This window comes from Hyperoodon ampullatus (genome assembly GCF_949752795.1).
Source record: "Hyperoodon ampullatus genome assembly, chromosome: 4".
NCBI classification, from domain to species: domain Eukaryota; kingdom Metazoa; phylum Chordata; class Mammalia; order Artiodactyla; family Ziphiidae; genus Hyperoodon; species Hyperoodon ampullatus.
In genome coordinates, this window is record NC_136917.1 from 84,073,008 (window position 1) to 84,133,955 (window position 60,948).

The 60,948-nt window shown below is 38.5% G+C and overlaps 1 protein-coding gene across 2 annotated transcripts; it reads left to right on the plus strand.

Annotated features, from left to right (window-relative positions):
- Positions 1-7,320: 7,320 nt before the first annotated feature.
- Positions 7,321-51,275, plus strand: DCP2 (decapping mRNA 2; the record flags this gene model as incomplete). Of its 2 annotated transcripts, XM_079702971.1 has the most annotated exons (11): positions 7,321-7,373; positions 19,457-19,608; positions 25,431-25,579; positions 25,987-26,085; positions 38,944-39,096; positions 39,222-39,334; positions 39,429-39,536; positions 41,697-41,835; positions 44,571-44,681; positions 48,449-48,500; positions 51,112-51,275. In XM_079702971.1, 11 exons carry the CDS (start codon positions 7,321-7,323, stop codon positions 51,273-51,275), a joined length of 1,293 nt encoding a protein of 430 aa, XP_079559097.1. The 2 variants fall into 2 exon arrangements, with proteins under 2 accessions (XP_079559097.1, XP_079559098.1); XM_079702972.1 differs by lacking the exon at positions 44,571-44,681.
- Between the last annotated feature and the right edge of the window lie 9,673 nt (positions 51,276-60,948).

The window sequence follows — 60,948 nt, forward strand, 5'->3', positions numbered from 1 at the left end:
TAATATATATGATATAGTATATATGTACATATATATCTATATATACACACATACATAGAGAAAGCGAGAGCAAGTGAACTCTGCATTAATTAGAACTCTTTAGTGAAAGTAACAAAAACCAGGACTTCCCTGGTGGCACAGTGGTTAAGAATCCGCCTGCAAATGCAGGGAACACAGGTTCAAGCCCTGGTCCGGGAAGATCCCATATGCCGCGGCCCGTGCGCCACAACTACTGAGCCTGCGCTCTAGAGCCTGTGAGCCACAACTACTGAAGCCCGTGTGCCTGGAACCCGTGCTCCGCAACAAGAGAAGCCACTGCAATGAGAAGCCCGCGCACCGCAACGAAGAGTAGCCCCCGCTCACCGCAACTAGAGAAAGCCTGTGCGCAGCAACGAAGACCCAACGCAGCCAAAAATATTAAATAACTAAAATAAAAAAACAAAAACCCATCTGAGCTAGGATGAGTTCATCTTTTCCAACAGATTTCTAAGCAGAGATGCACTATTTTTTTGAAGAACTTCACACTTATTGATGTTAAGATTTTGCATCTTGTCACTTCTTCCTCAGTAATCTTAGCACGTATTTGGTGATAACTTACTCATTTGCCTATTCTTAATTAGCAAATGTTTATAGAGTGCCTACCATATGACAAAGATATTCTAAGCACTGGGGACTCAATGAATAACATAGAAAAGATCCCTGCTTTCTTGTAACTTATGGTATAGTGGGGGAGAGGGAAAAATAGATTGAAAAAAATTCACATTGAGGAAGCATAGTATGAAGAAAACAAAGGAATGGGATTGATAATAACAGTAGAGACTATTTAGATACAGTGGGCAGGGAAGGATTTCTGAAGAGGTGACGTTTAAGCTGTACATAAAGGAGGGAATTATAGAAGGGGGTGGGCAGCATTCCAGGTAGAGGGAATGGTATGCAGAAAGAGTTAGAAGACCTTTTTTTCCTTTTTTTTTTTTTTTGGCCGTGTGGCTTGCTGGATCTTATCTCCCCGACCAGGGATTGAACCCATGCCCTCTTCAGTGAAAGCGCGGCGTCCTAACCAGTGGACGGCCAGGGAATTCCCAAGAGTTTGGAGTTTTTGATGAATCGGAAGAAGGCTAGTGTGGTTAGGGTGTAGTGAGAGAGAGATGCAGATGGGACATAGGAAGAAACAAGAGTGATAGTCTGGTGCCCCATCATATAGTCTCTTGGGCCACAGCATGCATATTGGATTTGACTCCAAGGATCATGAAGATTTCCAAGCAGGAGAGCGATGTGATCAAATTTGTGTTTTAAGATGATCGCTCTTGCTGCTACATGGAGGATGGATTAAAATAGGGCAAGAGCAGAAGACAGGAGAGCCTACTGAAGTTGTCCAAGTGAGAGATGAGGTGGCTTGGACTGAGGTGGGGAAGGCTGAGGTTGGAGAAAAAGGAATGGGTTTTATTTATTTGTTTATTTTTATTTTCGATTGAAATATAGTTGATTTACAATGTTGTGTTAGTTTCAGGTGTATAGTAAAGTGATCCAGTTATACCAATACATATAAAGGGGATGGGTTTTTAGATAGGTTTGGGAGGTAGATTGCACAGGACTCACGGATGGACTGGACATGGTAATGTGTGAGAAAGACAGGAATCAAGATTCACTCTTAGGTTTCTGGTCTGAGCCCCTGGGTGGCTAGTGAAACATATCAGTTGGAATGATTTGGGCCCACATAACAGAAAGCTTGGGCTGAAATAAAAAGAAATGTATTTGGCTTCCCTAGTGGTGCAGTGGTTAGGAATCTGCCTGCCAATGCAGGGGACACGGGTTTGAGCCCTGGTCTGGGAAGATCCCACATGCCGCGGAGCAACAAAGCCCATGCGCCACAGCTACTGAGCCTGTGCTCTAGAGCCTGTGAGGCACAACTACTGAGCCTGCGTGCCACAACTACTGAAGCCCGCGTGCCTAGAGCCCGTGCTCCGCAACAAGAGAAGCCATCGCAATGAGAAGCCCACGCACCGCAACAAAGAGTAGCCCCCGCTCGCTGCAACTAGAGAAAGCCTGCGTGCAGCAACGAAGACCCAACGCAGCCAAATTTAAATAAACTAAATGAATTTATTAAAAAAAAAAGAAACTTATGGGTTCATGTGGGTTCAGAGGTAGGACAGGCTTCAGAGTCCACTTAATTCCAGCAGTTCTTGATGAGTCTGGCTCACGGTTAAAAGACCTATGTGTGATTTTTCAGGCCTAACCCTGGGCAATTACAAAAGCTTTGCCTGGCAGGCCTCATGGGGAATATCTGCTCTCTCTACGCAGCCTTGGTGCACAGCCAGTGGACTGCGATCTCTGAGGGGGGTTGCAGTCAAGGACTCAGGCCTCCGAGACTCCTGTGCTTCGCTATTTGCATTCCTAGCCCCAGGGCCTTCAATCCTAGGTCTCCTTATCTACGGCTTGGGCAGAGGTCTTCTTCAGGTGCCTCTGCTGAGACTTCCTTATCTGGGAAGGAGGAGTGCTATTTCACTCCTAACCCTTTCCCCAGGGTCCATAAAACAGCAGGAGCCTTTTGTTCAGTGAAACCACCACCCAACACTGGTGGATCTGAGCTAATCCATCTGACCTTGACAAGCGCTCTGTTCCATGGAGAAAATGGAAAGGAGGAATCATGCTTTGTCTGGTTTTAACCTCTTTCTCACACTGTCACAGTAAGTGATTAAAGGCTTAACTCTTTCATTTTTGGCTTGCTGGTTTAATTGGCTACTCTGATACCTGACGGCTCTCCATTCTCTCCTCTCTTTATTGAATGTCATCAGATCAGGATATGATGCCTGGAACTACCAGGGCCATCTCACCAGTGTCCTGAGGTTAAAGCTAACATGTGGAGTAGGGCAAAGCTGAGAGACCTGTAGAAATTGGATCCAGAGCTGTCAGGAGCTCAGCTGACTTGGGAGAGGCCAGTAAGCATGTTAAGTATTTTTTTAGAATTCTACAACAACTCATTTTGTTGTGAGGATTATTGTATTTGAAAATAATTTTGTACTATAATATGCTATACAGATATTAATAATTATTAGTGTGTCATTCTTCTTGAAGCAGAATTCCTGCTGATGAGTTCAAAAGACCTGAATTCTAGCTCTGGCTCCATTGCATACAGTGGTTTAATGATTTAATCTTTATAAGTCACTTAATCTTTATAAGCTTCATTAAGCTCTATCTGCCCATCCCATGTAGTTATAAACACTAAATGAGATAGCATATTTAAAAACTATAAAGGTTTTGATGAACCCAATTATTTAAAAGTCATATCATATTATAAGTTAAGAACGCTAGCATCTTCCTTTCCCTCAACTCCAAACTCCAATTTATTTTCTTCTCTCAAGCCACAGGCTGCTGGGGCCTGTGGACAGTTGGATTTGAACGAGGCCTTGGGTTTTCTAGAAGTCACGGCTCAGAGGGCTGCTATAAGGGCCGCTCCACTGTGCACTAGCCCATCTCCTAGAAATGTGTGTGAGAGGAAGCAGGGGTGAGATGGGGAATGGGCAGGAAAGTAACTTGGAAGATGCTTGCCCTCAGACATCATTGGAATTCTTTGTGGAGGAGATTGACTTAGCACTGTGAGAGAGTTTGGGGACTTCCTGGCCCCTAAAAGCCAAAGAAGGAGTTGTGTAGCTGTCCCTGAGCTGGGAGACCATAAAGAAATAAGGGAGCAGGAAAACTTCCTCTAGGTTCTTCAGTGGGGCTGGTAGCCTGATTGTTTTTATGCCATTGGACCCTTGCGGGTAAACACCACTTTGCCTTCCACCATTGTTTCCCTGCCACCATTTAGAGTACTCTAAAAACCAGACTTGAGCTACAAGTGGACAACTAAGAAAAATAATCACCAAGGTGTCCCTCAGACACAGAAAAGAAGTTCAGTTAGTGTTACTGAACTCAGGTTTGTCTGCTCGCTGCTCGAAAGCCAGTATTTGAGAGACAAGTGTTGGTAGGAAAGGAAAAACTGCTTTATTTAGGTGGCTGGCAACCTGGGGAGAAGGTTTGGACGCGTGTCCAAAAGCCAATTCCCAACTGCCGATCAGGGGGCAAGGGCTTTTAAAGGGAGTTTCAGGGGTGTATAGGCGGAGAGAGGGTGCTAAGTGCAGAAGAGCACAGTCAGCTCCGACAATCATATTGAAATTGGTCGTGCAGTGGTCTGATCAGTGTCATCTTGATTGTTTTAAGTACAGTTAATCTTCAGTTCCAGGGTTGGTTTGTTCCCATTTCTTTGAGGTCAGTTCTCAGACTTGTGTAAGCTAGAGAAGCTTATGTCATTGCTACAGTCTGGTCATCACATAGTTAACTTTTTCTACCTGATGAGGGTTTTCAGTATCTACAAAACAGCTCAAAGGATATGGCTCAGAATATTATCTGTAGCCCTTGAGTAGGAACTAAAGGTCCTTGACTTTGTTTAATGGCTAAATTATTATTATTTTGTCTTGTTTTTTTCCTTTGCTTTCACATTTTCTCACTTCTCTGATTAAATTTATTATTTGGCTAAAGTTTTTCTACAGACAAGAGGCAGGTAGAGGACATGGTGGAGGGGGGGCGGGGTCTGTCCCAGGAAGGCCTCATGGGGTCCTGCTTGTTACAGTAGGATAGATAGAATGCACACCAAGCAAGAGAGAGCTACTGAAGGTGCTTACCATCATCCACCAATCCATTACACCAAGCTGCCTGGACATCTGCATGGTCAGGCCATTCAAGATGGCTGTTCTCTTGCTTTCTGTACATCCCTGCTTGACCAGTCCCTGCTTCACTCACATGACTGTCCAATCCTCTTAACTATAGGCCTTAATTAGTCACTGGTAACTGATGAGCCCACCTGATGTGAATTCCCCCTATAGATGGTAGCCTCCTTCTCCCTGCCATGTCCTGCCTGCCATCTGCTGCACGTGGTAGGGGCACCCCAGGACCCTTTGTGTAAGATCCTCCTGTCCAATATACCATCGATGTTTCTCTGTTGCTGTCTCCGGGCTCTTTCTTTGGTCTCGAGGCTGGGCAGCTACAAGGCTTGCAGGCTTGCCCTGGTGCAGCACAACAACATCTAACTGCCAGCATCTGGTCATCACGTAATTATCTTTTCCACCTGATGAGGGCTTTGCCTGAGGGCTTTTCCTGGTCAGCAGAGCCTGCCTTGCTGCCCATGTGGCAGGCTGGGATGCTGACCCCAAGGGCAGCCCTCAACCAATAGCTGATGGAAATTAGTATATAAATACTCCATCTTTCTCACCCCTTGAGTAGGATAACTCTGAGGTGTGATTCATACTGGCCTTCAAAGTTCTCCAGCTCCAGTTAACCCTCAGTGCTAACTTTGTTGATAATAATCCTTTCATTGGCCTTCTTCCTTTCCTTGACTCACTTCCCTGCTCTGCCACCAGTCTCTCCCAGGATCACATCTCAAATCAACTATTCACACTCAAATCCTTGTCGCAGGGCCTGTTTCTGAGGAAACCCAAACTAGGCTTGTACTGTGGCAGGGAGGACTGAATAGAACAAACAGAATACTCCAGCCTGTGCTTCCCTACTTGACTCCTAGAATATTTCCAGTTTGGCCTGAAAGGATTTTCTCTACAGGGAATTTGACCAGCTGGAAAGAATGACCTACAGATACCGATGACATGTGTTCCCAACCAGCAGCCCAGCCAGACCATCCTACAGTGAAGCTCTCAGGAAACAAGTCCCACCCACATGCTGGGAGCTTCCAATCAGCTTTTACAGCACTTGACTCCAGTTTTTTTAGTTCCATACTCTTAAGTATGAGTGAATAGTTGAGGACCACCAGAAAACTTCTAATATGATAGGTGGAGGCCAAATTACTAGGAAAAAGCAACTGAGAGGAATAAAAGACTATTCAGGAAGAAGAAAACTTTTGAAATGTATTAATATCCTCATAGAAATACAGGATCTATAAAGCAAGGCTATGACACCATGACGAAGAGCCATTTGAAGAACGAAAGAAAATTCTAGAAAAGTAAAAACTATAGATGGCTGGAAAATAAACTTGAGGAATCTTCCAATAAAAAGCAAAAAGAACAAAGATGGAAAATAGAGTAAAATAGATGGTAACAGGGCTCCTATACCAAGTTTGGGCTTGAATATACATCAGAAGCTGAAGTAGGTGGACTATCAGAAGCTGAAAAGATAGTAACCTGTTCATATCTGGACAAAACAAAACAAAACCTGGGCAGGTGTACAGTCTAAGAATGGAGGTGGAGGAGGTACTGGTTAGGCAGCTCTTAGACTAGGGAGAAGAAATAATGCGAACCTGATGTTAAGGCAGTGGGCATTTTAACAGAAATTAAAAGATGGGAGATTAAATGGCAGAACGGACTAAACTCAAGACTGAGCAGGTGTGTGTGGGCCTGTGGGTCTGATACAAAAGGAGGAAGCTGAGAAATGGATGCATCCAGAGTGTCTCCAAGGATCCCAAATGGATTGGACTCCAATAAGCAAGATGTGGAATGAATGAGGACTAGCCAGTTGGAGTGGTGTGAGCGTGCAGGAGGTGGAATGCAGATTCCAGAGTTCAGGTTCAATCAATTCATATTTTCTGAGATCTTACAGGGTGTCAAATACTGGGGTAAAGCCCGCAGAGTGAACGAGGTGAGCCACCACAAAAATGACAACTCTCTTGGGGGTTTGCAGCGAAAGGAGACACAGCCCTTGGCCTGGAGTTGCTGGGGGCGGCGGTGAGTGTGTGCGCGGGATATCTGGTGACAGAAACCACGCATGCACACTCGTGCTGAAAGCGCCCACGGGCTCTGCAGTGCAGAGGTCGGAGCGCCTGCTCGGTCACGGAGCGATGGTGCAGACCACGTCGAAGTCCTGGATATTGGTCTTGGGATCTAGTGGGAAGACCTGAGCCCTCCAGACTTCCTAACAGTGCGAAGGAGGCATGGTGCGCATGCGCCTATCCACCTCAAGGCCCAGTCCAAGGCGGCGGGAAGTTGGTTTTCTGAGTAGCAACTGAACAGCTTGAAGACGGATTGGAGCCGACGGACCAATAAACAAACGCCTCATTGGCTTAGCTTGCTCAGGCTGCCGGTTCTCCAGCTTCCCATTGGCCCTTTCAAGCAGAGCAGGGGCGTGGCTCCCGGGGCTCCGCCCCCGCTCCGCGGCCCAGCCTCGGCGTCCCTGGCTGAGGGAGCCGGGCGGAAGTGAGCGGGTCCCGCCCCTTCCCCCTCTCGTTTTCGTTGGAGCCGCCGCCGTCGCCGCAGCAGCCGCCGCTGCCTGCTCTCCGTGCCGTACCCTCGGTCCCCGGCCGCGCGGAGCCGGGATGCACTGCTCCTGCTGTGGGTCCTCATCATGGAGACTAAACGGGTGGAGATTCCCTGCAGCGTCCTGGACGATCTCTGCAGGTACTGGGGCGCTCCGCGCTGCTCCGGCCCCCTGTCGTCCCCTGCTCTTTTTCTCTAAGTTTCGGCGACCCCGGACGCCTCCGCGTCTCCTCCCCCGGCTCACATCCTTGTCCGGGCTTTCCGGTCCCGCCGCTGCTCCCTTTCCCCCTCGACCCTTATCTCGGACGACACCCCCCTCTTTTTCCGCCGCAGCCTCCCTGTTTCTCACGCCCCCCTCCATTCCTCCTCGCGCAGCGCTGGAATTTCCTCATTTTCTTAGTTCCCCAACTACTTTGGTTTCCCCGCAAGCGAAGGCGCTTCGCCAAAGCCTGGATCTTTGGCATTTTGGGGGCAGCCCCTCCCCCCTCCCATTGCTTTTTCTGGCTCTCTGGCTTTCACAGACCGTTTTACCCCCTCCTCCCTCCATCTCATTTCCCCAGTTCTGTTGAAAGACCCCAAGGTTCTCGGACCTACGCAGGGAGCAATTTTCAAATTTACCTTTACCCCGGAGTATTCTTATGGGTCCGTGGCGTTCTCTGTGAATTGCTGTAAAGAATTATTCTTTTGTTCATCCCCAAACTTATCATTGGAAGTGGGAAAAAAAGCCTGGAGTTCCTCCCCCCCGCCCCAGTCTCTTAATTATCCTTATTAAAGGACATTCTCAACCGCTGGGTTTTAACTCATGGAGTACTTTTACAAGAGAAATTTCCTGCGTTCTTCTCTCTTGTTGGCTATGATTTCAGATAGCCAAGCAAGTGTAAAATGGCCTTAAAATTTTACTTCAGGAAAAGGAACTCATTTTGGTGCAGTAATACCCTGAGTTGTCGTCGGTGTAAGTGGGTTGTGAAGTAATTTTAATTACAAATGAGTGAAAGCTCTGATTAAAACAAACACATTTCACGTATTTATGTCTAAAAGTCTGACTTTTAGTAGTTGTGTCGCATTCACGCCTCTTTTAATGGGAAAGGAAGAACTAATACTTGTGGAGTTATTACTGAGTGCCAGGCAGGCACTGGCTGCTCTCTTCACATGTATCATTTAATCCTCGAAACCACCCTATTTGGTAGGTGCAGTTTTTTCCATTTTCATCTGACAGACTCAGGTTGTAATTTACACAAGGTCACATTCATCTTAATTTAGAAAATCAAGATTTAAGACCTAGGCCTTTTTAATGTCTGCTTTTTTTCCTACGCAGGTGGATGAAATAGGAAGTCAAGTCTAATGTTATATCCTCACAAGAGAAAAGTACATGTAGATAAGTAAATAGACTAATTCAGCAACCACTGAGAATTAACGTCACTGTACTTCTTTAGTGATGGTATGATTATAACTTTTGGAATACGATAGACTCGAATGAACCACTTAAAAGGCACTCATTTTCTATGATCATTTTTCTTAAAGAGGTTTGATGTCTGTCTTAGGTAAATGAGTGGAAGAACATATACCAGATGTGGGATTATGATTTTTATTTTCTTATTCATGTTTCCAAGATTTTTTAGAGGATGTACATTTTATAGTTAGAAAAATTAAATATGAGTAGTATTTGGAAAGGTGAGCAATAGTTTATGTATGAATTAATAGGGATACAGGTGATTTAGAAAAGATGGGTAATCTTATACTTTTTACAGTATAAGATTTGGTAGGTGCAGTTTTAAACTAATTGGCATCTAAACTAATTGCCCCATTAGTATTGGGTTTATTTTGTATATTACGGAGGATTACATCATTTAAAGAAGTCATATCACCATTATGAAGGTGGTTGATTTTATGTGTGTACTCTTACTTAAAAATAATGGTGTTGTGTTTTGTAGACTTCATGTTAAACATCTGTTGTGTTAAATAAAGATTCTTACTTGTTTTTCTAGTTAGTGTATTTAAACTATTTTATACAAATTTTTTAGAATAGAGAAAAATTTCTTTTTTTTTCCTTTAAGAAAACTTTTTGTAATTACTGTGTTTTGGCTCTGTAAGAATGATGTGTTTAAAAATTAGGGCTAGCTACTTGTTAAACTAATAGTGAAAGTGTTACCAAACCAAACTTGGGTCTACTCCCCTGAGGTGCAGAAAAGCCTATACTGACACTGTTTGTGGTTGAAGGAAAGTACTGCATTTATTTCTGGGCCATGCAAGGAAGAATGGACAGTTCATGCACAAAAGACAAACTCCCCAATGGCTTTCAGGGAAGGGTTTTTAAAGGCAAGATGAGGGAAAGGGTCCAGGGTGAGTAGTCAGCTCGTGGACATCCTTCCGATAGGTTGGTGGTGAGGTAACAGGGTGGCATTTTAGAAATCTCAAATTATCAACCTGGTTTCAAGGGTCTGAGGTCTGCTTGCTGGTGGTTAGCATACAGTTGACTTCTTCCACCTGGTGGGGGTTTTAGTTTCTGCAAAACAACTTTGGGATATGGCTCAGGATATTATCTATAGGCCTTGAGGAGGAACTAAAGGGCCTTGACTTTGTTTTATGGCTAAGCCATTATTATTTTGTCATGCTAGACTGCTTTCCTTTGTTTCTGCATTTTCTTGCTTCTCTGAACCACATTTAGTCTAGGAGGCTAAAACTTTTCTCTGAATAAGAGGTGACTGATAGGGGGTGGGGATGTCTTTTCCCAGGAAGGCTCCTGCTCCGTTTTAAAACCAAATAACCATTTCTTAAAACTTGAGGTTTTAAAAGTAATACCATTTTTCAAGTTAATATTTATAATATCTTTGTTGATTAATTTAAAGATTTTTTAAAATTTTATTTATGTATATATGTATGTATGGCTGCGTTGGGTCTTTGTTGCTGCGCCCAGGCTTTCTCTAGTTGCGGTGAGGGGGGGCTACTCTTCATTGCAGTGCGCAGGCTTCTCTTGTTGCGGAGCATGGGCTTCAGTAGTTGCGGCTCGCGGGCTCTAGAGCACTGGCTCAGTAGTTGTGGTGCGCAGGCTTCGTTGCTCCGTGGCATGTGTGATCTTCCTGGACCAGGGCTTGAACCCGTGTCCCCTGTATTGGCAGACGGGTTCTTAACCACTGCGCCACTGGGGAAGTCCTATACTTATTTTTTAAGTACCTGCTGATTTATAAGTTTGGTCTTGACTCTTGTTTTTACTCCCTTTGTATTTTCTCCAGTTTTACTTCTTATGATCAGTACCTGTAAGGGTTTTTTTGCTTTGTGTTATTTTGATTTTTGATAAATTACATAGTCCTGCTAATCTTGTCTATGTCAGTTATTGACCATATATTCATATGTTTTGGAGGAATGTAAAATTTGAGAGTGATTTTTATGTGAAACATTAGAGCAAGAGACTTAAATGTTCAAGATGTGACTTTATAACCATTAGACAGCTTATAACCTAAGACATGAAATGTTATTTTTCAGGTGGTTGAATATGGGACATTTCATTTACAGGAATACTGTGCAGCCATTAGAAATTCCTCAGGCAGTTAGCAAACAGTAAACTGAAGGAAAATGTTTGTGTCTTGAAAATGTACACAATATACTACTGAGGGTAATAACTAGTCATTTTATGCCCTTTGTTAAAACAAATTTTTAAATGTTTTGTATATGTATGTTTGTGTGCATGCACAGGAGAAGTCTGAAAGTAATATATACACCAAACTGATAAAACTGGTGACTTCTGGGTGAAATGGAATTGGAGGAGAGGAAGGGAAGACTCTGGTCTAAAATGCTTTAGTGAACCAAAATTAATTTATAATAAAACATGTACGTGTATGTAAAAAAGTAAATCAGCACTATTTTATGGTGATATTTGCCTTCGGTGCGCCATGATTTTTGACGTTAAAAGTAAAATACATAGTTTTCCAGTACTATTTAAATAATCTTATTAAAGATTTGGAAAGCATGTTTTTAAAGTAAAAACTGAAAACTGCAGTTTGGTAAGTTATTTCTCTTAAAGAAGTGTTTGGAGTTTTTTATAAGCCCCGTTAGAATTAAATTGTAAAGCCACTCCAGTGTTAAAAGGAGAAAGGTATTTTCCAGCAACTAATGTTGCTGCTATTTTGGTGATCATATAGGTTAATTAAATAATTTGTGTTTATCTTCAGCTTGCCATCTTAGTGTTCAGTTCACTGGAAACATTTTTGTATTAATTGTAGTCCTTGTGCTAATGCTTTGTCTATCTATGGGAACACTGGAAAAGTGACATTTTTGTTAGGTGGAGAGATTTTTCCCATAACAAAATATTGTGGAAAGCATTTTATTTTAGCTATTAAAATATACATATGTATGTATATACAAACACTTTTAAATCTTTAAAACAGATCAAAAACATTCACAGAATGAAAGCATTGAAGTTTAATTTTCCTGTATCAAAATTTCCTATTTCTTACAAAGTTTCTTAAAGAAGTTAGCCTTTCAGTATTAAAAAATGTACTCATCTGTAAGGTTTAAAAAAAATCAAACAGTACAGATGAATTTATAAAATGAAAAGCAACAGTCTCTTGCCCTACCCCTTTTATCCCAGTTCTGCTCTCCAGACTTTTACCTGTTTTGTGTTCAGTTCTTCTGGTGGATATTTCAATATTTTAAAGTATACTTGCACCAGTTGCTATCAACTTTAGATATTAAATTGAGGATTTAGTGTATCTTGGTAGATTATTAAGTGAGGGTTTAGTTTACACTTACTGTTGCCCTTGTCCTACTTCCAGTACAGTTATATCACTATTTTAAATCGTTCCATTGGTTACCTTCGTGACTTTAATATACTTAAAGTTGTATTTCTGTTTTATGGACTTCAGTGTCTCTTGAGTCTGTATTTGATAAGGTGAGGCACTTAGTGCCCCATCATTTCTTCCGTTTCTTACCCATTCCCTCAGTTTCTATCCAGGTGAACTTAAAATAGAAATTAAGATTGATAGTGTTTACATTACATTTTGTAACCTTATGAAATCTTATACATTTTGCTACTGGTTGATTGCAAAAGCTGAATAATAATAATGGCATTTGTTATACAGTATTACTATGTAAATATTTTTCACAGTAGAGGCAAGTCTACAATGGTTAGGATTTTGTTTCTTTTCCATCTGGCCATAGTCAAGATCCTTTTGTAAGAATCTTGAAAGAGAATGAATGTCCTAATGAATTCTCTTTTCTTACATTCTACAAATGGCTCAAAATAATACAGTTTAATTTTTTCTTTTGGAGAAGGAAGCATATGCTTTGTTCATTATTCCTTGATTCCTTCTAGCTATTCTTGAAATAATTTTTTCCCTTTTGTTCTAATTTTGGCTTTTTGCTTCATGTTTGGACTGTGATTCTCTTGTACATTTACCCTTCTCCCCCAACATGCCCAAAGTTTCTTGCTGCCGTCCACCATCACCCCCTCATCTGCTCCTTTATTTTTTATTTATTTTTTTAAAGATTCTTTTTTATTTTTTAAAGTTTTTAATTTATTTTTGGCTGCGTTGGGTCTTTGTTGCTGTGTGCGTGCTTTCTCTAGTTGCGGCGAGCGGGGTCTACTGTTCGTTGCGGTGCGCGGTTTTCTCATTGCGGTGGATTCTCTTGTTGCAGAGCATGGGCTCTAGGTGCATGGGCTCAGTAGTTGTGGCTCACAGGCTCTAGAGTGCAGGCTCAGTAGTTGTGGCACACGGGTTTAGTTGCTCTGTGGCATGTGGGATCTTCCCCGGACCAGGGCTCGAACCCATGTCCCTTGCATTGGCAGGCGGATTCTTAACCACTGCACCACCAGGGAAGTCCCTGCTCCTTTATTATATCCTTGGTCTTACCCTCAATCATACTAGTGTCTACTGTTCTACAGAATTCTTTTTTCCTGGAGAATGCCGTCTTGGAGATCTCCACTCTCTTAGTCTAATCTGGACTGGTTGCTTCTTAGTCTTGCCAAACAACTGGAACACTAGAATTCCCTTTCCCAGCTCTCCCAGGTTGTATCTCTTTTTTCTTGAATCCTGTTTTATGCTTTCATGGTTTTCATTCTTGTTTTGCTGGTGTACATTCTAAAGTAATTTCCTTTGAGGGGGTCATTAGAGAGTAAACTTTCTGAGTCCGTATATGACTGAAATGTCTCTTTTTCTTCTTACAGTTATGTTTCCAGGTGGTCCAGGGTCCACACTTTCAGTACCAAGGCTCCAGGAGATATCCTCAACACTTGTCTTTTCTTCACAACCAGTTTTTTAATGTGTTTAATTTTTTCTTTGTCATGAATTAGATTTTCCTTAGACATTGGGTGATTTTTGGTTGCTGTTTCATATTTAAGATGAGGCTGTAGAGGGACTTACTTGTTGATAGGCTTCTTTTTTTTTTTTTTTAAATTTATTATTTATTTATTTATTTATTTATGGCTGTGTTGGGTCTTCGTTTCTGTGCGAGGGCTTTCTCCAGTTGCGGCAAGCGGGGGCCACTCTTCATCGCAGTGCACGGGCCTCTCACTATCGTGGCCTCTCCTGTTGCGGAGCACAGCCTCCAGACGCGCAGGCTCAGTAGTTGTGGCGCACGGGCTTAGTTGCTCCGCGGCATGTGGGATCTTCCCAGACCAGGGCTCGAACCCGTGTCCCCTGCATTGGCAGGCAGATTCTTAACCACTGCGCCACCAGGGAAGCCCCTTGATAGGCTTCTTTATGAGAGTAGATAGGGAGCTGACTTTTATGCTGGGAGACCCTTGAATACCAGTGTGTAGGAGTTTTGCTTTGGGGTGCCAACACTCAAACCTGTCTGCTAAAGTTAGAAAAGGGCCTTGGGTGTTGTTCCTCCTTCCCCCACCTTTTGTAGGAGAAACTTCTGACTGTCAGGAATGAAAGAAGAGTGGATGTTCTCCTATTACATAAATAGACCTCTCGTTACCCTTTTTTAAAAGTTTTATTTCTTATTCTCATCTTCCAGCTTACCTTTCTTCATTTGGGGCTTTTCTGGATTGGGATGGGAATGGGATTGGATTTCTCTGTCTTAGGCATTTTCTTACCTCATTTTAGATTGTGGTTAGTATCCTCTAGAAATTTGTTGAAATGCAAATTTTAAAAAATTTATTTAATTAATTTATTTTTGGCTGCGTTGGGTGTTAGTTGCTGCACGCGGGCTTTCTCTAGTTGCGGCCAGTGGGGGCTACTCTTCGTTGCGGTGCGTGGGCTTCTCATTGCAGAGGCTTCTCTTGTTGTGGAGCACAGGCTCTAGGCACATGGGCTTCAGTAGTTGTGGCACTCAGGCTCAGTAGTTGTGGCTCACGGGCTCCAGAGCGCAGGCTCAGTAGTTGTGGCGCACGGGATCTTCCCGGACCAGGGCTCGAACCCGTGTCCCCTGCATTGGCAGGTGGATTCTTAACCACTGCACCACCAGGGAAGTCTGAAATGCACATTTCTAGTTAAAGATAGTAGACTGAACACAAACATCTACTCCACAAAAAGAGTAAAGTTTAACAATCTTAAATGCATAACCCACAAGAAAAGGAAGATTGGGTGAAGAGATGAGCAGCAAAACTTCGAAACCGTACAGCAGAAGGGAAAGTGGCATATGACTTAGCAGACCTGATAGAGTGAAAGACTACTGTAGTAGTCAGTCTACTTCAGAATTAGAGAATATTGAAAAGTGGCAGAAGTGAGTTTATGCATCCTGTAATCATATTGAAAACCATCCTTCTTCCCCTGCTCAGCTCCCAGAATGTGGCAGCCTGGGCTTTACCCTCCAGATAGGAGATTGGAAGGCTCTTGTCTAGATGATCTGACTAGCCCACGAGGAAACACCTAAAAATACTAACATTGGAGGTTCCTTGATTAAATGGCTCAGCCTGATCACCTTAAATGGTGCCTCATAGTTTGACAACCTTCCTAATTAGCTTTGTGGTCTATCACATTAAATACGAACATCTGAAATAGACCTCAACACAAAAAGTAGAGCATAAAACTAACAACAACAAAAAAAGCAACTGAAAAGAATCAAACTATATAGATAGAAGAAAACTTTAAAACAAAAAAACCCCTCAAAACTACATTGATCTCCTTAGATAGGTAGGTTTTTACAGTCATGGAATAACAGAATTATCTGTGAAAGCATAATTTAAACAATTAAAAATAGCCTTTGGAATTTTAAATATGAGAGTAGAAACAAAAACCTCAATAGATGGCTTGCAAGAGACCGTTTCCTGAAAGTAAGGGGGCTTGAGAAATTAGAGATAGGAAATATCAGAGAAAAGTGAAGAATCAAAGGATCAGTCCATGAGATCCTTTAGTACTGAAGGGAGGTGAGTTTCTAAATAGGTAAAGTCCATTGAATGGGTGATGCAGTGGATGAATAATAGACAACTGGGAAATTTCAGAACATTGAGGATAGAAGGAAGAACCTGGAAGCTTCCAGTCTGAAAAAACAGGTTGGACAAAGGAATCTGAGTGGCTTCAGTCTTCACATCAAAATTATAGGCTGGCAGGAGCGGGCACTGTCTTCAGGATTCTGAAGGAAAATGATTTCCAACCTGGAATTCTTTACCTAGCCAAGGTGTCAAGTGTGAGGATAAAAATAGTCTCAAATTCACCATGTCTTAATATTAATCTCCCCTGCATCCTTTTTCCAGAAGGCATGGGAGGATGTACTTCGTGAAAATAGGAAGTACATTAATTAGGAGGAAGACAGGATATAAGAAACAGATCTAAATACAGGATGGGGCTTCCCTGGTGGCACAGTGGTTAAGAATCCGCCTGCCAATGCAGGGGACACAGGTTCGAGCCCTGGTCCGGGGAAGATCTCACATGCCGCGGAGCAACTAAGCCCGTACGCCACAACTACTGAGCTGTGCTCTAGAGCCTGCGAGCCACAACTGCTGAGTCAGCGTGCCACAACTACTGAAGCCCGTGGGCCTAGAGCCCGTGCTCTGCACGCAAGAGAAGCCACTGCAGTGAGAAGACAGCGTACCACAACGAAGAGTAGCCCCTGCTCGCCGCAACTAGAGAAAGCCCGCGCACAGCAACGAAGACCAAGTGTAGCCAAAAATAAATAAATAAAATAAATTTATTAAAAAAAATACAGGATGGAGGCGTTGGGAACTATAGGATGCTAGTGAAAGGATAGCATAGAATGACAGACGTGTATTATGTGAAGTGACAGCCACTCCAGATTGGAACAGATCAGAAGGCTCAGGAATAGTCTTCAAGATGAAACAGATGTGTCTGAATTAACATCTTGAGAAAAAAAATTCAGGAAACTAGTGGAAGATTGAGTTCGTGACAAGTATAGAGAAAACAAAGCAAAGACAATAAGACATTTATTAATTAGTGGGAGAACAAAGGATTGTGCTTAAAAGGGAAAACAATCGTAGCTTGTCACATGGCTTAGTCTTGAATTGCGTTTACAGAGTCATAGTAATGTAAAGACTGAATTTTTGATCTAACCCAATGGTTATCAACTGGGAGTGATTTTGCTCCCCTCAGGGAAGTTTGGCAGTGGCTGGAGATCTTTTTGGTTGTCACAACTTACTGGAGAGTGCTATTGACATCTAATAAGCAGAGGCTACTGATAGTGATAAACACCTACAGCACACAGGACAGCTCCTCTCAACATACAGTTATCAGTTCCAGGTGTCAATAGTGCTGAAGTTAACAAACTAACCAAACTAAGATATCATTTGTTGGGAAGATGGAGAGATGAGAATGGTGTGTAGAATGAGAGTGGGAGGACTGGAGTTGTTAATTCTTCAGCTTCCATAATGGAGATCAATAGAAAATGTCCTAAACTGAGAAAATAAGAAATAGCAGACAGGTGTTTTTTTTTGAGACTTGGTGTAAGTTAAATAAAATCAGATAAAAGAAGGCTAGTTTTTGCAGTGCTTTTTGTCTTTGTGTATCATCTACTGGCTAGTCTGAGACTTGGGCAGTGGTCTGTCTCATACATCGTTCAGCTCACAAAGTGTGTGGTATGCTGTTTGTATTCTAATCCAAGTTTGTGTGGTTTGGGGTTGAGCCTCAGAGTTCATAAACAGTTTCGTGGGACCATTTTCCTGAGCTGCTCCTTTTCTGCTATCTCCCTGGTACTTCTTGGCTCCCCTTTTTGAGGAAATTGAATATTGAAAAATGGCAAAAATGGAAAGACGCTCTACCGCACATTTCATGTGACTCTGCTCATGCCTGGGACCAAGCAGCTGGAGGTTAGAAGTAAAATAAGCAATGGATGTTGGCCCTAATCTCTTGGGACCTCCCAGCTCTTGCTATCGGAGAGGAAGGTTCCCGTCCATCAAAGTTTTAGTCTCTGTGGATCCCTGTTATAGCCACTGTTGCTGCCACGTCTAACCAGTGTGGCATTGCTTGGGCGCTGGGGCATGAGAGAATGGAGAAAAGAGAGGGGAAATTCCCCCCACTGTCTCCGAGTGTTAAGAGATTCCTTTAGATGCCTTTCTTGATCCTTGAGGGCTTTTGGAGGTCACTTCTAACCCCCAATCCAGCTAGTGGATATTGGAGGGTGAAAAATGGTAAATTTGAATATTCGTCCTCCTCCCCAATCATTCTTCTGCTGTTTACTTTTCACAGTCCTCAAACAGCTGCTCCATGTATTTTGTCCAGGTTTTATACGTTTTATGGGAGGGACAGAGTTTACTCCATCTTACCTTTCAAAGATAAATTGTAACTATCAGTATGTCACTGTAAGTATATGCAGACAATTTGCTAGCCTATGGGAATAAAAGTATGCAAAGATATCTCAGTGAAGTAATTTGGAAGAGTTTATGGACAGTGATAGTAAAAATTAGATAATTACTATAATGGAGGAGTTGAAAGAGTTTATAAATCTGTTCAGAGGAGTCTGATATACCTATATAGGAGATACAGTGTTAAGTCATGAGGGATGAATTATAAGTTGGCCAGATGGACAAGAGAAGGGAATAGATATAGAATGTGGATGGCAATTTAGGACATTACTAAGAATTAGGTATCACTGGGTATAAAGAACCTTACAGAGTGATAGAGGCTGTGTAGGTGAGCAGGCACTGGATCTTGAATGCCGTATGGAAGAGCTCAGATTTTTATATCTTAGATTATGCCATTAGCGTTGTATGTTACATGTCTTGGTTTTAGTGTAGATGCAGTTTTAAGCTCCTTTCCCCATTGTTTTTCTATATTGAATTGTAGATTATTGTACATACATTTGTCTTAACATTTACTTATTCAGTCCCCTATTGGAATGCTACATTATTTTTATAATTTAAAAGCATTTTTTTTGAGGTTTGATTTGAAACTTGAAAACAACAAAGAACATTTAGCACCACAGCTAGTGAATAGTGTAAGTGATCAAACTGGGTGATGCTATTTTTAATTTTAGAAAAAGACTCTAAAAACCAGTGGATTTCTTTTATGTAGTTCAGTCTGTCTCTAAAGGTCGCTAGAAAAAAAGATTACAGAAATGCTAAGCGTGGAAGAAGCTTAATGGTGGTTGCTTAATGAGTTCTGTAGATCACATAAATTTTGACTTGTTGCATAAAAGGGGTTAATTATCTTAATCATATATATACATATGTGTATTTAATATAGTGCACACTTATACTACATACTAAAATAAATGTCCCTTCCTCCCTCTGAATGCACTTGGAAAAGACAATTTAGGTTTTATTAAAAGTGAGTATATTTGCAAGTTATTTTGAACTCAGGTTCTTCAGATGAGCTTCTTGGGAAATCTGGTCTATTAATGATTTCTTCAATTTTTTTTGTAATACTTTAAATATGAAGATTAAGCAGCTAACATCTTTTCTATTTGAGTATATGAATATATTTGCATATATTCTTTGAAAATGTTACCAGACATGGGAGGGAATCCTAGTGAAGTTTGTTTTCTTGCTCACCTTTAATTTATTGTTAGAGAGCTCTTAAGTTTATCTCTGTACTTGTGAACAGAGGGTAGATGGCCTCTTAAAAAAATTCTATTATGAATGAGATATATGTGATATCTCTCTTCTTTTTTTTTTGTTTTGTTTTGTTTTTTTTTTGTTTTTTCTTCTTTTTTTTTTTTTTTTTAAGACTCATCTTCCCTGTAGTAATTTCCTGCCAGTTTTGCTTCCTTGATCAGTACTGCTCTGAGTCCCTTTTCTATGTTGGTGGGTCAGGAGTGAAGCAATTAAAAAGGTTAAAATAAATTGTTATGGTTTATAAATGTAATTTTTGTATGTTTTTTGTTTTTGACAGCCGATTTATTTTGCATATTCCCAGCGAGGAAAGAGACAATGCTATCCGAGTGTGTTTTCAGATTGAACTTGCCCATTGGTTTTACTTGGATTTCTACATGCAGAACACACCAGGATTACCTCAGTGTGGGATAAGAGACTTTGCTAAAGCTGATATCCTTTTTATTACTATAATGAATGTCTTTCATTCTTATTAATAAGGTATTTTAGCACAAATTTTCTTTTGCTTGTTGAGATTTATAACCTTTTAGATAAAACATACTTGATTTCTAAAAATTGTCAAAAATGTAAAACATGTATTTATGGTTTGTGCCTGATTGTGGTAGGCACCGTTTGATAGTACGGTTGTACCTCGGTATTTATGGGGATGGTTCCAGGACCACCCCCCTTCCCGCAGGATATGAAAATCCATGGATGCTCAGGTTCCTTAGACTGTGTAAAATGGCAAAGTACAGTCAGCCCTCAGTATCTGCGGGTCCTATATCTGGATATTGAGGGGCCAACTGTATTCTTATTTTTACGTTGAGGACCCCCTAAAATGTGCAGTGATAATTAGAATTAAATTTGATTTTCTTTTTTTTCATATGTAGCCAGCCTATTTCTAGAACTGATCTGTTTTTTACATTCCTCTTGCTATTCCACTTAACTGGATGATCTTTATTCAGATTACTACCTTTCTGGGATAGAAATTCTTAAATAATTATTGAGTACTTGCTGTTTTCAAAGCAGTTTTGGGGTCTGTGGCAAATTCAAAGAAGTCCTTGCCTTTAGAGAAGGTTTTGTTCCTCCCTATTTACAAATAAAATAGAAACTTGTCATCATTTATTAATTATAAGATTGACATGAATATTTAAGATTATAAAAGAAGCTATGTCACAAGGCAACAAAATTGATGAATTGCTAATGCTTCTTATACTAAGTGTTTTTAGAATTTGGCAAAAGGTGGAAAGATTTTAGGCAAAGCTATATTTTTAAGGGAATATAGCATTTTCTAAACAGGCTGGAGTGGGGAATATGTTGCAGGTAAAGAAAAGGGACTGAGCAAAATTGGAGAGTTGGAAAGGATAAGAGATATTTTGGGAAGTAAATTAGTTTGTATTGAGTTTCTTACAGGGATACAAGAGGGGATATGGATGGAAGTTATATAGGGGGAATTTGTGGGGTTTTAAATCCTGAGCCAAACTGCTTTGATTTTTATTTTCTAGGTCATTGTTTTTAACCATAAATCATGTGCTCAGATGCAATTGTACCCACAAGTTCACTGTACTACACTAGTTGGAGTAGAGTTGGAGTAGGGATAGGTGACCTAAAATAACCCTCATACTCAGCTCCCTATGCTTTTTCTTGAGCTGTATGAAATAAGGAACCCCTTAGGGCTCTGTAGAAAATGGATGAAACTCTGTTTATTCTGCATTACTGTTAACCATTGAAAGTTTTTGAGCAAGGCTAAGTCAAGAATATTACTCAGATCATTTGAAAATGGTATTCAAGAAAACTTATTTGGCAGGACAGGTTGAACCACAAGGACTGTTAAATACTTGAGATATGGAGCAGTAAGGTCCTGAACCATAGTAGAGGGACTACAAAGAAAAGACAGAAGAGACAGATTTCAGTGGCAGAAATGCTCAAGCTGTTTGACAGATTAAATATGGAGAAGTAAATGAAAAAATCAAAGGGGAGTAGAAGTACCGTTGAGCACTGTCTTTGTTAAAGTCTTGGTAGCAGGTTTTATGAAGAAATCATAGAAGACTTTGCTTTTAAGGAGCTATAAACGTGATTAAAACAGGAAAGTTGTCTTCTGCGGTTTTGGTCTGTTTTGCATAGACTTAGGGTTCTACCAGAGCAACTATACATACTTTGGGGTTCTGGGTAAGATTTTGTGTGTGTGTGCACATGAGTTTTAAAAACTTTCCTTGTTATTAAAAAAAAAAAGCCTCTGTTTTAGTTAAGTTTCTTTTAATTCATTTATATGGAGGAAAAAACTTTTATTGCTAGTGTGGTAGACTTCATTCAATAATTGAGTGCTTCCTGTGGGCCAGGCATTGTGCAGTGAACAAGGTAGATTTGGTTGCTGTCTTCAAGAAGATTACAGACAGGAAAGGACGTGATTACATTGCAGTCTGTTAGGTTTTGATAAGGTAGCATAGGGTTCAGTAGGAATAGCGAAGAGACTAATCCAACCCAGATTCGGAATTAGATAAAAGTTTTCTTTGGAGGAAGGGTCTTGTAGGCCATGTTTGTTTGGACTTTATCCATAAGAGTAATAAAAGAATATACGAGATTAAAAAAAAACTTTACTTTTGGGAAAAAATTTTAGCTTACAGAGAAGTTGAAAGTATATTACAATCAACTGCCGTTATACCCTTTTTATGTATTCACGCATTGTTAGCTTTTTGCCATATTTGCTTTATTTCTCTAGGGGTGTTTTGAAAGAAGCTCTGAAATAGTGTAGGCAGTGAATTGGAGGAACATGAGATTGGAAACCTAGTTAAGATGCTATTTCATTAATTTATGAGTGAGAAATGGAAACCTGTGATAGAAGTGAATAGAAGATATTAAATTTCAGTGGTATTTAGGAGTAAAATTTGTCTTAACTTGGATGTTTGAGGAAAGTTGGAAGAAGGAATCGAGGATGGTATCCAGGTTCCTGATTTGAACAGTTGAGTGGATGGGTGTGCCATTCCATTTGTAGAAAAATAATGGAGGAGAAATTTGGTGGGGGAATGATGGGCTCAGTTATGGACATATTGGTTTGTGGTACCTGTGGGATATTGAAGTGGTGAGACTATGTAGAATAAAAGTTAATAGTACGAACTCTGGAGCCAGATTACTTGGGTTGCCATCCCACCTTTGCCATTTACCAGCCGTGCAACCTTGGGCAAATAGTGGGGCTTTTCTGTGCCTCTGTTTTCTCTTTTGTTAATTTTGCATGGTCTTGTGATTTTTCTTCAATAAGCACTCAGCAGTGTGGGTATAGAATGGCTGTCTTGGACTTGATCCTGGGTTGAGGTTTTACTAGGGAGCTGTGTTCAGAATAGTGGGGCGAGGAAATTTTGGATATTGCTAAGACATTGATTAAAGTGATGGACCATATTGTTTAGGGAAGGAAATAAAAGCAGGAGGGTGCTAATATGGAGAAAGGAAAACAGTCAAAAATAGTTGTAGAATAACAGTATATTGTGAGTAATTAGAAGACTGCCGTAGAAAATTGTGGTCACAATGTTTTATTCTAATCAAAGTACTATAATAGTTCTATTGATGGCAAGGTCCAGAATGTTCCTCTGGGAATTGGTCCCAGAAGTGGGCATGGATGTAAAGTACAAGGAATACAAGGAACTGAGCCTGGAGCATGAGATGAGTTGTTCTTGGGGAGATCGATATCATCTATGATAATGGAAGGATGGAGATTACTATCTAAATGATTGTCTATCGTTAGAGCAGATTTTTCATGTTTTTGCAAAAATGTTAGAATAAAAAGAGTATATAAAAATCACTGAATTGTTAAAAAAAGAGAGAATATATGTAATACAAGTAGATATATGTGCTTAAAATTTCTTACATTCTTCATGTAATCAATGTGATCTTCTGTCTTTCTCTTAGAACTATTGTGTAGGGCCCAGTAACCCAGATTCAAGACGCAAAATAGTTTGGTTTGGTGGTTAAGAAAATAAGACAGTAGCCAAGTAGTGATCTTAGTAAAAATTAGAAAGATAATTAACATTACTCAGAGCATGTCATAGGGTTTTTTAAATTAAATACATTGTCTCATTAAATAAAAATGGTATCCAAAAACTTTCCACTCCCTTGTTTGAATTACTTTATGTATTCCTGAATATGGAGGAGGATTGAAGAGTTGTCAGTGGGGAAATTGATGTCATTTTGGATTGGGTTCTGTTATTTGCTAATTGTGTGGACTTGAGCAAGTACTTTTCAACATTAATTCCAAGTGTATCTTGAACTGTAGTTGGTTGGTTCATCAACTCACTCATTTTATGGTGATTTTGGGATAGGAAAAAAAGTAGGTAAATGAAGAGTGTAGATAATTTCCAAGGTTATGTCAGTTGATTTAATTTCTTTTGCTAAACCTTTGTTTTGTTATTCTTTTTAAAGAAGTTGTTTAATGGGTAGAAAAATGAGATAATACTTCATTAGAGAGACGTTGATGCACCTTGAAGTTATGAGGAACATTGTAGGGAGAAGGAAGAGAAAGAAAAAAACCAGATGTCTTCCTCTTTGAATTATTGGAAATTACCTATATTCCTGGGGTATATTCATATGTTTTTTTTCACTATGGTTAAATTTTTAATGGAAAAAATATCCATTTATTTTAAATTTATAGCTAGATTCAAAAAAATCTGTGGTGACTTTAAAACACATAAGGGATTTTACTGAACATCTCAAGCCAGACTTTTATTGAGAAATAGCTTCCAGAATTCTAGCAAGCTGTTGTAGGCCCATAGGGCTTCATGGAATAGTTAATATTATATCCATAATTTATTCTTTTTTTCCCCCCTCCCTAAATAAAAGCAAGGAGTGTTTATATTGAGATTAATCTACTGCCTGTCTTTTAATTACAGTGTTGTTATAGATGGTTGACTTTTTTGAGCTCTTTGAGAACCTTAGTTCTTACTACAACTATAAAACCAAAGCAAAATTTTAAACACAAAGCTGTAGAACTCATAAAATTAGTTTTCATAAAGTGAATTTAATGTGATGTTTTTGTTTAAACCAAACTACTAGTCACAATGTGAATATAATGCTGACTTTAAGGGTGTTTTGATGTGTCTGTACTACAGGTTTTCCCAGAACCTTTCTTTATGTGTTATGAAACCTTCCTTTCTGTGTTACAGTGGAATATCATTTGACCCTAATACACTATTTGCATATTACGTTTTTTCTGTTTTTAGTAGCCCACGGCAGTTAAAGTACTAGTACCAATATGGTCTCTAAAATCAAGTAGTGTAGTACTTGATGGATGAGATCATCCAAATGATTGAAAATATGCTCATATTACATGCATTTACATTAACATAAAAATGAAAAGACAGAATATGTAGGTTTTCATAGAGGACTTGAAGACCCTTGAGAATGTCCTCCATTTGAGAAACGCTATCATAAATTATAATTTTCCCCACAGTTTTCATAATTAACAGTGCTGTAGTGATGAGGCATTTGGTAGCATGGAGTATTGGAAGTCTGAGCACATACTTTACAGGTTTAGGTTTTATTTACTTTTTACTTAGCCCAATTTTGGGGAGGCATACCCAGTTTCTTTTGAAACAGGCCATACTTTCCTTAAAACCCATATTTACCTTTCCCTATAATCCTTAATAAACCTTCATCTTAAAAATGTTTTAAATTATAGGAGCAATATATATACATGGTAAAGAAATTTGGCAGTGTAGAGTGGTATACGTCATCCCTAGTTCTGCTTCCCAGAGTTAGCCACTTCCACTTAACTCTTTTTTTTTTTTTGGCCTTGAGGCTTGTGGGATCTTAGTTCCCGACCAGGGGTTGATCCTCTGCTCCCTGCACAGGAAGTGCGGAGTCCTAACCACTGGACCACCAGGGAATTCCCACTTTCACTTATTCTGATGGTTCCTAGCTCTTACCAGTCTATGTGTACTGTGCTTAAATTTCTTGCTGTCAGTTTCAGTATCTGTTGACTCTTAATATGATGAATTTGACCCACTTAACGAGAGTTTTTCGAAGTGTTCACATGGTCCTGAATTTATTTGTGTTAACTTAGGGAGCCAGAGTATTTGAGTATTCACAATTTACTTGATTTGTGTCTAGGGTAAATGCAGAAGTTAGCAATGGCTTGTTCAAGAGAAAACAAATGTGAAAAGACAAAAGCAGGAAGGATAAACTTAAGTGAGTTGAAGATATGAGTAATTTCATGTAAAATACACAGTTGATTTAAATAGATCTTTTTATGTGTATGAGTGGTTAAGCTGTATTAAGGGAGAAAGTAGCTTCCTTAACACAATGTATACTCTTCAGTCATTGTCCATTTTTGCTGCCTCAAGGTGAAGATGTGGAAAAAATTTTGGATGAATGGAAGGAATATAAAATGGGAGTGCCAACATATGGTGCAATTATTCTTGATGAGACACTTGAAAATGTGAGTGAGAGTAGTAATAAAAGATTTTTAGTGAAATGTGTTCATCCTAATATGTTGTTTTTATAATGTTCTGAACTGAGGTTTTAAAAATATACTTAGATTTTTAGTGATAAAAGGCCAGATTTTGTATATTTTATCTGCATTCTGCGTCTTAATAATTTATACTTGTTGCAGCATGGCTTATTGCAAAGGAATCACTTGATTTTTGAAGAAATACTTTAAAATGGACAGAATACCTTTCTGCACAGGAAAAGTAATAGTATATTTAGCTTCCTGAAAGATAGTTAACCAAGTAAAATTATTGGTGATAACAGTTACCTGAAGTAAGGAGAAAAGCACTTTTGGCTTTTAGAAAGGAACATGGGAAAGGAGGGCAAGTTTTATTTTTACCTCTGATTGTTTTGTAGGTATTACTGGTTCAGGGGTACCTAGCAAAATCAGGCTGGGGATTTCCAAAAGGAAAAGTAAATAAAGAAGAAGCTCCTCATGATTGTGCTGCTAGAGAGGTGAGTTATTGCAGTTTGAAACAGTAACATTTGGTGGTTATGCTTTGAGTGTGTTTTTTGTTTGTTTGTTTTGTTTTGTTTTTGCGGTACGTGGGCCTCTCACTGTTGTGGCCTCTCCCGTTGCGGAGCACAGGCTCTGGACGCGCAGGCTCAGCGGCCATGGCTCACGGGCCCAGCCGTTCCACGGCATGTGGGATCTTCCCGGACCAGGGCATGAACCCGTGTCCCCTGCATCGGCAGGCGAACTCTCAACCACTGAGCCACCAGGGAAGCCCTGAGTGTGTTTTTTTAGCCATGGAGACTAACTTGTTTGGATCATTTAATCCTCTTTCCAGAACTTGACTGCATGAAGTAACATCTTTTATAATGTAAATGTTGATTCATTTGTCCACATCTATCATTTATTCTCCTCTCATTTGTTTCCATTTTCTTTCATTGTTCATTTTTTATTCTATTATTTAACTTTTTTTTTTAGATGATATCTTCTCCACCTTTCCTTTTAGAATTGGATTTGTTATTGGTTAAATATTTTGGCTATTATAACCTTTGTTTTATGTTTATATTCTTGGTTTCCAGACAAATGCACAATTTGGGCTTTTCTAAGAAATTTATTTTGTTGTTCAAAACCCACTCTAGCGTCCTCCCACTGCCTATAGGATGAAGTTTAATTAAGTATTGAAACTCCCTCCCCTACCCCCAACACAAAACTTAGCCATTCCTAAATTTATCTTTCTTTATTCTTAGTCAAAAGAATGAATTCTTTGGTCTCTGAATTTGATTGATTTGTTTCAGCCTCTAGGCTTTTGCATATGTGATTTCCCTACCTGGAAAGTCCTCTCTTCTTCCTGCCTATTCAAATCTTATCTAGGTATCTTGCTAGACCCAGCTCAAATTACTCTTTTTCCCTAAAGGACTGCCACCAACTAGCTCTATATACAGGGCCTGAGTTTCTTTAAATTCTGGTTTTTTTTTAAATTAATTTATTTTTATTTATTTGGTTGCGCCGAGTCTTAGTTGCGGCCGGTGGGCTCCTTAGTTGCGGCTTGCCAGTTCCTTAGTTGCGGCACTTGGGCTCCTTGGTTGTGGCATGCAAACTCTCAGTTGCGGCATGCATGTGGGATCTAGTTCCCTGACCAGGCATAGAACCCAGGCCCCCTGCATGGGGAGCACGGAGTCTTAACCGCTGCGCCACCAGGGAAGTTCCTAAATTCTGTTTATTTAAAATGTAACCAGTCAGCTGTAGCCCACGGTAATCTGAACTTTAATAGCAATTGCTGTCTTTATCATTCGCTTGGCCTTAACTGTATAGTACCTTGTGATATATTGTATACTGTATTCTTATTTATTAGTTCCTAATCATTTATAACATTACACCTTGTCCTTGACATTTGAGAAGTTGAGCTATGAGGAGGTATGATAAAATGGAAAGAGAACTGGCCTAAGAGTTGAAAGTTTTTTGTTCTAGTATAATTTTAGTATATGTTGTTCAATAGCCTAATGACTTTGGGCAAGTCTCTGTAAGACATAAAATTTTTTAAAATTAATTAATTTATTTTTTTGCCTGTGTTGGGTCTTAGTTGCGGCATGCAGGATCTTCATTGAGGCATGTGTGATCTTTTTTTTGTTGTGTGCTGGCTTCTCTCTAGTTATGGCATGCAGGTTTTCTCTTCTCTAGTTGTGGTGCGCGGGCTCCAGGGCGCGTGGGCTCTCTAGATGAGGTGCCTGGGCTCAGTGGTTGTGGCACGTGGGCTTAGTTTCCCCGCGGCATGTGGGATCTTAGTTCCCCAACCAGGGATTGAACCCGTGTACCCTGCATTGGAAGGCGGATTCTTTACCACTGCACCACCAGGGAAGTCCCAGATATAGCTAGAAACAAGATCTTCATAACTAGAAGTGATATCTTTAGAATCTAAGCTGGTGGTGATTGAATTTTGAGATTTTTTTTTTTTTTGAGATGGCAGTATGTATTTTGTGACATATTTTATTTGGATCTCTTGCCTTATTTATTTATTTTTTTGACTCATTGTTTTCCTGTGGCAGTGTTCACTGCCTCATTTAAGTTTGGGTATAATTATTAATGAGGGATAATAGTTAAAATTCTTATAAACCACTAGTGGTTATTTACTGTAGAAAAACTATTAGTAGTTATTTACTTTGGAGTAAGATTTTAAAAGTGATTGAAAATGCTGCATTTTAAATTGAGTATGGAACAACTTATCTAAGCAAGTATTTGCAACAGCGTGTAGACAAAGCTTTTTATGTACAAGTAGGTGAAGGTTTATGCCCACGCTTTAAAATCGAAAGCTATTTAGGAAGCAGGTGAGGAATTGCCACATCCTCTAAGAGCTTTTCCTTTCTTTTCTGTAGATGGCAGGAGATGAAACAGAGTACTTGTAAAGTCTTCCCTTTTTATGCCTTCAATTTTTATAGTCATCTTGCTTATAAGGAAGGACAAAATGGGAACCATAGCATCCTACTTAGAGGAATTGATCTGTAGATCTTAAACATGGAGTTAGACTAGTCCTACAGTAGTGAGATAGTTGTCCAGGTCCAGAAAAGATAATAACTGGAATAACAGAAATTTAGGCTAAATTATGTGAAATGAGCTGTCTCTGTAATTGGATCTTCTTGGAGGAATCAAATACCTAACCTTGGAAAAACTGAAGAATGACCCTAGACCCAAGAGTGCTGGAAACCTCCATCTGATGAGTTTTATGCACTGTATTATAAAGAGTCAGGATGATGCAGAAATAGGATATTTAGGGTAAAAGAGTAAGTTAACCTGTGAACTGAGACAGTTTTCACTTTGGTTTATCTTGTTTGTTCTCTGCTCTGGGATAGTAAGATAAAAAGTTGTCCTATCTATGTGGTGCTGATTTCAGTAATGACTGTGGATCATTGTAATTTGTAAGAAAGTAAATAAAATTTATTCTTGGGGCGATGGGAAGTGGGAGAATGGAGTGTGGATTGTAGGATCTAAAGAGAATCCTGTGGGGAAAGATACAACCATTATGGGAAATTGTTATCTCCATTTTACAGGTAGGGGTAATGGAAACAGAGCAGTTTAGTAACATGCTCATGGTCTTAGAGTAAGCAGCAAAACAGAGATATTTGGGTATTTGGGTTCTGGAGTTGATGTTCTTGACTGCTGTATAGGTAGTTAAGGAATATTTATAAATGGGTGAGAATTTCTAAACAAACACCGATGAAAACAGAAGGAATTTGTGATTTTTAAGTACATCTATCTATTTCCTAATAACATTTACCTTTCTGTTGGATCAATATGAATTTTTTCCCCGTTTTAGAGTTTTTGTCTTGCTCTGGGGAAAGCACAAGCATACTTAGGAACCACAGTCCTTTAATTTCAGGGAAAAAAATGTTCCCTTTGATCATAAGAATTAATCCTAACTTCTAACCTTTCTGATCTAAATAATAGTCTCTTATTTTCCTGCCATAACAAAATACCACAGACTGGGTGGCTTAAACAATAGAAATTTATTTTCTACTGCTCTGGAGGCTGGGAAGTCTAAGATCAAGCTGCCTGCTGATTGACTTCTCGGTGAGGACTCTGATCCTGGCTTGCAGTTGGCTGCCTTTTCTCTGTGTGCTCATGTGGCCTTTGCCAGGTGCCTGTGTGAGTGCCCCGAGAGCTAGTGTGCTAGCATCTCCTCTTTTTCATAAGGGCACTAGCCCTACTGGATTAGAGCCCCACCCATATGACCTCATTTAACCTGTAACACCTCCTCAGAGGCCCTGTCTCCAAATACAGTCATATTGGGGGTTAGGCCTTCAACATAAGAATTTTGGAGGGTTCAATCCATAGTAGTTGCCATTTTTGAGTGATGAAGTATTCAACTAGCAGTGCTAGAGTTGCAGTGTATCCTTCTGCCACTTGGTGGTACTGCAGTATAATAAAAGCAACACTGTTTGAGGGAGGGGAGAACCACCAGTGTCTTAGTTGAAAACCAGACTGTTATTCCATTTATAGGAGTTTATGTTAATATTACATTTTTTTTTTCATTTTCACTTGTATTAACATATATGGAGAGGTTTTGCCCTCATTTTCTAGCTACCAATAGTTAGATTTAGGCTGATGTCTTTTTTTTTTTGTAGCTACAATTATTACTTTTTTTTTTTTTTTGCGGTATGTGGGCCTCTCACTGTTGTGGCCTCTCCCTCTGCGGAGCACAGGCTCCGGACGCGCAGGCCCAGCGGCCATGGCTCACGGGCCCAGCCGCTCCACGGCATGTGGGATCTTCCCGGACCGGGCCACGAACCCGTGTCCCCTGCATCGGGAGGCGGGCTCCCAACCACTGCGCCACCAGGGAAGCCCCAATTATGACTTTTAAAATATAAAAAGCTTACACAAATGGACTTAAAAACACTAAAATATTAGGAGAAAATGAGTAAAGCACATGAACACAATTCAGAGAAGAAATAAAAGGTCTAATGAGCACATTTTAAAGGTTCAATAAAACTGGTAACAAAAGAAATGCAAATTAAACCCAGAAACTCTTGTTCACTTACTAAATTAGTAAAAGTGAGTAAAATAGGCTGATGTCTTAAGCACTTTTTCTCTTGTTTTTAAGTTACTCAGTTCTTCCATGGATGCTTAGCTTTATTTTAGATTGCTTAATAACATTTTAATTTGGTTTATTATAATTATATTACTGTTATTTCACCATATATGGCTGTATAGAGGTGTTTTGTTATGCTACAGCAGAATTTGACACATCCTGTAACGGCTGTTTGTGGACCGAGCTAAAAGAAGCAGTGGCAAGCAGGCTTCTCAGGGAGAAGGTATGAATAATTGTCAATAGAAAGCTAAGGGCCATCTCACGTAGTAACTTCCAGTCTTCTCTTTGACCTCTTGGTTCACCTTTGTTAATTGGGTTATTTCTGATTACTTTTTTAAAAAATTAATTAATTAATTTGTTTATTTATTTTTGGCTGCATTGGGTCTTCGATGTTGGGTCTTCATTGCTGCACGCGAGCTTTCTCTAGTTGCAGTGAGCGGGGGCTACTCTTTGTTGCTGTGCGTGGGCTTCTCATTGCGGGGGCTTCTCTTGTTGTAGAGCTCGGGCTCTAGGCGCGCGGGCTTCAGTAGTTGTGGCACGCAGGCTCAGTAGTTGTGGCTCACAGGCTCTAGAGAGTAGGCCCAGTAGTTATGGCACACGGGCTTAGTTGCTCCGTGGCATGTGGGATCTTCCCGGACCAGGGCTTGAACCCGTGTCCCCTGCATTGGCAGGTGGATTCTCAACCACTGCGCCACCAGGGAAGTCCCTATTTCTGATCACTTGTATTCAGTGAAGTAGATTTAGGACAGGGATATGAAAAATGTTTTCTAGATATTATTGAAAGGCTATATTAGGATAACCTTAGTATATTTTTGTTGTCAGTTGCAGTGAAACACCAAATGTTTTTGAGAACAAGGAATACTTGGCAGTTCACTTGTGGTTTCAAGAGTTCATATTGTTGCTTATTATTTGTCAGAACAACATATTTTATTCTAATAAAGCTTACTTTAATATGCATTTATGTGATTTAATCTTGATAGAATTTGTACAGAGGAACTATTGGTTTATTCTACCTCTTGTAGGCTTATAGGACATAGATTTTACCCAGAGGATTTCATTGTCTATGCTGGTGTTCTTTGGGTCGCATAGTTCTTTACTCTTATGTAGAGATTTTTATCTGATATCATTTGAGACATTAGTCCTATTCCATGTGCCAGGAACATTAAGTCTGTATTATAATACAGGAATGGATTTGATACACAGAAGGTATGGTATTAACATTTTTATATTTGTTGTCTACACATGTAAGTGAGCTATTAAAATTTTTTCCTGGTAAATATTTGTTGAGATTGAATACCTAATTTTAGAGGTAAATCAGTCTTTATCACTTTTAGAATTAAGAGGTCTGTCACTATATTATGTTTATTCTAAGTTTGGTTGTACAGGGTTTCAAGCTGCCTTTGTTAAACTAGGCTGATGGCCTCATGTTGTACCATTTCCTCTCATATAATTCTTCAGCTGTAGCCATTCCCAGCTATCTGAATGGAATGTCTTTTTCTTTTTGTCTATCTGGCAAACTTCTGTTCATCTTTCAAGTCCTAGCTCAAGTGTATCCAGCAGAATAGGATGCTGCCCATGACAGCCTTCCAGAGGTGACCACCCCAACTCACAACCACACCTTACCTGTAACCAAGGCTGAGTTAGGCACCCTGGTTCTGTACTCCCATAGCACCCACCTACCTTTTGGCATGTATATCATATTGCAGTTATCATTTCTTTTTTAGATGGAGCTCTTTAAACAGCAAGTGCTTGCTTTATTCATTTCTGGAGTCAGTGCCTAGGACAGTACCTACCACTTACTAAGCACACAGGATATATTTGAATGAATGCACTAGAAAAACCTAACATCAATTACATGTTACTCTTTAAAATTGTGTTACTATTGAGAGAATTTCAAGTATAGAGAAAAATAGTAAGAATAATATAAAGAATAGAATCACCTGTTAATATTTTGCCATATTTGCTTTATTACTTTGGATACATATGGGTGAATGGTTTTTATTATTATTGCTAAATACTTTAGGAGTAAATTGCAGACAAAATGCCCCTTAACCCCTAACTATTTACGCATGTAAATTTTAAGAAGTGGGAAGTTCTCTTATATAAGCACAGTGTAATTATCAAATTCAGGAGTGGGACATTGATAGGTTCTGTTATCTAACAGACAATTCATATTCATATTTACTAGTTGATCCATTATGGTCCTTTTCTGCAGTTTCCACCCCCTCCTCCATCCAGGATCCTATCCAGGCTCATGCAGTGTATTTGCATTTAGTTGTTATGTTTTCAGTCTCTAATCTGAAACAGCCCCTTGGTCCTCCAATACTTGTTTTAGTAAGCATGTATTCAGTTAGATTCTGTTTGGTAACAGGCTCTGCTCACAAGGAACTTAGAATATACAGTTTACCTTTAGCATAGTTTCTAATTATTATACAGACGTACGTGGCTGGAATGTATACTAATTTCTGATTATAAGGTATTATTCAAAGAAGGTAGTTAAAGGGAATAACAAATAGAATTAAGAACTATATAAAGTTATTTAAAAACTTTTTTTGTTGGAGGATAAAAACATAAAATACACTAATCTTAACAGGTTATTCATTTTCATATATGTATATGCCTCTGAAACCACCACCTAGGTCAAAGAATATTTCCAGCACCTCAGAAGATTCTTTCCTGCCCCTTCTTAATCAGTGCCTACTTTTCCCCACATTTCCTGAAGGGAACCACTATCTTGACTTCTATCACCATTGATTAGTTTTGCCCGTTCTTGAGCTTCATATAATTAGGATTTTGCAATAGTTATTCTTTGTGTTTTATGTCTTTGGCTCAGTATAATGCCTGTGAGATACATCTATGTTGTTGTGTGTATTAGCAATTGGTCCTTTTTAATTGCTCTTTGTAATATTCCAGTGTACAAATATACCACAGTTTATCCATTCTCTTATGCATTGGATTGTATCCAGTTTTTGGCTATTCAGAATAAAACTGCCGTAAATATTCTTATACATGTCCTTTGAGGAAAATAAGCCTTCATTTCTCTAGGAGTGGAATTATTGAGTCATAGGGAAGTTGCATATCTACTGCCAATGGTTTTCCAGGTGGTTGAACCAATTTACATTCCCACCACCCGCATATGAGAGTTCTGGTTGTCCTGACCTACACATAGAATTACCAATTTAAAAAATTTTATCCCATGTTCATGGAGTGTGAGAATTAATATTGTTAAAATGTCATTACTGCCAAAAACCATCTCTAGATTCAGTGTGATCTCTATCAAGATTTCAACGACATTATTTTTACAGAATTAGAAAAGAAATTCTAAAATGTATATGGAACCACAAAAGACTCCAAATAGCCAAAGCAATCCTGAGAAAGAAGAACAAAGTGGAAGGCATCACACTGCCTGATTTCAAGCTATACTATAAAGCTATAGTAATTAAAACAGTATGGCACTGGTATAAATACAGACAAATATATAGATCAATGGAGTAGAACTGAGATCCCAGAAGTAAACCCACACATATATGGTCAGCTGATATTTGAAGAGGGAGCCAAGAAAACTGAATGGAGAAGTCTCTTCAGTAAATGGTGCTGGAGAAATTGGATATTCCCATGTAAAAGAGTGAAACTAGACCCCTGTCTTACACCACTCACAGAAGTTAACTTGAAATAGATTAAAGACTTAAATTTAAATGTAAGACCTGAAACTATAAAACTCCTAGAAGAAAACAGGATAAAAACTCCTTGACATGGGTCTTGGCGATGATTTTTTGGCTATGACACCAAAAGCATAAGCACCAAAATAAGCAAGTGCGACTACATCAACCCAAAAGCTTCTGTACAGCAAGAGAACGGTCAACAAAGTAGAAAGACAGCCTACGGAATGGGAGAAAATACTCGAAAACCATATATTTGATAAGGGGTTAATAGCTAAAATGTATAAAGAACTCATACAACTCAACAAATAATTCAATTAAAAAATGGGCAAAAGACCTGAATATACATTTTTCCAAAGAAGATAGAGGAATGGCTAATGGAATGGAAGATAGAGGTATGTGAAAAGATGCTCAACATCACTAGGTTATTAGGCAAATACAAATCAAAACCACAATGATATATCTCTTATGCTTGTTAGAATGGCCACCTTAAAAAGACAGATGAATGTGGAGAAAAGGGATCCCTTGTTCGCTGTTACTGAGATTGTAAACTGGTACAGCCACTATGCAAAGCTGTATGGAGGATCCTCAGAAAATTAAATTATAACTACCATATGATCCAGCAATTCCACTAGTGGGAATATATCCAAAGGAAATGAAAATGCTAACTTGAAAAGGTATCTGCATTCTTATGTTCATAGCAGCATTGTTTACAACAGCCAAGACATGGAAACAACCTAAGTGTTCATCGACGAATGGTTAAAGAAAATGTGGTATGTTATACTCACCATGGAATATATTTCAGCTGTTAAAAAAAAAAGAATCCTGCCATTTGCACTATGGATGGACATTGAGAGCATTATGCAAAATGAAATAAGTCAGACAAAGACAGGTACTGTATGGTCTCACTTATATGTGGAATCTGAAAAAACAAAACAAAACTCATAGAGGGAGAGATCAGATTTGTGGTTATCAGAGGGTGTGTGCGTGTAGAGAATTGTAGGAAGGTGGTCAAAAGGCACAAACTGAGTTAGAAGATAAATAAGTACTAGGGATGCAGTGAACAACATGATGACTATAGTTAACACTGCTGTATGATACGTATGAAAGTTGCTCAGAGAGTAGATCCTAGGAGTTCTCATTACAATGAGTTCTCATTACAAGTCAAACCGTTAAGCTGTACACCTTAAACTTAAGCAATGATATATATCAATTATATCAGTAAAACTGAGAAAAAATTTTATGGTCATTCCTCAATATATACAAAAAGTTAATTATGTTGTATATCTGAAGTTAATATAATGCTAATTGTATCTCAATTTTTAAAAAATTTTAGCCATTCTCATGGGAATGTAATGGTCTGTCATTGTGCTTCTAATTTATATTTCTCTGAAGTCTAATGATGTTGACCGACCACATTGTCATATTCTTTTTTTTTTTTTTTTTTTTTTTTTTTTTTTGTGGTACGCGGGCCTCTCACTGTTGTGGCCTCTCCCGTTGCGGAGCACAGGCTCCGGATGCGCAGGCTCAGCAGCCATGGCTCACGGGCCCAGCCGCTCCGCGGCATATGGGATCCTCCCAGACCGGGGCACGAACCCGTATCCCCTGCATCGGCAGGCGGACTCTCAACCACTGCGCCACCAGGGAGGCCCACATTGTCATATTCTTATTGGCCATTTGAATGTCCTCTTTTATTAAGTACCCACTTACATGTTACCCATTTTTTTAAAAAGTTGGTTTACTTGTCCTGTGGATATATAAGACTTTTTAATATAGTCTGGATTTGAGTGTATTGTGAATGTCTTCTGGTTTATGTCTTCCCTTTTGACCTTCTTAATGGAAACTTTGAAGAGAAACAATTTTATGTCACTGATGTGTAAACTTTCAGGTAAACTAGTCCTAATTGTTACAGTTATAAATCTAATATCCATCCTGATTGATTTACAATTAAAAAAATTTTTTTAAGCTATGTCTGAAGCAGTAGAGTAGGTTAGACCTTAGTTGCAAAGAAAAGGAAAACCAAAGTATCTGGACTTTCACTCTAGATAGCATACATGAGTTGTGAAATAAATCCACAATTGGTAAAAGAATTTTATTTGGGAAAAGGTGTATAGTTTTGGTTTAGGACAAGAAAACTTTTTTTTTTTTTTGGGTAGCGTGTCTGTACTTCTGTTCCCACTCTGTCATTTCCAGAAGTAGGAAACACAAATAATGTCTGTTTTTTCTATATACCATAGAGCAGTTTTCAAATAAGTATATTCACCTAGTTCTTAAAATTAGGGAAAGGTTTAGCATAATTGGGAGTATACAGAAATGAGTTAGATGTCGTAGAGGAGCTTAAATTGTGAGTTACAGTCTACACATGTTTGAGACAAGTATAGATGTGCCCTTATTGAGGAAGGTAGAAAGATGTACCTTTCTTTTGTCAGATGTACTGGCAAGAGAAGGAGGGAAGAGACAAAAAAAAATGGATAGAAATCGCTCCTTCACACCCATACCTTGTAAGATATGCAGGTCTGTGCATGTTCTGTCCCACCGGTTGGTTAGAAGGTGCTGAAACTAGAGGGAAGAGGAGGAACGAACTCCAGTGTAAAAGATGCACACTGGTTACTAGACACTAAAGCTCCAAAGCCTTTTGCATTTGGGGGTGAAGTGGGGAAGGACTTTGTCAGAGAACACAAATGTTATCTGAAGGAGAACTTTAAGGCTAGAAGATACCAGTCGTTTTTAAATTTTAAGCAGAAGCCCGGGATTTTAATCAAATTAAGGATGGCTCCTCTGGCTAAAGGAAAAGGTGAGGGTTAGATGTGACATTTTATTCCTGAGATTTACGCTCCTGCAGTCCTTGAGGCATGGTGAGGAAAGGCAGTTTTAGAACCATTAATCCACTTCACTAGTTCTCATTTTTAGTGCATTTACAACACCTCCCCACACACACATGTGCAAATGTGGTTGTAGCTATACTCTTGGAATCTGTCCACTTAAATATTAGTATTAATCACATTCCGTTTTCATGTTTGAGAAATGGTTTTCTTTGTGAAAGACGGGGGCTCCCAGCCCCTGGGCCACGGAATGGTACCGTGGAACCAGGCTGCACAGCAGGAGGTGAGCGGCACCCACCTCGCTCCGCAACCCCGGTCCGTGGAAAAGTTGTCTTCCACGAAACCAGCCGCTGGTGTAAGACACTTTTCATTCTGTTGCTTGGTATACATGTAGATTTGTGGTTGCTGTGAATAAAATCCATATGGAGTTCCCAGTGACTTCCCACAGAGTGGGAACCACTGATGTATTCTAACATCGTAAGGGTTCTGGACCCAATTATAGTGTGTGAGTGTGTGTGAGTGTGTGTGTGTGTGTGTGGAGGGGGTGTTTCCCTACACCAGCAAGCAAGTTTTGGACATCAGCTGGGTGTCCTACAATTCAACTCAATTCTGACACTATCTACCTGGAGATAGCATCACATTCCACAGGTTAAGGGCTCAGTCCCATAAGACTCTCCTTTGCTTCAGATGCCAGTCTCAAGTCCAGGTTGTCATTTGTGCTTCTGACCTCCTCCTTGGGTTTGATTAATTTGCTAGAGTGATTCGTAGAATTCAGAAACATTTTTCTTACTAGATTATCAGTTTATTGTAATAAAAGGATATAACTCAGAAATAGCTAAATGGAAGACATAAATACATAGGGCAAGGTATGGGGAAAGGGCAAGGAGCTTTCATGCTCTCTTCTAGGGCACTGCTATACCCAAATCTTCATGTGTTCACCAAACCAGAAACTCTCCTTTTGGGTTTTTAGGGGGGGCTTCATTTCATAGTCATGATTGATTAAATCATTGGCCATTAGCAATTAAGCTCAATCCCTGGAGGTGTAGGGGAGGAGGGGCTGAAAGTTCCAGCCCTCTTGATCACCTGGCGACCAGCTTCAATCCCTACTCAATCCTTATGTGGGCTTCCTAAGTCACCTAATTAACATAACAAAAAGACACTTTTGCTTTCGTCACTTAAAGGCATTCCAAGGGTTTTAGGAGATCTTGTACCAGAAAGGGGGACAGTGACCAAATATATATTATTGTAAGTCACAATTTCCCACGTTGCCCTTCACTGAATAGGTGAAGAAACTTGGGCTCAGGTATGCAAGGAGGTTTTTCCATAGTGAACAGTTCAACAGAGGCACAGCTAGAACTAGACCCTGAAATATTCTGACTTTTTCCTTAGTGGTTTTTAAATGAATGAATGTATGTATGTATGGCTGTGTTGGGTCTTCGTTGCTGCGTGCGGGCTTGTCTCTAGTTGTGGCGAGTGGGGGCCACTCTTCGTTGCGGGGCGCCGGCTTCTCATTGGGGTGGCTTCTCTTTGTTGCAGAGCTCGGGCTCTAGGCACACTGGCTTGATTAGTTGTGGCATGTGGGCTCAGTAGTGGTGGCATACGGGCTTAGTTGCTCTGCAGCATGTGGGAATCTTCCTGGACCAGGGCTCGAACCCGTGTCCCCTGCATTGGCAGGCGGATTCTTAACCACTGCGCCACCAGGGAAGTCCCGAATTTTTGTCTTTGATATAAACAAATTTTAATGAACTGAAGGTCTAACAGCAAAACTTGAAAATCATCATCCACATTTGTTATTTCCAGGTCTTTGAAGAAACTGGTTTTGATATTAAAGATTATATTTGTAAGGATGATTACATTGAACTTCGAATCAATGACCAGCTTGCTCGTTTGTACATCATTCCAGGAATTCCAAAAGATACCAAATTTAACCCGAAAACCAGAAGAGAAATTCGGGTATGTAATTGAAAAGTATTTTCAGATTGCTGGACAGTATCCCAATTAAATGATGTAGGAAATTGCTTTTAGAAACTCCTTGATAATAAATAACTAACAAAATGAATTATTTTCTTGTGTTTCAGAACATTGAGTGGTTCTCCATTGAGAAATTGCCCTGTCATAGAAATGATATGACCCCAAAATCCAAACTTGGTTTGGCACCAAACAAATTTTTTATGGCCATTCCTTTTATCAGGTATGTTTGTATTTCTTTAAATACAAAACTTCATAAATTCTGATAGTGAGTTTCTTTACATAGCCAAGTTTTAAAATTCTTAATGTTTCCATAGACCATTAAGGGACTGGCTTTCTCGAAGATTTGGCGATTCCTCAGATAGTGACAATGGATTTTCCTCAGCTGGTAGCACACCAGCTAAACCCACTGTGGAAAAATTGAGGTAAAGAAATATATGCGTAGGATTCTGACTTTTTGATAGTTTTTAATTCAGTGACATTTTGCTTATAAAGTTTGCAGAGGTGTTGGCTTCCTTTTTGTAGGTACTATTTCGTTACTGGTCTCACAAATAATTGAAAACATTTTTAAGGGTTTTTGATGAGAGGTTAGTTGAATTTGGAAAGGAGCTTCAGGCATATTTTAAAATGGTATACATAAGAGCTTATCAACTTTTTAGATGGATAGATAGACTGAGAAAAAGACAAAAATCCTCTGTATGTATATTTATACTGTTACTTCCCTGTTCTCATATCTTTACTTTAGCAATAATTGAGTTTCTGAAGATGGTTGAATGGGGGAATATGTTGAAGTTTGTTTTTGTGTAGAGGAGATGAGGGATGCTGGTGTATGTATAATTTATTCAGAAAGATAGCACTGTGAAGGCTTGGGCTTGCTTCTTTTCTTTCCCTAGCCTAGACTGTATATTATAAAGAGTGACTATTTCATGGACATGAACCGCAAAGAGCATTTTCTTCATTGGAATGTAATTGTATCCAAATCACAATTATAGAGTAGGCTGAGTAAGTAATTTTCTTAAATAAGTATATGTATTTGTAATCAGCTTGCTAGAACTTTGCCTTTGTTAGGTTCAGAGAGAGTTGCTTTTTATACTTTCTCTAATTTAGGTGTTCTGTTTTTATCCCAGAGCTTTAAAAAGTAAACAATAGGAGTAACACATCTGCAGTCAATATTTTTTAAGCACATAGGGAATATTCCATTTTAGTTGAATTTTATGAGGATAGGAGATTAGACTAAATGCCTTGAAAGGTCATTTCTGCCTTTCAGAATCTATGATTATAATCACCAAATTATATACTACTAAACATAAGGGAAGCAGTAAAAAAGAAAAAGAGTAAAGTAGACAGGAATGTAGTCAAGATTAAAAAAACCCAATCACTACTAAAAAGTCATGAAATAGTGACGCTGTTTGAAAAGAAATTGTGTCACTGTTCATATTTGGGAGAATCTGTCCACCATAGTGTGTGATAAGATTCCCACATCTTTCAGTCAGTGATAGGGTTTGTGGTCCTAGAGAATGGAATAAGGAGACAATAAAGCAACTTCTTTAACCAAATTTCAGGTTTCTTAGGCAGGGTGGTGTCTGTTTTTAGCATATAGAATAACATCTATTGATGTGTTGGAGGAAATATCTGAATTTTGTCTAAAGAAAGAGTAGAGAGTCTGCAATTTAATTACAGTTTTTAAATGGGAAAGGGGACAGATTCTGAAGTATTCAAAAACAATCTTACTATAATATGGATCTTGGGATCAGTGACTCTGGACTGTATTACACATGTATGTGGTACTACAGAATACGATTTCTTATCTTTACTACAAACTACTGTTACAGTTGGTTTCTTTTGCATAAGTATTTGAGCCTGGATCTTTATTTAATTTGCTTCTCCATCGTTTTTGAGCTCCTGAATTTTTTGCTGTACAATGTAGCTTAATTTTTCAGATCCTCTTCCAGCATGGCCGGGGTCCATAACTGACCTGTGCCAGATCAAATTCCATACTTAAGCATCCTAGTAAAGAATTGAGAATTGAGTTGTCTGTCCTGTTAAGAAGGAAGATCCACTGACATTTGTTTGTTTTGACTAGATTTATTTATTGAATTTATTACTAAATTTATTAAATTTATGAAAGAATTATTTTCTTCAGTTGTGGGTTTTTTTGCGGGGTGGGGGGGTGTGCATCATGGCTTGCGGGATCTTAGTTCCCCAACCAGGGATCAAACCCGTGCCCCCTGCACTGGAAGCGCAGAGTCCTAACCACTGGACCGCCAGGGAACTCCCCAGATTTTTAAAAGTACAATCATTATAGGGAGGAAGTGGTATCAACAAATGTAGGAAACTTCGGGATTAAAAATAACATTATTAATTCATTCAAGAAATATGGAATGCTAGGCACTCTTCTGGGTGCTGAGGGTAAATTGATAGAGTCAACAAGAATCCCGTGCCCTCATGGAACTTATACTCCAGTGGGCGGAGATAGACAGTAAATAAAGTAAAATTTGTAGTCTGTAAGATAAACTAACAGGTGTTAGAAAAACTATAAGTGAAAATTTTCTGATCTGATTTTTATTTTTTAAATCTTGGTGTAGTCGAACCAAATTCCGCCACAGTCAGCAATTATTTCCTGAAGGTTCTCCCGGTGACCAGTGGGTAAAGCACAGGCAACCACTGCAACAAAAACCATATAATAATAATCATTCTGAAATGTCTGACCTTTTAAAAGCAAAGGTGAGTGATACACATTTAAAGATTTTCATTACTTTAGATTATTTGACTTTGGAATGTATCTGAGTTGAGGAATTACAGATTAACAGTTGTAGAGCTCTGAATTGTTAATCCAAGGCTCCTGTATTTCTGACTTGTGATTTGAAGTAGGGATGAGACTCCTTAACCTTTACAGCTTTGGTATTAATCCAGTGTAGTAAGTAATATGAATTAACATCTGATTTTGGTAAATATGCTACCAGTGAAAGGTTCATTACTGTGTTGTATTCTGGTGTATGATTATATTATAGTTTATTTATCCATTCTACTCTTAGTGGACATGTTTGTTGTTTCCACTTTGGGGCTTTTACAAACCATACTGCTATGAATATTTCTGTACATGTCTTTTGAGGAACATACATAGTTCTTTTGGGTATATAGAATTGGGTAGAAATGTTGGAGCACTGGATATGCCTATGTTCTTGAGTATATACTCAAACAATATTCTCAAGTAATTTCTATCCCCAGCAAAATATATGAGAGTTCCATTTGTTCCACATCCTTACTAATCCATGGTATTATCTGTCTTTATTACTTTAGCCATCTATTTGGGTACCGCTCTTTCTTTTTATTTTCATTCTTTAAAAAATATACTGGTTTCATCAAAATTAGAAACTTTTGTGCATCAGAGATCACTATCAAAAGAGAAGAGACAGCCCATGGAATGGGAGAATTTGCAAATCACATATCAAAATGGATTAATATCCAGGATATATGGAGAACTCCTACAATTCAATGACAAACAAAACAACCCAATTAAAAAAATGGGTAGACACCTTGAATAGACATTTCTTTAAAGAATATATACAAATGGCCAATAAGCACATGAAAAGATGTTCACAATCATTAGTAGAATGCAAATCAAAACCACAGGAGATACTATTAATACCCTTTAGGTATGAAGTAATAAAAATGTAATTTAAAAAATGGGGAATAATAAGTGTTGACAAGAATGTAGGGAAATTGGAACCCTTGTGCATTGCAGGTGGGAATGTAAAATGGTGCAGCTGCCATGGAAAACAGTTTGGATGGTTCGTCAAAAAGTTAAACATAGAATTACCATATGACCCAGCAATTCCATTCCTAGGCTCATACTCAAAAGAATTGAAAGCAGGCACTTAAACAGGTAACTTATATCCCAGTGTTCACAGTAGCATTATTCATGATAGCCAAAAGGTGGAAACAACCCATGTGTCTGTCAGCAGATTAATGGATAAACAAAATAAACATACAGTGGAATATTATTTGGCCTTAAAAAGGAATGAAAGGGACTTCCCTGGTGTTCCAGTAGTTAAGACTCCACGCTCCCAATGCAGGGGGCCCAGGTTGAATCCCTGGTCAGGGAACTGGATCCCTCATGCTGCAGCTAAGACCTGGCGCAGCCAAATGAATAAATAAATATTAAAAAAAAATGAAATTATGATACGTACGTGCTACAACATGGATGAACCTTAAACACATGCTAAGTGAAATAAGTCATACACAAAAGGAAAAATATTGTATGATTCCACTTACATGAGGTGCCTAGTGTAGACAAATTTATAGACAGAAATTAACTTGAGGTTACCAGGGCTGAGGGACAGGAAGGAATATGGAATTATTTAATAGGTACGAAGTTCTGTTGAGATGATGAAAAAGCTTTGGAGATGGATACTGGTGGTGGTTGCACAACATTGTAACTATACACTGCCACTGAGTTGTACATTTAAAAGTGGTTCAAGTGCTAAATTTTATGTATATGGTACTGCAATAAAAGGTAAATACTAAGAAGAATGGAATGAAATTGAATTAAAAGTGTGTGGTAACATGAGTCTCTGAAAGCTGTATTTCCCTACCTTTCTTTCTTTAAATTAGCTTGTTGTTTTCAAGCTATTTTAGGAACTGCTTAATTTTTTCTGTAGGTAGGTAGAATGTAGATAAATAAATGTATTTTTATACATTTTAAAAAAATAATAAAATTATTCTATTCACTGCTTTAGCTAGTCCTCTTAAATAGCTGTCTTTTTAAGACCTCTAAGGCCAAATTAATGTTTAAAAACTTTGTGTTTAAAGTTAAACTTAGAGTTATTTTCTAAGAAAATTAACTCGTTAAAGCAGTATAATAGCAAGATGTCAACTACTGCATGTTTAGGTTTTAGGTCTAAATTTAGGGATAATGGCCCAAATTAAAAAAACCAGTTGTCTTTATTATTTTGTATAAAAAGAGATTATTAATTTTAAAAATCCCTATTTGTTTATTAATAATTTAAAGCAGATTTTAGGGTAACAGTGATCGCATCTGCTGCCTGTTTCCAGCTTTAAGGACTGTAGTCAGTGTGCCTCAGTGTTCCCTCACAGAGAGGTTTTCTTTGGCAGTCACATAAGGTTTTCCCTCTCCTTGCTCCCATTATTCTTTGACTCCTCATGCTTGTAAACACAGTCTGTGAGCAGAAATGGCATAAGGCAAGAGGTGTGGAAAGATTCCTAGAGACCATTATATTTGCTCTTTCATATCTTTTGAGGACTCGTGCTTTGTGAAGCACTATCTTCTATAAGAAAATATGTTGATAGTGGTTCTCCAGTGTTTAAGGAAGGTTTTGGGTGGGGGGCTTTGCTGAACTCTGATTCAACCAGCTAAATACATTCATAGGGGTATATTGTTTTATCCTATTACATTATGCTGTAGGTTTACATTTTATTTCTTCTTACTGGAAAAACAGAGTCAAAGTATGAGGGGAAATGGCAGAAAACAGTATCAAGAGTCACCTAATCAAAAGAAAAGAACAAATGGGGTCCACAGCCAGCCAGGCAAGCAGCAGAATCCCTTGATGGTAAGAGTTAACAGCTCTCATGCTAAGAAGGCAGTTCACGCTTTTTAAGATGGGGCAAGGGCATTGGCGAGGCATGTTGAATTGATATATTGACAGGATTTTTATGAACCTGCTGTGTGTGCACTATTCACCCATTAAAAAAATCTCTGCCTACTCTCAATTATAGGTTTATCACATTGATTCAAATGTGCATCTGATCTTTACTTTTTATGTGGGTATTTATTTATCTATTATTTTTTAAATTAATTTTTATTGGAGTATAGTTGATTTACAATGTTGTATTAGTTTCAGGTGTACAGCAAAGTGAATCGGTTATACATATACATATATCCACTCCTTTTCAGATTCTGTTCCCCTATATAGGTCATTACAGAGTATTGAGTAGAGTTCCCTGTGCTATACTGTAGGTTCTTGTTGGTTATCTATATGTGGCTATTTAGATTTATTTTAATACTTTGGAAACAGTGTGTAGTCAACCCTGCTTTCTAGACAAGTCCTAAGTATTCTCTCTATATTTTTCTAAATAGAGTCTGTATTATTTTAATGAAGTTAAAAGTTTGGAATAACATAACAGTGTTTTTCTTTTTGTTTTTTTCTTCAAGTAGATAGAATTTAGAAAATGAAAATAAATAAAACAAAATACTCATAGCCAGTGTCATAGTCATTAGACTAGGCTGAAAGACAAATACGTGTGAGCATTTTAAGGCATTTACTTCCATTCTTTTAGTCTGTGTTCCAGAAAGTAATTCATAAGCTGGTAAGTCTCCTTGCTTATCTTGCTTATCTTATGTAACTCCCAGTATTTCTTTCCTTTTTTTTAAAAGATGTATTTATTTTTATTATTTTTTAAATTAATTTATTTATTTTGGGCTGCATTGGGTCTTCATTGCTGCACGCAGGCTTCCTCTAGTTGCAGCAAGTGGGGGCTACTGTTCGTTGTGGCGTGCCAGCTGCTCATTGTGGTGGCTTCTTTGCTGCAGAGCATGGGCTCTAGGTGCGCGGGCTTCAGTAGTTGTGGCTTGTGGCCTCAGTAGTTGTGGCGCACAGGCTTAGTTGCTCCGTGGCATGTGGGATCTTCCCAGACCAGGGATCAAACCTGTGTCCTCTGCATTGGCAGGCAGATTCTTAACCACTGCACCACCAGGGAAGTCCCAGTCCTGGTATTTCTATGTTGAATTTTCTTATTGTATCTTCACCTATTTTTCTTTCTTTAACAGTGGGTGATAATAGTAATTCCAAGTTTTTAACAAAAGTATTTTCCTTGAATTCCCTAGGTGCTGTTGATTTAACTTGGGGTGTATTGATTCCACTAGCAAGCACATGTTAAAGATCAGTTCACTGTTAGACTACTTGCCCTTTACTATTATTGCACTCCACTCTGGTAGAAATAGTGACAAGAACAAAGAAGAGTCTTAATAGATGGTCAGAAGGCTTTTAATCTAATTCAACATCTGTCCCTAACAAAAGCTGGACAGATTAAAACGATAGTACTATACAAATGTTAATTCTCCTCAAATTAATATATAGATTTAATTCAATACCAATCAAAATCCTTGATTTTTGGGGGGGAACTTCACAAATGACTCATATTTGTCTAAAAGAACTTGAATAAATTTTTTATAAGTTCTTAAAAGAAAGTTAATGATGGAGTACAAGTATATGAACAGCTTATAAGGGATGAACTAAAAGTGACTGATAAATGTATAAATGTGTAATCAAAGAAAGTAAATTAAAACAGGATGCCACTTTTCCTCATTAGATTGGCAAAGATGAAAAGATAGCCACTTATGTACTGTTGAGAATATTGAGAACACTTAAAAATTGCTAATTGGTACAGCCTCCTAGAGAGTAGTTTGGCTATATTGAAAGCCTGAAAAAGTTCTTACCTTGTTTCCCTAGAAGAGAAATTTAAAGAATATTCACTCCATTGCTCTTAATTATGAAAACATGGAAACAATCTAAATATCCAAGAAGATAATATTAAATGCAATATCGTAGATCTATGCCATAGACTACCATGTAGTCATTAAAAGTGATGGTGTAGATTTGTATTTATTGAAAAAGGAATATGTTCATAGTATATACATTTAAAAAGTGGGTTATATCCTTTTTGTCCCACCTCCTAGAGAAATGGAAATAAAAACAAAAATAAACAAATGGGACCTAATGAAACTTAAAAGCTTTTGCACAGCAAAGGAAAACATAAACAAAAAGACAACCCTCAGAATGGGAGAAAATATTTGCAAATGAAGCAACTGACAAAGGATTAATCTCCATAATTTACAAGCAGCTGATGTGGTTCAATATTTAAAAAAAACAAACAACCCAATCCAAAAATGGGCAGAAGACCTAAATAGATATTTATCCAAAGAAGATATACAGATTGCCAACAAACACGTGAAAGGATGCTCAACATCACTAATCATATGTATAGTTGATTCACTTTGTTATAAAGCCGAGACTAATAACACCATTGTAAAGCAATTATACTCTAATAAAGATGTTAAAAAAAAAAAAAAAAAGATCCTGCAGGGCAAAGGCAAAAAACTACAATGAGGTATCACCTCACACCGGTCAGAATGGCCGTCATCAAAAAATCTACAAACAACAAATGCTGGAGAGGGTGTGGAGAAAAGGGAACCCTCTTGCACTGTTGGTGGGAATATAAATTGATACAGCCACTATGGAATTTCCTTAAAAAACTACAAATAGAACTACCATACGACCCAGCAATCCCACTACTGGGCATAAACCCTGAGAAAACAATAATTCCAAAAGAGTCATGTACCGCAGTGTTCATTGCAGTTCTGTTTACAATAGCCAGGACATGGAAGCAACCTAAGTGTCCATTGACAGATGAATGGATAAAGAAAATGTGGCACATATATACAATGGAATATTACTCGGCCATAAAATGAAATGAAATTGAGTTATTTGTAATGAGGTGGGTGGACCTAGAGTCTGTCATACAGAGTGAAGTAAGTCAAAGAGGAAAAACAAATACTGTATGCTAACACATATATATGGAATCTAAAAAAAAAAAAGTTCTGAAGAACCTAGGGGCAGGACAGGAATAAAGACGCAGGCGTAGAGAATGGACTTGAGGACATGGGGAGTGGGAAGGGTAAGCTGAGATGAAGTTAGAGAGTGGCACGGACATATATACACTACCAAATGTGAAATAGATAGCTAGTGGGAAGCAGCTGCATAGCGCAGGGAGATCAGCTCGGTGCTTTGTGTCCACTTAGACGGGTGGGATAGGGAGGGTGGGAAGGAGACGCAAGAGGGAGGAGATAATGGGGATATATGTATATGTATAGCTGATTCACCTTGTTATAAAGCAGAAACTAACACACCATTGTAAAGCAATTATACTCCAATAAAGATGTTAAAAATAATAAAAAGTGGGTTATAGAATACTATGTATAGAATAATTCTGTTTGTTACATAATTATATAAAAATACATTCACACATATCTTCATAGAAAAAAAGCTGGAAAGATGTACTGGAATGTTAATAGTAATTATCTCTGGGTTGAGAAATTTAATGAATAATTTTCTTGTTTTCTGGTGTTTCCATATTGTATGTGTAATCAAGAACTAAAAACAGTTTTAGGCTTAAAAAAATAAAAATAAAAATACCAATGCAAGGTGGGCATGGTGACTGTATGGTTTAATTCTCTTCCTGAGAAATTTGATAATATATCTTCTTATTTATAATTGAAATAACTGGAGATAGTGTGTTGTGTGTTTGTGTTTTTTAATAGAAATGTGAAAAAAAACTTCATCCACGAAAGCTTCAGGATACTTTTGAAACAGGCAAGTCATTTTCTTTTTAAATTTTCTGCTGGTTGGGATTTGGTTTGGTTTTGAAGTAACCTTGATTTTAGTGGTGCATGATGAACTGTGATAGATAAGCTGAAAGAGTTGTACATGGTCTGTAGAGAGTTCATACAAATGTCAAGTTCTCTAAATATGAAACTGGCTAAAATAGATTTATTTAAATTATTTGCCCTTTCACTGTGCTATTTCTTTTGCGAATGTGAAGCCTTGGTGCTGTGCATGAATATTGTAAATAAATAAATAATTGCTTAAGGGTTAGACAGGGAGTAGACCCAAGTAATATAATGGTGAGGAGAAACCTCATTCTCACATATATGTAAGGGGAGTGCTAACTTCAGAAGGGAAACATTTCCCCCTTATTTGAGGCAATGATCAACTTGTTAAGATGATACTAAGGATAGCTTTTATTAAAATGACATTTGGGGGCTTCCCTGGTGGCGCAGTGGTTGAGAGTCCGCCTGCCGATGCAGGGGAAACGGGTTCGTGCCCTGGTCCGGGAAGATCCCACATGCCGCGGAGCGGCTGGGCCCGTGAGCCATGGCCACTGAGCCTGTGCATACGGAGCCTGTGCTCCGCAACGGGAGGGGCCACAACAGTGAGAGGCCCGCGTACCGCAAAAAAAAAAAAAAAAAAAAGACATTTGGGGGCTTCCCTGGTGGCGCAGTGGTTTAGAGTCCGCCTGCCGATGCAGGGGACACGGGTTCGTGCCCCGGTCTGGGAAGATTCCATATGCCGCGGAGCAGCTGGGCCTGTGAGCCATGGCCGCTGAGCCTGCGCGTCCGGAGCCTGTGCTCCGCAACGGGAGAGGCCACAACAGTGAAAGGCCCGCGTATCCAAAAAAAAAAAAAAGAAATTAAAATGACATTTGGAACTTCTCCAGCCTCAGTTATGAAGAGTAGGTGTGTGATCTGATTTGGAAAGTAATGTTGAGGAATGTAGAAAGCTCTTTGTAAATACTGATTTAATAGATGTCATTTGGAAGTGCAATAGGCTGTTTTTTTCTTCGGTGCTGTTTTGAATGGTATGAAATTCCCTGTGCGGTAGGTAAGCATTTATTTACCATCTAGATTTAAGGCTTTCATATAGAAAACTCTTGAGAATTGAGAAGCATTATATTTTCTTGCATTACTGTTTATAATTTAAGCAAGATAGAAGCTATTTTAAAAGAGATGCTTTGGGGACTTCCCTGGTGGTCCAGTGGTTAAGACTCTGTGCTTCCAATGCAGGGAATGTGGGTTCGATCCTTGGTTGGGGAACTAAGATCACACATGCCTGCGGCACGGCCAAGAAGAAAATGAGAGAGAGAGATCCTTTAACCCTGTTTTGGAAAATTAAGTGTAAGAAGAAGTTGGAACTATCATTAAGTTATGGGGGTAGAATTCCTCTTAGTTGGACTTTTCTGGCCACCTTAGGTGGTGTGGGCATGATAGGCTGATAGTTGAAGTAATGTAACTTCAGAAATCAATTATTTCACAAAATCTTTAAAAAGCCATATGTTTAGGAACATTAAAGAAGGCACACTATAATGTATATCCAACTTAGTTGGGCATGATTCAGATATATAAAATTTTGAGTTGTCTTGAGAAGGAAGTATAAAAGTGTTCTTATCCTGGGAAACCTCATATCAGACTTTATTTCTGCCTCAACCTTTCGGTGTCTATTCCAAACCTACTTTCCTGGTCCAGGTCCCTGTTCTACTTTAAGGGGGGGAAAAAAAGCCCCAATAAGTTGGAGTTCTGTTGTACTATGATTTTGAAAATTTGGATTTTTCTTTAGGTTGACATACTCCCTGAAGATTTGATAACCTCCAGCTTTATTTTTCTAGAATTGGAATCTTTACAGATCTTACATTGTAATTATAATCTTCATAATGTTTACAATGTTGATCTCTGTCAAGAAGCTCCCCTTATGTTGGCACAAAATACAAATATAGGTGGTAAACAAAGGTATGCCCATTTTAAAAAATATTTATTTATTTATTTTTGGCTGTGTTGGGTCTTCATTGCTGCACACGGGCTTTCTCTAGTTGCGGCGAGCAGGGGCTACTCTTCATTGCAGTGCACGTGTTTCTCATTGCAGTGGCTTCTCGTTGTGGAGCACAAGCTCTAGGTGCGCTGGCTTCAGTAGTTGTGGCACGTGGGCTCAGTAGTTGTGGCTCACAGGCTCTAGAGCGCAGGCTCAGTAGTTGTGGCGCATGGGCTTAGTTGCTCCGTGGCATGTGGGATTTTCCTGGACCAGGGCTCAAACCCGTATCCCCTGCATTGGCAGGTGGATTCTTAACCACTGCACCACCAGGGAAGTCCCTAGGTATGCCCATTTTTGAAAGCAGGTGAATATTAAGGGTCTTAAAATAAAGGCTGAGATTAAGATTTTGAATGTTTGTTTGGAATAAGCAATAATAGATTAGAAATTCACTTGAGTACCAGTTAAGGGAAAGGAAGATATCTTGGTGGTTCTACTTAGGTTAGATTTAGAGTGTGGGGAGATGAATATATACTGCACATGAATTTCTTTATAACAAAAGGTGAAGGGCAGTATTTGATTTCTTACTAAGTTACTGAGCTTATTTATTTTGTTTTTTAAGCAGATGCTGTATATGACTTACCTTGCTCCGGTGAAGACCAGTTGCTAGAACATGCCGAGGGCCAGTCTGTGGCATGTAATGGACGTTGCAAGTTCCCCTTTTCATCCAGAGCCTTTTTGAGTTTCAAGTTTGACCATAATGCTATAATGAAAATCTTGGACCTTTGATAGCAACAAATGTGTTGTGGAAGTCCCAAGATCAGAGACTTGTTGCATTTGAGTGGGTGTCTCTTTGAGCCTTACCTTTCTCAGGTGTTTTAAAGAAATGCAGGGAGGCAATGTTGTTTCTGAAGAGATGTTCTATGTGCAGAAGAGAGAGTAGAAAGAAACATGAATTTGCACTGTAAATGCAGTTATAACTTTTTATACATACGTACCTTTTCAGTGTTTGGCTAATGAATTTAAATTGCTTTTTATGAGGGCATTTTTTTCTGTGTGATTATGGTTTTTATTTTGTATTCTGGTCAAGAAAATAGTATTTGAGTCATCACTAATAGGTAAGTTAATGGGAATGCTCCATCAACCCATTACAGTGATTGTATTGATACTACTAGTTTCCTTATTTTGAAAATTTTAAAGAAACTTAAAATACACAATTATTAAATGAATACAAGAGCTGAAATGTCACAGAAGTCAAGATTGCAGGTCATCTGCTTTGGTGGCATTTTGTGCCTATCTCTGCTTCTAACCACTTAGGTTTTCTAATCCTCCTCTGCTAGGAGTTTTGTTAAGGTTTTATTTAGAGTCAGCATCTGCTATATAATGTTCATGTTCAAACTGAACTCTCAGCACTTCTTTAAAGGACAAAGTCCTCAGCCTGGAGAGGGACTGAGTTGGTGGGGCGGGGAGTTGATGCTCTAATTTGAAATTGTGCTGTGTGCAGTCAGTGAACCTGGGAGACCGTGGAGAGAGGGTAGTGGGGAGAGAGCACGGGGGCTGGGACCCCGAAACTGCTTTGGTCACATCTGCACCATCCTGTTGCCAGCCCCTTAGTATCATATGATGATTTTGTTCTTGTGAAACTTTATTCTGTATTAAGTTGTGTAAATATGTATGGAATACTGACATTATTAGGTTTTACATTGCATCTCAGTGTTGATCTTTGGAAACTGATGGTATATTAGGTTCCAATTTGCAGTAGTAGCAGAGACTGACACACTTTTATTAGCATGAAGCCCCTAGATGATGGAGCCAAAGGGAGGGGTATGCAGTTTACCCAAGTACAGATAAAGCATTTCACTAGGGGAGGATCAGAACACGGAAGTAACGTGTAATTCACTCCTAGGAATGTATTTTGCTCCTTTAGGATTCTTAAATCCAAATAAGGATGGCAGTGCCCATTTAAAGAAGGATTTTAGCTATATAATTGAGGACAATCACCAGGGCTTTAAGGGGCTTTAGTGTTTGGGCTGCTTCTAACCTCATTGAAGGTGTTTCTTTGGGGGTTGGGGGGAGAGTGTGAGCATATGCGTGCGTGTGCTTCTGTCATGTGGGTTTTAAAAATCTTTTTTACATGTGGTATCCACAAAATATATCTCTGCTTGTAAATTTTATTGTAGAAATCTTTGTTCTGTATAGATAGTCTATTTAATAGGGGTTCTATTTAACCCGGTGGGACTTTCAAAAGAAGTGCTATTGTAAGGAGTTCACTTGGTATTAATTTGCTTTAGCTTTTCAATGGCTTGATTTTAAAGAAGAAATTCTATTTATTAATACAAGTGTCACCCTCCTGGTGCTAAGCAGGATAATTCAGTTATAGCAGAGTGTTTAGAATTAGGTTATTCACAATCCTGCGTCTTTTAATGTGACAAATTTGTGAATCCTTCTGTGACCTTTTAAAAATGCATTATATGATTGCATTAGGAAGCTCTTAACTGTTCTTTCCAAAAATACAGCTGCTTTGCTTGGGTTTCCTTGAGCCATATTTTTAGTTGGTCCCAGCATTCCAGATTTCTGTTAAATTATGAACAGAAACAGTGAAAACTGTTTGCCTGGCAGGTAAATCATTTTCACTCATTTACTGCCATCTGGAAACTGTTTAATTTTTAGTGATTTTTTAGGGGTTTTCCCTTTTTAAGTGAGTGCTTTGGTCAGTCTTTCTGGTGCCTCAAGTTGGAACTTTCAGCTCTCGATACTAAAGCAGAAGAGATTAGTTACCAGAAGTATGGCCTCCAATGGTGTTGAGCCTTTTCAAGAACCAACAGATTATCTCTTTTCGATAATGGTAGTTTAACTATGGTTAAATATTATTGCTGTTGTGCTGCTTCATTTAATGCACTGTGGGTGGAACAAAATAAGGGTGTTGTTGGAGTGGAACTTTGGTAACTTGAGGCTTTTAGCGCTCTTGACAGTTTGAGATTTAAAAAAATGTAAAAAGATGCGATTTAAAGTTTATGTGTGTGATGTGACTTAACTATGCAGAAAATGTATAAGTTGGATGTACATGTTTTATGTACTTCTGCTATACTTATTCCCTCAAACCTGTGTATTAAGTTTCTCAGTGTTCAGGTTACCTTGAGAAAGGCCATGCTTAGCATAGAACTAGCTTTCTCGATTGAGAAATTTTAGCATGGTTTGAAGAAATCAAGTGAAGGAGAGTGCTGAATATGCAGTACTTTACTTCTGTGTGCTGCGTTTTAAGAAGCTAGATGAGAAAAGGGTTGGCTTCATTATGTTTTATGTCTTTGAGAGAACAGGTCGTTTCAATCCGCTTTTTCAGTGTTCTTATGTTCCAGCCTTATATGTTCCAAGGTTCAGTGCACTGTGAATCTTTTATTTTTTTAAATTTCTTAGGTGCTTTTATGTGTAACTGTAGTAATTTGTAAGATGTTCAACGAATTGTTTTTGTACTTAACCATTGTAATCCAGAAGATAGGGGTATGGTTTACATGCTTTCACAAATTTTTGTTCAGAAATAGCAAGTGAATGGTTTTAGGATTACAAACAGTGATGCTCTCCTGAGACATGAGCATTTGGGTAAGTCTGAGAACCTAATAGAACTCTTTTAGCATGGGTGAAATTTAAATGAAGATGTTTGAAAATTAAGTTGGATTTTCATGGTTATATATAAAGGTGAGTTTCCTGTGCTGTAAAGGAATGGTGGTCACTGCTTGCTGCTTTGAATATGGATATCCTTATTTTTCTATTACGTATCAATTAGTAAGTACAGATGATGAAGATGTATAGCAAAATTAATTTTATGCTATGAGATTGGGTTGGTATTTTGTCTTTTAAGTCTTTAGTAATTTGTATGTTAATATAAAAAAAAACTCCTCAAATCTAAGTGAATAACATCCTTCCACAGGATTAAATTTTTCTATAAAACTTAATACATTGTGGTAGTCTTTAGAAAAGTTCAGGTCTGACTGCATGTGTGCATTAAAAAAATTAAAAACATTTCATTACGTATTCCATCACCTTTTTTTTGTTTGCTTGCAACAGTTAACTTGAACAGTAAGGAGCAAAGTCAGTTAAAAAATTAGACTTTTTGCCGAGTTATTTTTCTTACTCTGATGACATCTCTTGGCTTTTTATCTTTATTTTTGTACCAGTGGACCTCCCTCCACCCACTCAGAGATTTTGTTTTGATTGACATCTATTGTGTCTTTGTATTCCCTGAGGCAGTATTTTCTTCGCATATTAATCATAGTTAAAAGGTCAGATTCGTTAACATTTTTCTGATTGAAGAAAAATAAGTGTTACCTAGCAATTCTGACTTGGATATTTTCTAGCCTGGGGAAGGGGGCTCACATGTCACTGTAACTTTAGATTAATGGTGAGCAGGACAAAGTCTTGTTCCATCTGAAGGTATCAATACCCTGTAAGTACCTGTCTCTAGATAAACGGGTGTTAGTAACAGTTTTGTTAAACTTTATTCCTGATCATTTGGTAAAGCCTAGAGTTCCTTATTTTGTATTCTGTCCTTAGACTTTAAGATACATTTGTATAGTTGCCAAGAATTCTAAAAATGAGATTATGATGGGCTTTCTCAGCATCTTTTTCTTCTTAGAATTGAGTTGCTCTTGAAGTTTGTACTACTCTGTCATAAAGATGGCAGATTGCAGATGGACGGTGTAGGCTCTGTCTCATGCTTTCAAAGTAGAGTTCTGGATTGCAGTTTCAAAAATATGATAGGTTTCTTATTATAGAATAAAAGTGCCCTGAAGGAAGAAGACAGCTATAGTTGCTGGGCAAAGAAAGCATGAAGAAGAAATTTTAGAAGATAAAATCAATTATTGAGTGCTGTATGATGCACGAGGCTAGAAATGTGATCATTGTCTAGCCCAAGCAGAGTCTAATATATGTGGCCATTACCAAGCGTTTTCTGGCTCTGGGTATAATTTTTTCTAAGTATGGTTGCCAAGCAATCCAGTAAATCTAACGTAATTTTTCTCACTTTAATGATCCGTGTTCGGGAGTCTGGTCCTTCCTATGCTGATTAGAAGTACACGGCTTTCTTACAGGAACACAACCCAGAGTACACACAGCCATAGTCAGCTGTGTGTCATAGTCACTTCACATGGTAGCCATACATTTGTCCTGAATAGTGATCCTTTCCGTCTAGTTTCCTGTTGCAGACAGTATTTATTACTGAATTGGTGGTCTGTAGCTAGGGAACAGAGTAAAGCTACCTCCCCTGCCTGGGAGTGGACTTGAAGGGTTGGCTTCCACTGGCTTTGTTGCTCAGACTTTAACATAAGGTACAGAGAAGTGTAAGCAAGAAACTACAATAAATTAGGAAAGTTTTATCTTGAGAAAATGTTCATAATTTACTCTTTAATCTGGGTTCCTTATGAAATCACCAGTAAAGAGATTTCATTTGTCTTGGGTCTTCTGTTGTTAGCAGAGGGCATGGTCTAGCTATGGTAGCTTGAAAGCACAATCTTAGAGGAATTAACCTTAACAAGGTTGCATTAGCTGTGTAGTGCTGGTCAGGTGTGCTCTGGGAAAGGGATTGAATGCAGAAGTCAACTGCCTATGTTTGTAACTTTGTTTTGCATGGACCCTCCTGTTAGTAGCCTTTAATCCTTCAGTCCAGTGGAAGAATAAGGCCCTGAACATATACTTGATGCTTTTTTGGTGTTTGGGTGTTCTTTTGGTTCTTGGCCTCTGTCCAGTGAGTGCTGTTTGAAGACCTGTTGTTTCTTAATCCCTTTTCTGGGGTGACTGATCAGGAAGCAGCCACTGAGTCTGCCCCATATGCCACCTGTGCCCTGCCCCTACTTCCCCCTCCCAGTGCCCACCCCGTGTCTTTGTTTGTCTTTTGGTAAAAGAATCTGTTTTTTCTTCTTCTTGTGATGCATCCCTATGGTGAATCTGCCCCTGTGGGAATTTACAAGCAGTGATTGCATCTTAACTTTGACCGTTGGGCCATGAGCAGTTAGGAGGGCTGTGGATGCCTGTGCTATTTTATTTTAGTCTCTCATGCAGGTAGCTGTCACATTGGTTTGGGAACAAAGGAAACTTCTGTGTAGTTCTAGGGCAAAATGGGCAGTATTCTGCTGGTCTTTGAGAGGTGGTCTTAGTTAACATTCTTAGGTTGTGGACTTTTTGATGTAGGATGTAACATTTTAGTGTACTTACAATGAATTGAATCTGAGTTTCTAAAACAATCTATAGCTGCAAACGATGGTGTGAAACATTTTTGGCACAAATCTTCATTGTTAGTCATTTCTTAAGCTTTAAGATATTAGCTAGATCTTTGTAAAATGATATCTTCACTTACTATGCTTTTGTGATATTTAGGAATAGATTGTGGATGGCAGGAAATGGAAGCAAAGGTTCTCACCTGTGAATGAAATTGAGAAAGGTAGTCACTATTCCTCAGCAGTTTGGTTAGATGTGTTAATATTGAATACTTTTGGAACAAATGAGTAGCCGTACTCTTCATGTCTTAACACATATGATATGCACTGATAGAAAAGCACAAAAGACCTATCTGCAGAGTTTCTTTGTGCATTTCACTACTGTCCTAGGGCACTGCTGTCTCTGGTGGTCATTTTAGGTTTGTGTTTGGATCTTGCACAAGTACCTTTTAATTTCAAATGCGAGAGCCCAAAGAACTGATTCTTTAATTTTACTTTTTTGCTAATTTCATTTCAAAGTTAGGACAGGAGACAGGTAACCTGACTTCCATTTTATAAATATTATAAACTGTTTTTCTTCATTAATAAATAGGGAAGGAAAATAAAACCATGAACTATTTTGCATATACATATATTTGTGTATATATATATATACACACAATATACATATTTTTTCTAATTGTTTTTGAAGTTTGCCTATTAGCTTAATACTTTATAAAAAATTTGTCTTTGCTAAGTATTGATTCATACAACTCAGATTTTTAATTTTACCTGTTTAATGAAAATTTAAAAGTCTTATTTCAGAATAAAATGATTAATCAAATGGAATTATGGTTCATGTGTTAACTAAAGTGACCATCAAAATAAGGGCATACAGTTTAGTTTGGATGGGAAAGGGAATAAGAATTGATTTCTTTATATTTCCCGCCTATTTCCAAAACGAGATTTGAAGTGTCTTTGATGCTGTGGAGACTAGGTAATGTTCATGGAACATACGTAGTCTTAAAACAGTTTTCTTGGGGGTAGGTTTTAGTCTGAAAAAGGTGAAGATATTTATGCTGAGTCATGGACTGACAAAATCTGGTAGAAAAAAATTGATGAAATGGTTTTGCTAAAACATGATATTTCACTTGAGAAAACTGAACTTTAAATGTGATAACTAAATAGGTTTGTAAACTTTATTCAGCAATAATTTTTGTCTCATGTAAAATGATCTAACATTTAATTTTTACCTTAATTATAGCAGCATTTTATTACTTTACCTTCTAGGGCATTTTAATGTTTCGAGAAAGACTGTAAGTAAACCATTGGAGTGATTTTGTCTACGGTAGTAATGAAGTTTTTGGTGCTTGTTTTGATTGTCAAACATTTAGGAAAAGCAGAAAAGGAACCCCCAAATCAACCTTGTTGGTGCACCTTATAGTTCAATGAATTGATAACCTTTAGAGTGGTATTACTTATTGTGTTTTCAGGGCTTATTACATTCTGACTGAATGGTTTTCTCTTTTCCCCTCAGTGTTAGTGAAAGGATAAGGATTTTAGTTCTATTGATTTTTCACTTACATTGAGTGTGTCTATCATAAGTAAAGGATTTCCAGTGACTCATGTTTATGAATCAGGAGCTTAAATGTTTGCAGGATTACTGCACTTCCAAAGTTGACTAGAAATGCCAGCTGTATTCTCCACTGAGAAAATGAACAAAGTCCTGTGTCTTAACAGTTATGCTCTTTTTGAAAGCTTTTGATGTAAATAACACCATTTGAGAAATGAGAAACCTTCTACCTTAAATACGGTTTGAATGATGGAAGGTTTCCTTTGTATTTTAAAACATTTTTACAGTTGATTGATCAAATATTGGCTTTCTGTAAAAACATTATCATGTTAAATTTACTCTTTGTAGTGCAATATCAATAAATTTTGCTGCTTGGGCAGTTTTAATTACTACCTTAACCTGGCTTCTGCTACTGATACTTGTTGTAGGTTGCAAGTTGCTCATATTTTGGCTGCATCTCTTTGGACCAGTAAAAAAAATGACAAGTATGAGATAAAGGTATGTTTATATGATAGGAAGAAATATTAAGGGTAGAGTGTCTGCAAAAATGAAAACTGGTATGTATTCTCCATCTCAGTTTACGGTTTGGTTGTTGATTTTTAAAGCAAGATTGTATTGTGAGTTAATTAGATACATAAAATCCAACATTTCTTCAATTTGTATTAGAGCCTGGTTTTCTAAATAGAATGCTTGCCAGTCCTTGGATCTCAGGGGTCAGAGAAGTACATTCTTCTCTACTAGAGACCACAGCTGTACGACAGCAATTTTTATTTAAGATTTTAAGAAAGGAGAGTAACGAAGGTGTTATGCTGTTACTGTCAAAGGTACTTTGCTTTGATAATGAGAACTGACAACACTGCGGTATTATTCTGACAACATCAGACACCTTGCAGAGCTGCTCACCCATCCTTCTTTATAGGCATGGGTGACTTTCCAGCTCATTGTTATATTCCCTCTTTCAGTAACTTTTAAGGAGGAAAAAAGATGCGGATCCTTCAATAATAGATAACTAACTCTGCATTCATACCAAATCTGAAAAGGTAGCCCAGTAGAAATTGGCGATAAATGAGGTTTCTTTTGGCTGTTTGTTTGTTGGCCGTTTTGACCTAATACAGTCTGTCTTGTCGTTTCCCGCTTTGATGAGGGCTCGTGATGTAACTATGACACCTGCGATGTTTGACATTAAATGTTAGACACACAGTATTACAGGACAGCCATATCCTTCAGTGAATACAGTTAAAGCACATTATGGAATTAGAAATATTTATTCAGAATATAAGATTGTTTGTAAAATATTATAAATGTCTCTGTATAAATAAATGGAGTTTTTTTTTTAAACAATTCTATATCAAATAACACAAAGCTATTTTACAGCAGCTAAAACTAAAGGCATCTGGAAACATTTAAAGCATACAAGTGAAGAAAAAATTACAAGGTATAGTACAGTGTTAAAGGGCAACCTTAAAATGAGACTTTAATTCAGTAGAATACTGACAAATGCAAACTTAGTCACATGTGCTTTAATAACTGACAGTACATTCAAGCAGCTTAAAAGTAGCACATTTTCAAATAATAGGAAACTGAAATCTCATGCAAAGTCAGTCAGTCTTGACAATGTCTAAAAACTGATTAGACATAGAAAAGTAGACATGTTTCATCATCTTTGCATTGGGTTCAAAGAGAAGCAGATTATTAGGGGCTCCCGAATGGCTGTCCTGACATGAGCACTATAAGTGAATACTATGAGTTCTACAAACAGAACATTTTCCACGGGGATCTGATTTGCAAAAAAGTGCAAAAGTGAACAGTAGAGCTGGGATAACTAAGCAGGTCATCAGTATGAGGGAATTTTGTTTCTAGCTTGCTCTGTACTGCTGAGCTGGAATTTCAGATGATTAGTGGATAAGTGATTTTGTAGCGACCTTGACGATCCAGTAGCAGTTGCTATTACTGGGCCAGAAGGATTTCTTGTCTTGGTCTTATGCAAAATCTCACTCAGATGCAATGTGACAACTTATCCAATGTACCCTTCACCGAAAATAGTTGTCGGTATGCGAAACTATTTTTCTCTACACAAGGAATTAGCAAAAAACGAGAATGCGTGAACAGCTGCTATTCAACTTGTATTCTTTTCCACTTCCTTAATGTTTTAACAGCCACTGAGTGCTCAGTGATGCTGTGGTGGCTACAGCCAGCATTATATTAATTGATAATCCTGGTGCCAATTCTGAAAAATTAGTGTTTGGCAGCCTAAGGCATCCCCATTCATCTCCGAGTGAATACAAGTGTAGATAGTTAGTTAGTTAGAAAGTTAACTTCCAAGTGTGTGAAGTAGGAACTTCAGAAGGTGACAGGTTCAGCCCAGCCTATGTGAACACAGGATTTCAGTTAACTAGAATAGGATTTTGATAGACTTCAATAAGAATTGTGTGCAGCAAAGGCATAATTTGTGTTTTGTAACAAGTGATGCCTCTGCAAAGTAGTGCCCAGCAAACCTCGGTGAAAGGTGGTAACAGTATCATTTCCTGTCAAATAGGCTATTCCACTGGAGAAATAAAAAAATAATTGCTATATGATTTTTTCAGAATTTTTTAGTGTTGTTTTACCAAGCTGTCACGTGGTGCAGAAAAACAAAAATGTTACGTATGCTTCCTCCCCACCCACAAAATCCTTGGCAACCCTATGGGGTGCACCCTAATTAAAA